General features: G+C 39.8%; 3 protein-coding genes across 3 annotated transcripts; all 3 read left to right on the top strand.

The window, feature by feature from the left end:
- Positions 1–6250: 6250 nt before the first annotated feature.
- On the top strand, positions 6251–8786 carry LOC141550051 (uncharacterized). The gene is made up of 2 exons (XM_074280255.1): positions 6251–7547; positions 7702–8786. The coding sequence occupies exons 1-2, from the start codon at positions 6251–6253 to the stop codon at positions 7782–7784; spliced, it is 1380 nt and encodes a 459-aa protein (XP_074136356.1). The 3' UTR covers positions 7785–8786.
- A 25301-nt stretch (positions 8787–34087) lies between these two features.
- Positions 34088–36623, top strand: LOC141550042 (uncharacterized). The gene is made up of 2 exons (XM_074280243.1): positions 34088–35384; positions 35539–36623. Exons 1-2 carry the CDS (start codon positions 34088–34090, stop codon positions 35619–35621), a joined length of 1380 nt encoding a protein of 459 aa, XP_074136344.1. The 3' UTR covers positions 35622–36623.
- A 25315-nt stretch (positions 36624–61938) lies between these two features.
- LOC141550037 (uncharacterized) lies at positions 61939–64474 on the top strand. The gene is made up of 2 exons (XM_074280230.1): positions 61939–63235; positions 63390–64474. Exons 1-2 carry the CDS (start codon positions 61939–61941, stop codon positions 63470–63472), a joined length of 1380 nt encoding a protein of 459 aa, XP_074136331.1. The 3' UTR covers positions 63473–64474.
- The last annotated feature ends 7615 nt before the right edge of the window (positions 64475–72089 follow it).

Raw genomic sequence — 72089 nt, 5'->3', positions numbered from 1 at the left:
ATTTGATTTCTTTATCCACTCTGTCTTTAAATGCTTGGGATGACTTCCCCAGGCTCTCTTGCCAAGCTTCCCTTTCCTTTTCCCATTTCTCTTCTAGCTCTCTTGTGAGAGCCTTTGTGATTTCCTCTATGAGGTTCTTTTGTATTGAGGAGCAGCTCATATCCCTCTTAGGGGATTCTTCTGGGGACAGTCTGTTTTTAGTCTCCTCAGTGTTTGAAGTCTGCTCTCTCCATATACAGCAGCTGTCAATGGTTGGAGTCCTTTTGAATTTTTTGTTCATTTTGTCAGAGTAGGAATTGAAGAAAACAAATTGACAAGAGAAACAATTGGTCCGTTTTGGGGGGGATGGGGCTGGATGGTATTAATGGGCTTCCTCTACAGACTGGGGGGGAGGGCAGCAGAGAGCCACTAACAGAACAGCAATGACTGTACTGAGTCTGGGCTCTGAGGCTCTGAGAATGCGCTGAGTCAGTCCAGGTAGGGGTTGGGGGTGGCCGGGTTCTGAGAGATGCTGGCTTTACGGGGTTTTAATCTTTACCTCTGGTGTTTACACCCTCTCTGCTGCTCCTGGCTTGCTGCCAAGATGGAGTATCCACAGTGGGGAAAAAGTCTTTTTGCAGAAACGGCAGAGATTGTACCCCTCCCCCTCTGGTCTGAGCTGTGTGAGCTGCCTGTCTTGCTCTGGCTTGCCCGCCCTCAGTCTGCACCCAGTCTGATTGACCCTCTCCCAAGCAAACACAGACCTTTTCTGGCGAATTTCAAGGATATCTTCTCTTGGTGATTATTTGTGGATTTCTTTCTGGGTCAAGCATTAAGTCTGAGGCTTGTCATGAAGTAAGTTCTGAGAGAAAACAAGGAGCTCAAGCAGCTGTCTGCCTCCATGCCGCCATCTTGGCCGGAAGTCCTCAAGACAAGAATTTTAAATGTTTAGTGTTCAGAAATATTTTTAATCTTTGGTAAAGATACACTCTAGGGCAGGGGTCCTCAAAGTACGGCCCACTGGCCAGATGCAGCGGGCTGAGGACCTTTATGCATCCCTCTGGGTTTTGGCAAATGGGCTGAGAGGCTGAAACAGAGTGTGAGGCTTGGTTTTTACTACAGTCCGGCCCTCCAACAGTCTGAGGGTCAGTGAACTGGACCCCTATTTAAAAAGTTTGAGGACCACTGCTCTAGGTGGAAGATGACAAATTGATTTAATGAGAATCTGTGGGAAACCCAATTCAGGCAAAGTGGCTTTGGTTGAGTAAACAACATAACCAAGCATCCTGTGGGCACGGGTAACAAACGTAACCAAGCATCCTGTGGGTAATGGATAGAACAGAAAAAATGGTTCCATTTGAGGTCATCACTACCTCACAATCTATGACTGGGATAAAAGGCATGGAGTCTCAGCAACCGTGCTCTGTGCGGGAGAGACAGTGAGAGAGAAAGAGCGAGCGAGAGTGAGAGCGAGAGCAAGAGCGAGAGAGCGCCAGAGCCAGAGACAGGGAGAGAAAGCGATAGAGGTGGGAGGAGAGGAGAGGAGAGGAGAGGAGTGTAGAGGAGAGCAGAGGAGAGTAGAGGAAAGGAGAGGAGAGGAGAGGAGAGGAGAGGAGAGGAGAGGAGAGGAGAGGAGAGGAGAGCAGAGCAGAGCAGGCAGAGCAGAGCAGAGCAGAGGAGAGGAGAGGAGAGGAGAGGAGAGGAGAGGAGAGGAGAGGAGAGGGGAGAGGAGGGGGGGGAGGGGAGGGGAGGGGAGGGAAGGGGAGGGATAGGGTGGGGGGAGGATTGGAGAATTTGAGGGGAGGGGATTTTAAGAGAGGATTAAAGAGGGAGGGGGGAAGGGAGAGGGGTAGTAGATATAAAGATATAGAGATAGAGAAGTTATATAAAGAACATAGAGAAGATAGAGATAGCTATAGAAAGTTAGAGATAGATATAGAGAAGATAGAGATAGATACATAGAAGATAGAGATTGCTATAGAAAGTTAGAGATAGATATAGAGAAGATAGATATAGAGATAGATACATAGAAGATAGAGATAGCTATAGAAAGTTAGAGATAGATATAGAGAAGATAGATATAGATATAGGGAAAAGATAGTGATAGCTATAGAAAATATAGTGATAGAGAATTTTTTTTTACTTTTTTTTTCTTTTAGTGATAGAGAATTTAGAGAGAGATAGTGATAGTGATAGTGATAGATAGTGATAGTGATAGTGATAGATAGTGATAGTGATAGATAGTGATAGTGATAGATAGTGATAGTGATAGTGATAGTGATAGATAGTGATAGTGATAGTGATAGTGATAGTGATAGTAATAGTGATAGATAGTGCTAGTGATAGACAGTGATAGTGATAGATAGTGATAGTGATAGTGATAGTGATAGTGATAGTGATAGAGATAGAGAAGATAGAGATAGATATAGAGAAGATAGAAATAGATCTATAGAGAGAAGATAGAGTTAGAGAAAAAAGATTGAGATAGTAAGGGAGGGAGTGAGTGTGAGGCGGAGACAGAGACAGAGATTTAGAGAGGGGCAAGGTAGGAGTGTGTGTGTGTTCCTGTTTGTGTTTGCTGTTTTGTGTTTGTTTGTGTTTGTGTTTTGTGTGTGTTCGTGTTTGTGTTTTGTGTGTGTTCGTTGCCCAACCTGATATTTTACCAGCTAAGGGGGCTGTCTTGTTTTTCTTATCTCCGAGGAGCTCTTACAGGTAAGAGGCTCTATGATGCAGACTATTCTGGGGATGGGGAAAGCTGAATATGTGTAGGAAGAGGAATGAGGAAGTTTGTATTTTGGGGGGAGGTGTGTAATTTTGTGGGAAGATACTGTTCTAGAGATCAGTGTGAGAGACCTTCCTTGTGTCAGCAATAGGAAATGGACAAGAAGCTTGTTCCTCTGTCCTCAAGGTCCTCAACACAAGGGAGATCTGTAGCCTCCTAGGAGATAACTCAAATTATCTGAGACTCACCTACAAAGGAAATGGCATTTTGTTGTTGTCCTGAAGAGGCTCCTCTGTTCTTGAGTACAAGAAAGACATGGACCTAGGAGTCAGGTTGACTTGAGTTTCAAATTCAGTCTCAGACAGGGTTGAGAGTCCCTGAGGCAAACCGTTTGCCCTTTTGGCCTCCATTTCCTCACAGGGTTGATCTAAGGATCAAATGAGATGGTAAACTGGCAAAGGCTGTCCAGTAAAAAAGACAGAAGAGGTATTTCCTCTCTCACTCTGCTCCTGATGTGACCCCGAGACTGCCTCCAGGTCCTCTTTCCATCCTTTGGGGGATCAAGCTTAAGCCTGAAACACTGGGGGATTCCCTTAGCCAGAGAGGAGGTGGGACAGAGCAGTATCAAAGTTCTTCAACTTTTTCTGACAAGCTACTGGAGCCTCCTCCATCTTTCTCCAAAGCATATTTTAAAGTCACAAAACAAATTCTTTGGAATCTCAAAATGTATATCTATCCCATTTTTTTTTTTTTTTTTAATTGGAGAGGGTGGACCCGGTTGTTCATTGTACTGTAGGTATCCAATGTAAGTATGGAAAATCCCTTTCTCCCTGTACTCGGGTAGACAATCTTTCATTACTTCTTAGAGACCTGCAGTGCTTCAAGGCACTGAAAGTGTTAAGAAAGGTGGAAGCAGGGTACAAGTGTAGTTTAGGACTTTCCAGCCTCTATTTCTGCCCTGTCTGATCCACATTGTGGCCCTTAGGGCTTGTGGATTTGAGAACGGAAATAGGAGAGAACTCTTCTGGGCAAGAACAAACAGGGATAAGAGCCAGTGGACTGTAAGCCTGACAGGCACATGGGATGATGTGAAATCACAAAATATTGTAATTATTCTCAGAAATTGTGTGCTTTGAGCACCTGATAGAAGGTACCCACCCACCACAGCAAACAGATGAACTTGATAGATTCTTCTTTATACTGACAGACACTCTGCCTACAAGGTTTCAACTTTTATTTGTATTGTGATACAATGGAGTTTCTCACTTGCTGCCTTTGGATTTCTTTTAATGAGGAGGAGACCCAAAAGAAGGGATGGAGAAAGGAAGAAACAAGGAGGGGACCGTAGGAATGGATCCTTTTTATCAATTGTGTTGAGTCTGGCTCTGCAGTTAAAACCTAAGAAGACAATGAAAGGCAACAGCGGGGCTGTGCCCAATGAGCTGTTAGAACCTTCTTGGACGGCTTGCTGCTCCTTTAGCTGGGAAGATGGGGTAGTTATTGGAAGCAAAGCTGAGTATTTATTGATTGACAATTTTTTTTCCCCTCAGGAAATCTTTTCCCTTCAAGATGGTGAAAAAAAAGGGAGCACTTCCCCATGGTGAGAATCAATTAACAAACATATAGTAATACTTCTTCTTCTATCAGTCACTGTATTAAATGAGGAAGATACTCCAAACATTAATTGAAAGAGGGAGGATCAAAAGTACATCAACTAGAATATGCCTGATAGAGAGTATAGAAAAAGAACGTCCGAAGGCATATCCGGAAGGGAACAATGAGGCTATCAGAAGAGCTTAGGAGACAGGTGGACAGGATGACCAGCTTGTTGGCTATGGGAGTGAAGAAAAGAAAACATCTGCGGGAAAATGTTGTTGAGTAAGGAATGAAAAGATGCCTCAGTCAATAGATGCTATGTGGGCTAAGCAAAGGGAAGAGTGGTGGATGACACCTGGGTGACAGAAAAGGCAATTTCAGAAGAGGGCAGAGGGTGTGGGACAAAGAACAGATCCTGTTTTGGACACGTTGAGGTTCTGGTGCAATTGGGCATGCGGGTCAAAATGTCCAACAGATAGTACATGTGAGTTGGAGAAGAAAGTTCAAGATAGAGACTGCAGCAGGATCAGCATACTTGGTAGTGTTTTCAGCTTTACCTGTTTCCATTGCTTCAGAGGAGGATGATATTTGTAACTCGTTAGGACTTTGCCAGGATTCTGGCAATTAGAAGGAGTAAATATCGCCAGAGAATAAGAGGTGGGAAGTGAAGAGGAAAGGATAATACCTTTTCTTTAAAAAGGAGTGAGATGGGAACTACTAGGAAAAGGGAAAGGAAGAGGGCGAATAGGGCAAATTAACTTCCATATGAAAAAGAGTCAAGTAAAAGCTTTTCCAGTGGAGGGGAAGAGGGGGATAAGAGGTTGGTTGAGTGAACCTATTCTCACCAGTATTGCTCCAAATAGGAAACACCATACATACTGAATAAGGATATGCAACTCTTATCTTAGCCTGCAGGAAAATAGGAGGTTAATACAAAATGGGAAGTGAGGGGTGATAAAAGAACAGGCCATTTGGGAGGAGTCAGTGATCAGTAGCAAAACACTTTTGAGGAGAGACAGAGTGAAAGAGAATAAATGGGAGGGGGAATACAATTAGCCATAGTCAATGTAAAAACAATTTTTAAAACAAGTTTCTGATGGAATATCATTGTTCACTGGAAAATGATGAGCAGAATGTTCATAGGGGGAAAATACCCTGCAAAGTCCTCCATGAACACAGTGAAACATGCCATATATGAAATGATCGCAACATTTTGCAGTGATCAGTATAAAATGATTTTGTTATTCTCAGTAACACAATCATACATAACTACTCTGAAGGAGTTATAGTAAAAAAGAAAAATCTTAACCATTCACAGAAAAGGAATGATTATATCTGAATACAGATTGAAGCATTCTTTATTTACCTGCTATCTCTCTATTTTTCACTTCATTTTCCTTAAGGCTTTTTATTTTTTTTCACTAAGATGGGAGATCTATGTTTTTTTCTCAAATTTTATGGAAATCTTTTACAAAATTTTAAATGTACTTTGTTAATTGTGGGTGAGAATCAAGGAAAGAACCTGGACAGCAAACATTTTTAAAAACAAATAAGAATATTTTGAATGGAAATTGGGCAAAATATTAAATAAATTTAATAAAAAGAAAAAAATGCATTCACTTTTGAACTTTGGGACTTACAAGAGTAATTAATTTTACACTTCAATTAGTAAAACTAGACTGAATGGGAATGTGAGAAACAGTGCAGAGAATTTAAAAGCCAAGAGGGAAGAATAAGTAGAGGCCACAGTCAATAAACATTCCTTATCTACTGTGCACTAAGCTCCATAGTAAGCACTGGGTATATATAAAGAAAGGCTCAAAGTGGGTCCTGGCCTGGAGGAACTTCCAGTCTAAGGAGGTGACTCCACACAAACAACTCTGTTCAAATAATGGGGTTGCCACAAAAATTGGAAGTAAGGAAATTGTCTCTTGGGCTTCCTCCAAGTATGCCATGAAGAAGAGCATGTTGCTAAGGGTCCAGTTGCCCTCCAAAGACCAGGAATCACCCTTGGGAGATCATAATCCCTGTGCTGCTGCAATCTTTCCCACTCACAATCTCTTTCCTGATTCCTTCCCCTTTGCTCATATGGTCCCTCCTTCATTCACAGACTTGAGCCAGGACGAGAAAAAGAGCATACTCAAGAGGGCAAAATCGCTGTTATTCCGAGGTCCCCCTCACCGCCGTGCACCCTCATCCAAAAAAAATGGGCAAGAGCCGGACCTAGAGGGCCAGGACGACAGTATTCCTGCCACATCAAAAATGGAGGGAAAGGACATTGTGGCCACAACCTCGTTTAGTTCGAGGTTCACCTTTCCTCCTATACCCACCCCTCCTGGTTCTCCCAAGAGGCTTCCAAAAGCCACCCGGGCCTGTCCTGGACAAGCAGCAGGTGCAATTCCAAAGAGGAAATCCAAAGTGTATTCGATGCTGGCTACAGAATGTGAGAACACATCTTCTGAAACTGAGCCCGAACTCTCCTCAGAAGATGATGCTCCACAGCAAGAAGAGAACTCAGTGTGGGCCACCAAAGTCCTCGGTGCTCCTTGGAATAGAATAGGCAAAGAATGCCCGGAGCTTCCCACTGAATCCAAGAACTCTCCTGGAGCTCTCTCCCAATCTTCCTTCCAGTGGGCACAGGGAGATGGGCCTCTTCCCCAAGAAGACAGCACGGCCTGTCTCATCCAAGGGGTGAGTGTACTTCTTTGGAAGAGGACCAATAAAGTAGGCCTGGCTCCTCCCACTGAGTCTGAGACAACCCCCAGAGATCTCTGCAAACTGTCCTTCAGTTGCGGGCAGGGAAAAAGCCCTCCACCTCGACAAGTCAGCCCAGCCGGTACTTTGAAAGAAGTTAGAGCTCCTCGGAGGGGGGACAACAAAATAAGCCCAGCACGTCCTAAGGACCCCATGGTATCCTCCAGCGTTCTCTTGGAACCCTCCTTCAACTGGGCGCAGGGAGAAGGTCACTCATCTCAGGAAACCAGCCCAGTCTGGGGCATCCAAGGAGTTAGTGTTCTTAAGAAGTGCAAGATAGGACCTCTTTCGCTTGCCACGGAGTCAAAGACAGCCCCCAGAGCTCCCTCGGAAGCCTCCTGCAGTTGGGCCCAAGGACAATGTCAGCCACCCCAAGAAGCTGGCCCAGCATTTATTTCCAGACCCTGTCGTCTATGGAGAAAGATGAGTAAAGCATCCTCGGCTCTGCCAACTGACTCAAAGACAGCCCCCAGACTTCCCCCGGAACCCTCCTGCAGTTGGGGCCAAGGACAATGTCAGCCACCCCAAGAAGCTGGCCCGGCATTTATTTCCAGACCCTGTCGTCTATGGAGAAAGATGAGTAAAGCAACCTCGGCTCTGCCCACTGAGCCAAAGACAGCCCCCAGACTTCCCCCGGAACCCTCCTGCAGTTGGGCCCAAGGACAATGTCAGCCACCCCAAGAAGCTGGCCCAGCATTTATTTCCAGACCCTGTCGTCTATGGAGAAAGATGAGTAAAGCATCCTCGGCTCTGCCAACTGACTCAAAGACAGCCCCCAGACTTCCCTTGGAAGCCTCCTGCAGTTGGGCCCAGGGACAATGTCATCCAGCACCCCAAGAACCCTGCCCAGCATCCACTTCCAAAGCCCAAAGTCTTTGCAAAAAGGCTGGCAAATTAACCTTGACCTCCCAAGCAAACCCTTCTCCAACTACAGAGCCCAAGCATTCTAGGGAGCACAAAAGTCAATTTTGGTCCTTTTTAAAATATTTCCGCCCTGCCAGAAACTAGGAAGGTCTTCTGAGCTCTCCCGATTTCCCGCCACAAATGGAACAAATTCGTAACTTAGGGACATTAAAATCAAAGACAGCATCACAGGGAGTCCTTCATACACAACTCAAAGGACTGTGAACAAAATCATCAGGCTACGGATGAAGCTCTCTAATGTGGCAACACTTCAGACAAAATCCACAGAAATAACAAATGGGACTCCCTGCCAAGCTCCAGCCTCAACAGGAACCACAGACATTTTCATCTCCTAGACTCTCTTTTCAACTTGGGTCTGAGTCCTGGAGGCCTAAGTGAAGCTGGGCTACCTAAGATGGCAGCCAGGTCCAGCTGTGCCACTGAGAACCTGAGAAGGTGGCCCTGGTGAGGATCCAGCTCCTGGCGGGTGCGGAGACAATGGATCTGGGATGCTGCTGGTAGTTGCAGGCGAGGGGAGCTCTTGCTTTGGGGCTGCTGGTCAGAATCTCGGGAGTTCCTGGGCACAGGGCAACACTGAAGGGAAGCTTTAGGAACATTCTCACCACACATCAATTAAAGGAGCTTAGAGCTCATTCCTCCTTTTAAAACGCGCACCTGCAAAGAACCATCCCACCACTGAAATATATGATGGGAAAGGGGAAGACAAGGCATCATCTTCAGAAGAGGACATTTAAGGAAAAGAAAAGCTTTTACCCCAAAGACTAATGTGCAATTCCTGCACAACCAAAGAAAATATGTACAACTCAAAAAAGGACTTAAAAATCAAATGAAATGGAGAACAATGTAACCTAAAAAATTCCTTCCAAGAAAAACTAAAAGCATATAGAAAAAAAAAAAAAGGAAACCAACCTGCAAAGGAGGAAAGGAATCTCAAGATGGAAATAAATCTTTGAAAAATAAAGATTAGCAAACCATAGAAGGGAAGAATAACCAAGACATTTCAGTAGAGATTGTAAATATTGAAAACAAATTGAACAATGTGAAATATAACTTAAAAGACAGATCTGGAGGATAGATTAGCAACAGAAAATTGATAAAAATGGACTACCTGAACATTTTGACCAAAAAGAGAACCTTAACACAGTAATGAAAGAGATAATTTGGCAATATTGTCCTGGAATGATAGGGCATGAGGAGAAAATGTCCAAATAGGTAAAAAAATCCTCCAATACCATCTCATGAAATCCATTGTGGAAAACACTCAGAATATTAATGCTAAATTTAGAAACCCATAACACAAAGGGAAAATTTTTGAAGAAACAAAAAAAAATTCATATAAGTGGGAACCACAGTTGGAATTGAACAAGACACATCAGCAGTTCCAGTAAAAGACTGAAAAGGTATCTCCTGAGTTCTGATTCTGAGAGGAGAGGGTGGAGAGAGGGCCAGTAGAAAGGAGAAAAAGGGACAGCATGGAGCATGGAGCAAGACCAACTTAGGGAAGGAAGGAAGACCAAAAGAGGGAAAAAAATTGAGATAGAAGGGGAGGAGGCAAAGGAGAGAAAGAAGAGGGAAGAAGAGAGAGTTTACTTTGGAAAAATTTCATATAGTATATTTAAAAATTATTTTTAATCTTGAAATGAGTATTTTTCCAAATGTAGAGAATTCAACATTCCATTTTGTCAATATGTGTGATCCCAGTGTTTCTCCTTCCCTCCTTTAACCCCATTCTTCCCAAGACAGCAAGCAATCTAAGTGAAATAATTACAACTCTTATGTACTAAACCACATTTCTCAGATTGTGGAAGACAAAAATCTAATTCTGGGGCAAAAAACCAGAACAAAGGAAAAAAAATAGGAATCTGTGGGACCCCCTGACTCAGATGGGCTACTCTGAAGGCATCTCCAGATGCAAACAAAGCATGGATTCTATGCAAGGAGACGTCCCAGCACATAAAGGGAACAGCCCGGCATGGCATGAGGCCCCAGGCCAGAAAGAGGAGTCGGATTAAACAGGAAAAGATTTGGGTTCAGTGAATGGATAGAACCACTGACCAATGACCAGTAATGTCTCTTTCCTAGAACTCATGGGACTTCCTGAAACTTAGGCCTAAGGTCTGACCTTTTCTGCCCTATAATCCTCTGAGAATAAGAGTCATGTGATGTCCTGAAACTTGGGCCTAAAGTCCTAGAGCCTCTGAGAAACCTTCCCCTGATCCCATTCAGTCTCTTTATTTCCTTCCTGCCTTTGAGGATCTTATATTTTATTGGGAGATTTGCAATATGTACATAGATAAGTGAATACAATCATTGATGGAAAGAGAATCTCTAAAAAGGGCAAGGGGAAGAGGAGAGAGAAATATCTATATCATGAAAATTGCATTTCTCTGGGATTAACAGTTCAAACCCCAGGTCAACCATCCTGGGTTATTGAAGATAGCTGGGGGACTTCCGGCCAAGATGGCGGCGTGGAGGCAGACAGCTGCTTGAGCTCTGCGTTTTCTCTCAGAACTTACTTCATGACAAGCCTCGGAGTTAATGCTTGACCGAGAAAGAAACCCACAAATAATCACCAACAGAAGACATCCTTGAAATTCGCCAGAGAAGATCTGTGTTTGCTCCGGGGAGGGTCAAACAGACTGGGCACAGACTGAGGGCAGGCAAGCCAGAGAGGCACAGGCAGCTCACACAACCCCAGGGTGGATACTCTTATCTTGGCAGCAAGCCAGGAGAGTGGAGAGGGTGTAAACACCAGAGGTGAAGATTAAAACCCTGTAAAGCCAGCATCTCTCAGAACCCGGCCACCCCCAACCCCCACCTGGACTGACTCAGCGCATTCTCAGAGCCTCAGAGCCCAGACTCAGCACAGCCATGGATGTTCTGTTAGTGGCTCTCTGCTGCCCTCCATCCCCAGTCTGTAGACGAAGCCCATTAATACCATCCAGCCCCATCCCCAACCAATTGTTGGGGACCAATTGTTTCTCTTGTCAATTTGTTTTCTTCGATTCCCGCTCTGACAAAATGAACAAAAAATTCAAAAGGGCTCCAACCATTGACAGCTGCTGTATATGGAGAGAGCAGACTTCAAACACTGAGGAGACTAAAAGCAGATTGTCCCCAGAGGAATCCCCTAAGGGGGATATGAGCTGCTTCTCAATACAAAAGAATCTCATAGAGGAAATCCAAAAGGCTCTCACAAGAGAGAAGAGAAATGGGAAGCTTGGCAAGAGAGCCTGGAGAAGTCATCCCAAGCATTTAAAGACAGAGTGGATAAAGAAATCAAATCATGGAGAAACAAAATTAGTGAATTGGAAAAGGTAAACAACTCCAAGGAAAACAGGATTAGTGAGCTGGAAAAGGTAAACAACTCCAAGGAAAACAGGACTAGTGAGCTACAAAAAGAAAACAGCTCTCTAAAAAATAAAATGGATAAAATGGAAAAAAAATTCCATAGAAGAAAAAAACTCAATTGGACAATTACAAAAAGATATAAAAAAGTGAGTGAAGAAAATACATCATTGAAAATTAGACTCGAACAAGTAGAAATGAATGACTCAAGGAGAAACCAGGAGGTAGTCAAGCAAACCCAGAGAAATGAAACAATTGAAAAGAATGTCAAGTACCTTATTAGAAGAAAACAGACCTGGAAAACAGATCCAGGAGAGACAATTTGAGAATAATCGGACTCCCTGAAAAATATGAGGAAAAAAAGAGCTTGGACACTATTTTCGAGGAAATTATTAAAGAGAACTGCCCAGATGTTTTGGAAACAGAGGGTAAAATAGACATTGAAAAAATTCATCGATCACCTACTGAAAGGGACCCTAAAATCAAAACGCCAAGAAATATAGTGGCCAAGTTCAAGGACCATCAGACAAAGGATAAAATACTGGAAGCTGCTAGAAAAAAGCAATTCAGATATGGAGGAGCCACAATAAGGATAACCCAGGATCTAGCAGCGTCCACATTAAAAGAACGATGGGCCTTGAACATGATATTCCAAAAGGCTAAGGAACTTGGTATGCAGCCAAGAATAACTTACCCAGCAAGAATGAGCATCGTTTTCCAGGGAAGAAGATGGACATTTAACAAAATAAATGAATTCCATCTATTCTTGATGAAAAAAACCAGACCTCCATAAAAGGTTTGATCTTCAAATACAGAACTCAAGAGATTTCTAAAAGGGTAAAAAGAAATCTTGAGAACTATACTTCTGCCAAAAAAATTATGTAGAGCACATATGTGCAATTTGTCCTAGAAACTAGAGGTGGAAAGGAAATTATATCATAAAAAAGTGTAAAGTGATGGTACTACATACATCTCATGAAGAGGCAAAGGTAACCTATTATATGTGAGAGAAAGAAAGGAGGGAGATGAGCTAGTGTGTATCAATAGACATATTCGATTTATGGTGAAACTTCTTCCACATCATTGAAAAGTGAGAGGGAAGGAGTAAGCTAAGGGGAAGGGAATGCAGAAACTGTGAGGAAAAAGGGTAAAATAAGGGAAGTAACTTTAAGGTAGGGAAGAGATACTAAAAAGGGAGGGCGGTGAAAAGCAAGTGGTGTTCACAAGTTTAATACTGGGTAGAGGGGTAAGAGGGAAGGAAAGGAGAAAAGCATAAGCAGGGCTTAACAGGATGGCAAGCAAGATAGAATTAGTCATTCTAACCATAAATGTGAATGGGGTAAACTCCCTCATAAAGAGGTAGCAGTTAGCAGATTGGATCAAAAGTCAGAATCCTACTATATGTTGTTTACAGGAAACACACCTGAAACAAAGTGATACATTCAAACTAAAAGTAAAAGGGTGGAGCAGAATCTATTATGCTTCAGGCAAAGCCAAAAAAGCAGGGGTACCATCCTCATCTCAGATCAAGCAAAAAAAAAAAAAAAATGATCTAATTAAAAGAGATAAGGAAGGGCATTATATCCTACTAAAGGGTAGCATCAATAATGAAGCAGTATCAATATTAAACATATACCCACCAAGTGGTGCAGCATCTACATTCTTAAAAGAGAAATTAAGAGAGCTGCAAGAAGAAATAGACAGCAAAACTATAATAGTGGGAGATCTCAACCTTGCACTCTCAGAATTAGATAAAACAAACCACAAAATAAATAAGAAGTCAAACAGGTAAATAGAATACTAGAAAAGTTTGATATGATAGATCTTTGGCAAAAGCTAAATGGAGACAGAAAGGAGTATACTTTCTTCTCAGCAGTTCGTGAAACCTATACAAAAATTGACCATATACTAGGACATAAAAACCTCAAAATCAAATGCAGTAAGGCAGAAATAGTAAATGCATTCTTTTCAGACCACAATGCAATTAAAATTATATTTAATAAAAAGCCAGGGGAAAATAGACCAAAAAATAATTGGAAACTAAATAATCTTATACTAAAGAATGATTGGGTAAAACACCAAATCATAGACATAATAACTTCACCCAAGAAAATGACAATAATGAGACATCATACCAAAATGTGTGGGATACCGCCAAAGCGGTAATAAGGAGAAGCTTTATATCTCTACAAGCCTACTTGCATAAAAAAGAGAAAGAGAGGGCCAACGAATTGGGCTTACAACTAAAATTGCTAGAAAAGGAACAAATTAAAAACCCCCAGACAAACACAAAACTTGAAATTCTAAAATTAAAAGGTGAGATTAATAATATTGAAAGTAAAAAAACAAAAAAACAAAAAAATTATTGAATTAATTAATAAAACTAAGAGTTGGTTCTATGAAAAACCAGCAAAATAGACAAACCCTTAGTAAACCTGATTAAAAAAAAGGAAAGATAAAAAGCAAATTGTTAGTCTTGAAAATGAAAAGAGAGAACTCACCACTAAAGAGGAGGAAATTAGAACAATAGGAGCTACTTTACTCAACTGTATGCCAATAAATTCAATAACTTAAATGAAATGGAAGAATACCTTCAAAAAAGATAGCTTGCCCAGATTAACAGAGGAAGGAGTAAGTAGTCAAAATAGTCCCATCTCAGAAAAAGAAATAGAACAAGCTGTTAACCAACTCCCTAGGAAAAAATCCCCAGGACCAGATGGATTTACATGTGAATTCTACCAAACATTTAAAGAATAACTAACTCCAATGCTATATAAACTATTTGAAAAGATAGGGATTGAAGGAGTCCTACTAAATTCCTTTTATCACACAGACTGATACCTAAACCAGGTCGATCAAAAACTGAGAAAGAAAACTCTAGACGACTCTCCTTAATGCATATTGATGTTAAAATCTTAAATAAGACATTAGCAAAAAGACTTCAGAAAATTATCCCCAGGATAATACACTATGATCAAGTAGGATTTATACCAGGAATGCAGGGCTGGTTTAATATTAGGAAAACTATTAGTATAATTGACCATATTAATAATCAAATTAATAAAAACCATATGATCATCTCAATAGGTGCAGAAAAAGCATTTGACAAAATCCAACATCCATTCCTACTAAAAACTCTTGAGAGTAGGAAGAAATGGACTATTCCTTAGAATAATCAGGAGCATATATTTACGACCGTCAGTCAGCATAATATGCAATAGAAATAAACTGCAACCTTTCCCAGTAAGATCAGGAGTGAAACAAGGTTGCCCACTATCAACATTACTATTCAATATAGTACTAGAAAGTCTAGCCTTGGCAATAAGAGCTGAGAAAGAGATTCAAGGAATTAGAGTAGGAAATGAGGAAATCAAACTATCACTCTTTGCAGATGACATGATGGTATACTTAGAGAACCCCAAAGACTCTGCTAAAAAGCTATTAAAAATAATTCAGAATTTTAGCAAAGTGGCAGGATACAAAATAAATCCACATAAATCCTCAGCATTTTTATATGTCACCAACAAAATGCAACAGCAAGAGATACAAAGAGAAATTCCATTCCAAACAAAGGTTGAGAGTATAAAGTATTTGGGAATCCATCTACCAAAGAATAGTCAGGAATTATATTAGCAAAATTACAAAACACTTGCCACAAAAATAAAGTCAGATTTAAATCATTGGAAAGACATTCAGTGCTCTTGGATAGGCCGAGCGAATATAATAAAGATGACAATACTCCCCAAACTAATCTATTTAGTGCTATACCAATCAGACTCCCAAGAAACTATTTTAATGACCTAGAAAAAATAACAAAATTCATATGGAAGAATAAAAGGTCAAGAATTGCATGGGGATTAATGAAAAAAAAGTCAGAGGAAGGTGGTCTAAGTGTACCTGATCTAAAGCTATATTATATAGCAGCAGTCACCAAAACCATTTGGTATTGGCTAAGAAATAGACCGGTAGATCCGTGGAACAGATTAGATACAAAGGACAAAAAAGGGTACATCTATAGCAATCTAGTCTTTGACAAACCCAAAGATACCAACATTAGGGATAAAAATTCATTATTTGGGAAAAACTGTTGGGAAAACTGGAAATTAGTATGGCAGAAATTAGATATGGATCCACACTTAACACCATATACCAAGATAAGATCAAAATGGGTCCATGATTTAGGCATAAAGAATGAGATCATAAATAGATTAGAGAAACAGAAAATAGTCTACCTCTCAGACCTGTGGAGGAGGAAGGAATTTATGACCAGAGGAGAACTAGAGATCATTATTGATCACAAAATAGATTTTGATTACATCAAACTAAAATGTTTCTGTACAAACAATACTAATGCAAACAAGATCAGAAGGGAAGTAACAAATTGGGAAAATATTTTTAAAGGTAAAGGTTTTGACAAAGGTCTCATTTCCAAAATAGAGAACTGACCCTAATTCATAAGAAAACAAACCATTCTCCAATTGATAAATGGTCAAAGGATATGAACAGACAATTCTCAGATGATAAAATTGAAACTATATCCACTCATATGAAAGTGTTCCAAATCACTACTGATCAGAGAAATGCAAATTAAGACAACTCTGAGATACCACTACACACCTGTCAGATTGGCTAAGATGACAGGAACAAACTATGATGAATGTTGGAGGGGATGTGGGAAAACTGGGACACTGATGCATTGTTGGTGGAGTTGTGAAAGAATCCAGCCATTCTGGAGAGCAATTTGGAACTAGGCCCAAAAAGTTATCAAACTGTTCATACCTTTTGACCCAGCATTGCTGTTATTGGGCTTGCTTATATCCCAAAGAAATACTAAAGAGCGGAAAGGGACCTGTATGTGCCAAAATGTTTGTGGCAGCTCTTTTTGTTGTAGCTAGAAACTGGAAGATGAATGGATATCCATCGATTGGAGAATGGTTGGGTAAATTATGGTATATGAAAGCTATGGAATATTATTGCTCTGTAAGAAATGACCAGCAGGAGGAATACAGAGAGGCTTGGAGAGACTTACATCAACTGATGCTGAGTGAAATGAATAGAAGATCACTGCACACTTCAATGCTGTATGAAGATGTATTCTGATGGAAGTGGATATCTTCAACATAAAGAAGATCCAACTCACTTCCAGTTGATCAATGATGGACAGAAATAACTACATCCAGACAAGGAACACTGGGAAGTGAATGTAAATTGTTAGCACTACTGTCTATCTACCCAAGTTACTTATACCTTTGGAATGTAATACTTAATGTGCAACAAGAAAATGGTATTTACACACATATATTGTATCTAGGTTATATTGTAACACATGTAAAATGTATGGGATTGCCTGTCATCGAGGGGAGGGAATGGAGGGACGGGGGGGATAATTTGGAAAAAATGAATACAAGGGATAATGTTATAAAAAAAATTGCTCATGCATCTATACTGTGGAAAAAAAATCTAAATAAAAAAAGTGATCTTCAGTAGGTGAAAGAAGCCATCTTTTTCTCAATTTTTACCTAATCCTAATGACACACTTTTTTCCAAGTCAAGAGGCAAAAAGCTCTATTATGTTGCCAAAAGGTGGGCAAAGTTAGAGCAAAACTCAAGCTCAATTCCTAATGAATCAGCTGGGGGATTTGCATTCTGGTTAAAAACTGTCTGTGGGGTCACAATAGCTCTAACAATGTAAGGAACTCAACAAGAGACCATTGCAACAAAGGCCCACTGAAAGAGAAAACAATCCCGTCAATGCCCCACTCCAGGTCAAACTGCCTCAGGAAAACAAAGCTTTCCTCCAAGGCCATCTCCAATCCTCTTGATCTACATTTGGGCAATGGACCCAGAAGGATCCAGAGGAAATAGTGAGGCTGGTGACCTTGGATGGCTCTCCCTTACTTAAATGCAATTCACTTGCTTGTCAAGGTCATAGGCAAGTTATTCAAGTGCAATGGAGATGCTTCTCAAAAGGTGAGAGCACTGGCCTACATGGGCCAATGTAATGAAGTCCCTTCCTGTAGCGAGCTATTGTCTCTAGAAGCTGCCGGATCACTCTCTGGGAAGAGATCTGCTGTGTCTTCTACTCAAATCTCTCAGACAGATTCTTCTTCCTGTAACGAACCGTTGTCTCCAGGCAGTTGCTGTTAACTCTTGTCCAAAGAAGTGACTTCCCTTCCTGCAGAGAGCCCCGTCAGGCCTGATGTAATGCAGAGAGTCTTCTTCTTTCTCTGAGAGTCCTCTCTTTTATTCTCCCAGAGAATGGGCGTGGGATAATGCAAGGGCTTCTGGGAAGAACCACCCCAGCCAATGAGCTTGCCCCCTCTATCAAGTCAACCTGAGTTCTCACCTTGTAATTGTCCAGAAAACCTGAATTCTTACCTTGTCACCATCCAGACAACCTCAGTTCTCACCTAGTAATCCCAACATCTCCCCCTTTCTTTTGATTTAGAACATAGGACAGTCATGACCTTGAAACATAAATCCATCAATATGGGAAGTATTGCAGATAATTACATAAATTACATAAGCACATAGTAACATAGTAACATAACACATGCTAGAAGTATATAACATAATCAAATAATCATAAATTGAAAATTTATAAATGTCCATAAGTCCATTATTCTCATCTTGTGTGAGGAAGTCCAATGATTCCTGCTGGTTTTTAAAGTTCTTTAACAGTCTTCTTATTATCCATGATCTTTCAGTGTCAGATGTTTCTTAGATCTTCTCCTTTATTTTGAGGCCTTTCTCTTTTTCTGTCTCTCTCTGATGGACAAGGCGAATATGACTCGTTGGCACCCATCTGATTCCTTCTCCTGCTGAAGAAATACAAGCAAACCCTCTTCTCCCAGGCAGTTAACCTATCTAATTTCCTTCTATTTACCACTTTCTAAATCTCTTCTCATCATCTGACAATTACATTGGAGTTGTTTGCACTGGACACAGCCCTGTTGGTTTAAAAGGCCTGTATTCTCCCCAAGTGTAATCCATTTTTGCAATCTGATTGCCTTTTGGCTCACTTATTAGGTAATCCCTTTCTGCCATGTGATTGCTTTTCTGCTGGTTGATCAAATCAGAGTCCTGACCTTCTAAAGGCTCTTTGGGTGTAACATCAGCTGCCATCATGCCCCAAGTCTTTTTTGCCTGGGGCCCTGGACCTGGGCCCCTCATCCTATTTCCCTGAATTATTCTACACTCTGATGCCCAATGGAGTCCTCTGTTGCATTTTGGACATGGGGTTTTAGGTCTTCTTTCACCCTGTCTTCTCACTATATCTCCATGCCTACATTGAGCTCTTAGATGTCCAATTTTTCCACATTGAAAACATCGCCGAGTTTCTCTAGAAGGCCCTTGCCAGGAGGGACCCTGTCTTTCCACGTTCATCATAGTCTGGGTGTAAAAAGCATTTGTTCCCACTGTAGCACAGCGTCTTATGATCTCCTCTAAAGGAGCATCTTTGTCTAATCCCCATATAATTCTTTTGCAAATCTCATTGGCATTTTCCTTAGCCAGATGTTTGGTCATTATTTCTGTAGCTGCATTTTCTCCAATAGTTCTTTTGACAGCAGTTTGCAAACGTCCCACAAAATCTGCAAAAGGTTCATTGGGACCTTGCTGTATTTTAGTGAAAGCCTCTCCACGATCTTTCTGTCCAGGAAGGACACCCCAAGCTTTTATTGCAGCCTTAGCAATTTGTTCATATATTGTCATGGTATAATTAATCTGTTCCGAATTCTCTCCATATTGACCTTCACCAGCTAAGTGCTCAAAAGTGAATTGTGTGTTAACTCCTATTTCCAAATTGCATCTGACTTGAATTTTACATAATTCATGAAATTCCGCAAGCCATAATAAATTTTCTCCAGGCTCCAGACATGTCCTTGCTATGGATTTCCAATCATTCGGGGTTAGGACTTCATAAGACAAACCATCTAGTAACATTTTGACATAAGCTGATGTAGTCCCATAAAGGGTACAACCTTTTTTCAAATCCTTAATTTTATTCAAATCTAAAGGTGCATATCTTCTCATTTTATGACCTACAGAATCAATATTTTCAATCACAGGATATGCATGTATAAAATCACTTATATCCTGTCCTTCTTTCTTAGCTTTAACCAATGCTTTTTCTAATCTTGTCATAGGCTTAGACTGCTTCACAGACAATTCTGTTTGTGTTTCTGCCTCTTCCTCTCCTCCTTCTTGCTCCACCCCTGAAGGGTTAATTGAGGGAGGAGATGGGAGGTGCTCCTGTTGCTGTTGCTCAGAATTGTACTTAACTTCATTGTTATCTGATTCATCCTTTTCACCTAGTTTAGTTGACACTTCCCCATTTTGCTCCTTCATCTCTTCCTTTAGAATAACATTGTTTAAAGCCAATTGGATTACATTGTATATATGAATTGTATCTTTGGAAATTGAGTTTGGCCTGGAATTGTAGTGTTCACCTAATTGCTTTCCTACTAATTCCCATTCATCTGGATCCAATTTTTCTTCCAGAGAAAAAGAAGGACATATAACCTTCACAGTTCTTAAAAGTTCACTAATCTCCTCTAAAATTATAATCAATCCTTGGCTTTTCATAACCTTGATGATGCTCTCTAAACATTTTCCTTGAACAGAAGGTGTTTGCCCCATTTCACTATAAGAGATTCCTGGTTTAGCCCTTAACAAGTTAAGTTCCTTATTTATCTATTAGCACGCTCACTTAATCTTTAACAAAGTTTCCTCGTTACTCACGGTTCTGGGTTAGAGAGACTGAGATCTGGATGGGAGGCTTTTCCACTGGAATCAGGACCGTGTCTGTCCCTGTTCGGGCACCAAATTGCGAAGGTCTGGTCTAGCTCCTCTTGTCAGGATAAGCAAAAGTCCTTGCCCCACGTTGGGCGCCAATTTGTAGCGAGCTATTGTCTCTAGAAGCTGCCGGATCACTCTCTGGGAAGAGATCTGCTGTGTCTTCTACTCAAATCTCTCAGACAGATTCTTCTTCCTGTAACGAACCGTTGTCTCCAGGCAGTTGCTGTTAACTCTTGTCCAAAGAAGTGACTTCCCTTCCTGCAGAGAGCCCCGTCAGGCCTGATGTAATGCAGAGAGTCTTCTTCTTTCTCTGAGAGTCCTCTCTTTTATTCTCCCAGAGAATGGGTGTGGGATAATGCAAGGGCTTCTGGGAAGAACCACCCCAGCCAATGAGCTTGCCCCCTCTATCAAGTCAACCTGAGTTCTCACCTTGTAATTGTCCAGAAAACCTGAATTCTCACCTTGTCACCATCCAGACAACCTCAGTTCTCACCTAGTAATCCCAACACCTTCCCATTCACTCTAAGTTTCCAAGATTTTATAGAGTAGCAAGGATGCTTTGCATATGTTTAAGATACTTGATGGATTGTATTTGTTTTTGAAACCCTGGTGAGAATCTCTACCTTGAAATGAAGATCCTAGACACACCTCACTTTTGATTTCAAAGGATTTATACATCTACCCTCTGATTATCTCTTCCCACCAGTCTTGCATAGGATCCTCTTTATTATCCACAGTTTATAGCTGAGCAGACGATGTTGTAGAAATTGTGTTGCTTTTTGGATCTTTCCTCAGGCTTTCATAGTTAGAATCAGAACTAAGATCTCAAGTCAGGTCTTCTGATTCTTAGACATCAACCTGAATAACTCTAATGATGTGCTTTAAATAAGCATATTAACAACTAGCATTTACATTTTCATAAAACTTTAAAGTTTACAGAATGCTTTTCTCAGAATGCTTCATAAATGCAAGTGTTGTTATCCATTCCCATCCCATAGGTGAAGAAACTTAGGTTCACAAGGAACATGGCATATTAATGGAACACCAGGACATTTTTATTATCAAACATCAAGGGTAGCAAGGGAAGACTTATAACAAGACACTATATGCTTCAGTGTCAAATGAATATATAGAGGGTACAGGGATTTTGGGTATTGGGAGAGAAAATTGCCCACTTAATCAAGCCCTTTTCCATCTTATTTTCAAGCTGATTTGCAGCACTGCTAGGGGAATGATAGAGGCTGAAAGGAACCCTTTCACAACAAATCTACAAGTGCCTTGACAAACTGACTGAGTTGGATTCACAGGATGATTTCGAAAGAGACAGACTAGACTTTCTACCTAGGGTGTAAGAGTTGAATGGAAGTTTGAGAGTCAGCAGGGTGATGTCAGAGAGGCCAGGAGAGACTTACATGAACTGGTGCTAAGTGAAATGAGCAGAACCAGAAGATGATTGGACACAGCAGCAACAAGATTGTACGATGATCAATTCTGATGGACATGGGTGGCTTTTTTCAACAATGAGGTGATTCAGGCCTGAGCCAATGATCTGTGATGATGAGAGTCACCTGCACGCAGAGAGAGGACTGTGGGAACTAAGTGTGGACCACAACATAGCATTTTAACACTTTTGGTTATGATTTGCTTGTATTTTATTTTCTATCCCATTTAAATTTTTTTTTATTTCATTTGTCTTTTGCATTAAGATCATTGTATAAATGTGAATGCCTATATTGGAATGAACATGTGTTTAACCATGTTTAGCATATATTGGATTGCACACCATGCAGGTAAGGGAGTGGGGAGGAGTTGGGAATAATTGAACATGTTTTTTCAAGGGTCCATGTTGAAAAATTTTCCTTGCATATGTTTTAAAAATAAAAAATAAAAATTCAATAAAAAATAAATAGGGGTTTGCCCAAAAGATGTGAATGGAGGTCAAGAGTCTTAGGGAAGATAGAGATGAGAAAAAGGAGGAAGATGTCAAGTTTGCTAACTTATCAGTAATGAGAGACAAATTATCTATCCTGGACTTGAACCAGAAAAAGACATGAAAGCTTTTTTTTTTTTTAATTTACAAAAAGGTTTACAAAGAAGCATATCCAATTCCCTTTACCCATGAATGACAGATGCAAATACATTTTTTTCTTTATTAATGGACAGTCAGATAAAGACAAGAAATTTTTTTTCTTTTTTTTGTTTATTTAATTTTTATTTTATTTTATAATTATAACTTTTTTTTGACAGTACATATGCATGGGTAATTTTTTACAACATTATCCCTTGCACTTACTTCTGTTCAGATTTTTTCCCTTCCTCCCCCATCCCCCTGCCCCAGATGGCAGGCAGTCTTATACATGTTAAATATATTACAATATATTCTAGATTCAATATATGAGTGTAGAACCGAATTTCTTGTTGCACAGGAAGAATTGGATTCAGAAGGTAAAAATAACAGTTTACACTCATTTCCAGTGTTCCTTTCCTGATGTAGCTGATTCTGTCCATCATTAATCAATTGGAATTGGATTAGTTCTTTTCTATGTTGAAGATATCCACTTCCATCAGAATACATCCTCATACAGTATCATTGTTGAAGTGTATAATGATCTTCTGGTTCTGCTCGTTTCACTTAGCATCAGTTGATGTAAATCTCTCCAAGCCTCTCTGTATTTCTCCTGTTGGTCATTTCTTACAGAACAATAATATTCCATAACATTCATATACCATAATTTATCCAACCATTCTCCAATTGATGGACATCCATTCATTTTCCAGTTTCTGGCCACTATGAAAAGGGCTGCCACAAACATTTTGGCGCATACAGGTCCCTTTCCTTTCTTTAGTATTTCCTTGGGATATAAGCCCAGGAGTAGCACTGCAGGGTCAAAGGGTATGCACATTTTGATAACTTTTTGGGCATAATTCCAGATTGCTCTCCAGAATGGTTGGATTCTTTCACAACTCCACCAACAATGCATCAGTGTCCCAGTTTTCCCACAGCCCCTCCAACATTCATCGTTATTTGTTCCTGTCCTTTTAGCCAATCTGACAGGTGTGTAATGATATCTCAGAGTTGTCTTAATTTGCATTTCTCTGATCAATACCGATTTGGAACACTCTTTCATATGAGTGGAAATAGTTTTAATTTCATCATCTGAGAATTGTCTGTTCATATCCTTTGACCATTTATCAATTGGAGAATGGCTTGATTTCTTATAAATTAAAGTCAATTCTCTGTATATTTTGGAGATGAGGCCTTTATCAGAACCTTTAACTGTAAAAATGTTTTCCCAATTTGTTACTTCCCTTCTAATCTTGTTTGCATTAGTTTTGTTTGAGCAGAAACTTTTTAATTTGGTGTAATCAAAATTTTCTATTTTGTGATCAATAATAATCTCTAGTTCTCCCTTGGACACAAACTCCTTCCTCCTCCACAAGTTTGAGAGGTAAACCATCCCATGTTCCTCCAATTTATTTATGATTTCGTTCTTTATGCCTAAATCTTGGACCCATTTTGATCTTATCTTAGTATGTGGTGTTAAATGTGGGTCCATGCCTAGTTTCCGCCATACTAATTTCCATTTTTCCCAGCAGTTTTTGTCAAATAATGAATTCTTATCCCAAAAGTTGGGATCTTTGGGTTTGTCAAACACTAGATTGCTATTTTTATTCACTATCTTGCCCTGTGAACCTAACCTATGCCACCGATCAACTAGTCTATTTCTTAGCCAATACCAAATGGTTTTGGTGACTGTTGCTTTATAATACAGTTCTAGGTCAGGTACAGCTAGACCACCTTCACTTAATTTTTTTTTTCATTACTTCCCTTGAAATTCTCAACCTTTAGTTGTTCCATATGAATTCTGTTGTTATTTTTTCTAGGTTATTAAAATAGTTTCTTGGAAGTCTGATTGGTATAGCACTAAATAAATAGATTAGTTTAGGGAGTATTGTCATCTTAATTATATTCGCTCGGCCTATCCAAGAGCACTGAATGTCTTTCCAATTATTTAAATCTGACTTTATTTTTGTGGCAAGTGTTTTGTAATTTTGCTCATATAATTCCTGACTCTCCTTTGGTAGATATATTCCCAAATATTTTATACTATCGACTGTTATTTTGAATGGAATTTCTCTTTGTATCTCTTGCTGTTGGATTGTGTTGGTAATGTATAAAAATGCCGAGGATTTATGTGGATTTATTTTGTATCCTGCCACTTTGCTAAAATTCTGAATTATTTTTAATAGCTTTTTAGCAGAGTCTTTGGGGTTCTCTAAGTAGACCATCATGTCATCTGCGAAAAGTGATAATTTGATTTCCTCATTTCCTACTCTAATTCCTTGAATCTCTTTCTGGGCTCTTATTGCTGAGGCTAGAGTTTCTAGTACTATATTGAATAGTAATGGTGATAGTGGGCAACCTTGTTTCACTCCTGATCTTATAGGGAAAGGTTCTAGTTTATGGCCATTACATATGATGTTTACTGAAGGTTTTAAATATATGCTCCTTATTATTTTAAGGAATAGTCCATTTATTCCTATACTCTCAAGCGTTTTTAGTAGGAATGGATGTTGGATTTTATCAAATGCTTTTTCTGCATCTATTGAGATGATCATATGGTTTTTATTAATTTGATTATTAATATGGTCAATTATACTAATAGTTTTCCTAATATTAAACCAGCGCTGCATTCCTGGTTTAAATCCTACTTGATCATAGTGTATTATCCTAGGGATAATTTTCTGAAGTCTTTTTGCTAATGTCTTATTTAAGATTTTAACATCAATATTCATTAAGGAGAGTCGTCTAGAGTTTTCTTTCTCAGTTTTCGATCGACCTGGTTTAGGTATCAGTCTGTGTGATAAAAGGAATTTAGTAGGACTCCTTCAATCCCTATCTTTTCAAATAGTTTACATAGCATTGGAGTTACTTGTTCTTTAAATGTTTGGTAGAATTCACATGTAAATCCATCTGGTCCTGGGGACTTTTTCTTAGGAAGTTGGTTAATAGCTTGGTCTGTGTCTTATTCTGAGATGGGACTATTTAGACTACTTACTTCTTCCTCTGTTAATCTGGGCAAGCAATATTTTTGAAGGTATTCTTCCATTTCATTTAAGTTATTGAATTTATTGGCATGAAGTTGAGCAAAGTAGCTCCTAACTATTGTTCTAATTTCCTCTTCATTAGTGGTGAGTCCTCTCTTTTCATTTTCAAGACTAACAATTTGCTTTTTCTCTTTCCTTTTTTTAATCAGATTTACTAAGGGTTTGTCTATTTTGTTGGTTTTTCATAGAACCAACTCTTAGTTTTATTAATTAATTCAATAGTTTTTTTACTTTCAATTTTATTAATCTCACCTTTTATTTTTTGAATTTCAAGTTTTGTGTTTGTCTGGGGGTTTTTAATTTGTTCCTTTTCTAGCAATTTTAGTTGTAAGCCCAATTCGTTGGCCCTCTCTTTCTCTATTTTATGCAAGTAGGCCTGTAGAGATATATAAAACTTCCCCTTATTACTGCTTTGGCTGTATCCCACACATTTTGGTATGATGTCTCATTATTGTCATTTTCTTGGGTGAAGTTATTAATTATGTCTATGATTTGGTGTTTTACCCAATCATTCTTTAGTATAAGATTATTTAGTTTCCAATTATTTTTTGGTCTATTTTCCCCTGGCTTTTTATTAAATGTAATTTTGATTGCATTATGGTCTGAAAAGGATGCATTTACTATTTCTGCCTTACTGCATTTGATTTTGAGGTTTTTATGCCCTAGTATATGATCAATTTTTTGTATAGGTTTCATGAACTGCTGAGAAGAAAGTATACTCCTTTCTGTCTCCATTTATCTTTCGCCAAAGATCTATCATATCAAACTTTTCTAGTATTCTATTTACCTCTTTGACTTCTTTCTTATTTATTTTGTGGTTTGATTTATCTAATTCTGAGAGTGCAAGGATGAGATCTCCCACTATTATAGTTTTGCTGTCTATTTCTTCTTGCAGCTCTCAATTTCTCTTTCAGGAATTTAGATGCTGCACCACTTGGTGCATATATGTTTAATGTTGATACTGCTTCATTATTGATGCTGCCCTTTAGCAGGATATAATGCCCTTCCTTATCTCTTTTAATTAGATCAATTTTTGTTTTTGCTTGATCTGAGATGAGGATGGCTACTCCTGCTTTTTTGGTTTTGCCTGAAGCATAATAGATTCTGCTCCACCCTTTTACTTTTAGTTTGAATGTCTCACCCTGTTTTAGGTGTGTTTCCTGTAAACAACAGATAGTAGGATTCTGACTTTTAATCCAGTCTGCTAACTGCTTCCTCTTTATGAGGCAGTTTGCCCCATTCACATTTATGGTTAGAAGGACTAATTCTATATTGCTTGCCATCCTATTAACCCCTGCTTATGCTTTTCTCCTTTCTTTCCCTCTTACCCCCCTACCCAGTATTAAACTTGTGAACACCACTTGCTTTTCACAGCCCTCCCTTTTTAGGATCACTCCCCTACCTTAAAGTTCCTCCCCTTATTTTACCCCTTTTCCTCGAAATTTCTGAATTCCCTTCCCCTTAGCTTACTCCTTCCTTCTTCCTTTTCAATGAAGTGGAAGAAGTTTCACCATAAATTGAATATGTCTATTGATACACACTATGTTCATCTCCCTCCTTTCTTTCTCTCAGATATAATAGGTTACCTTTGCCTCTTCATGAGATGTAGTACCACCACTTTACACTTTTTTGTGATATAATTTCCTTTCCACCTCTAGTTTCTACGACAAATTGTACATATGTTCTCTACATAATTTTATTGGCAGAAGTATAGATCTCAAGATTTCTTTTTACCTTTTTAGAAATCTCTTGAGTTCTGTATTTGAAGATCAAACCTTTTATGGAGGTCTGGTTTTTTCATCAAGAATAGATGGAATTCATTTATTTTGTTAAATGTCCATCTTCTTCCCTGGAAAACGATGCTCATTCTTGCTGGGTAAGTTATTCTTGGCTGCATACCAAGTTCCTTAGCCTTTTGGAATATCATGTTCCAGGCCCTTCATTCTTTTAATGTGGACGCTGCTAGATCCTGGGTTATCCTTATGGTGGATCCTCCATATCTGAATTGCTTTTTTCTAGCAGCTTCCAATATCTTTTCCTTTGTCTGATGGTTCTTGAACTTGGCCACTATATTTCTTGGCGTTTTTGATTTTAGGGTCCCTTTCAGTAGGTGATCGATGAATTTTTTTCAATGTCTATTTTACCCTCTGTTTCCAGAACGTCTGGGCAGTTCTCTCTGATAATTTCCTCGAAAATGGTGTCCAAGCTCTTTTTTTCCTCACATTTTTCAGGGAGTCCGATTATTCTCAAATTGTCTCTCCTGGATCTGTTTTTCCAGGTCTGTTGTCTTTCTAATAAGGTACTTGACATTCTTTTCAATTGTTTTCATTTCTCTGGTTTTTGCTTGACTACCTCCTTGTTTTCTCCTTGAGTCATTCATTTCTACTTGTTTCGAGTCTAATTTTCAATGATGTATTTTTCTTCACTCACTTTTTTATATCTTTTTTTAATTGTCCAATTGAGTTTTTTTCTTCTATGGAATTTTTTTCCATTTTATCCATTTTATTTTTTAGAGAGCTGTTTTCTTTTTGTAGCTCACTAGTCCTGTTTTCCTTGGAGTTGTTTACCTTTTCCAGCTCACTAATCCTGTTTTCCTTGGAGTTGTTTACCTTTTCCAATTCACTAATTTTGTTTCTCCATGATTTGATTTCTTTATCCACTCTGTCTTTAAATGCTTGGGATGACTTCCCCAGGCTCTCTTGCCAAGCTTCCCTTTCCTTTTCCCATTTCTCTTCTAGCTCTCTTGTGAGAGCCTTTGTGATTTCCTCTATGAGGTTCTTTTTGTATTGAGGAGCAGCTCATATCCCTCTTAGGGGATTCTTCTGGGGACAGTCTGTTTTTAGTCTCCTCAGTGTTTGAAGTCTGCTCTCTCCATATACAGCAGCTGTCAATGGTTGGAGCCCTTTTGAATTTTTTGTTCATTTTGTCAGAGCGGGAATCGAAGAAAACAAATTGACAAGAGAAACAATTGGTCCCCAACAATTGGTTGGGGATGGGGCTGGATGGTATTAATGGGCTTCCTCTACAGACTGGGGGGGAGGGCAGCAGAGAGCCACTAACAGAACAGCAATGACTGTACTGAGTCTGGGCTCTGAGGCTCTGAGAATGTGCTGAGTCAGTCCAGGTAGGGGTTGGGGGTGGCCGGGTTCTGAGAGATGCTGGCTTTACGGGGTTTTTAATCTTTACCTCTGGTGTTTACACCCTCTCTGCTGCTCCTGGCTTGCTGCCAAGATGGAGTATCCACAGTGGGGAAAAAGTCTTTTTGCAGAAACGGCAGAGATTGTACCCCTCCCCCTCTGGTCTGAGCTGTGTGAGCTGCCTGTCTTGCTCTGGCTTGCCCGCCCTCAGTCTGCACCCAGTCTGATTGACCCTCTCCCAAGCAAACACAGACCTTTTCTGGCGAATTTCAAGGATATCTTCTCTTGGTGATTATTTGTGGATTTTCTTTCTGGGTCAAGCATTAAGTCTGAGGCTTGTCATGAAGTAAGTTCTGAGAGAAAACAAGGAGCTCAAGCAGCTGTCTGCCTCCATGCCGCCATCTTGGCCGGAAGTCCTCAAGACAAGAATTTTTAAATGTTTTAGTGTTCAGAAATATTTTTTAATCTTTTGGTAAAGATACACTCTAGGGCAGGGGTCCTCAAAGTACGGCCCACTGGCCAGATGCAGCGGGCTGAGGACCTTTATGCATCCCTCTGGGTTTTGGCAAATGGGCTGAGAGGCTGAAACAGAGTGTGAGGCTTGGTTTTTTACTACAGTCCGGCCCTCCAACAGTCTGAGGGTCAGTGAACTGGCCCCCTATTTAAAAAGTTTGAGGACCACTGCTCTAGGTGGAAGATGACAAAATGATTTAATGAGAATCTGTGGGAAACCCAATTCAGGCAAAGTGGCTTTGGTTGAGTAAACAACATAACCAAGCATCCTGTGGGGCACGGGTAAACAACGTAAACCAAGCATCCTGTGGGTAATGGATAGAACAGAAAAAATGGTTCCATTTGATGTCATCACTACCTCACAATCTATGACTGGGATAAAAAGGCCAGGAGTCTCAGCAACCGTGCTCTGTGCGGGAGAGACAGTGAGAGAGAAAGAGCGAGCGAGAGTGAGAGCGAGAGCAAGAGCGAGAGAGCGCCAGAGCCAGAGACAGGGAGAGAAAGCGATAGAGGTGGGAGGAGAGGAGAGGAGAGGAGAGGAGTGTAGAGGAGAGCAGAGGAGAGTAGAGGAAAGGAGAGGAGAGGAGAGGAGAGGAGAGGAGAGGAGAGGAGAGGAGAGGAGAGGAGAGGAGAGGAGAGCAGAGCAGAGCAGAGCAGAGCAGAGGAGAGGAGAGGAGAGGAGAGGAGAGGAGAGGAGAGGGGAGAGGAGGGGAGGGGAGGGGAGGGGAGGGATAGGGTGGGGGGAGGATTGGAGAATTTGAGGGGAGGGGATTTTAAGAGAGGATTAAAGAGGGAGGGGGGAAGGGAGAGGGGTAGTAGATATAAAGATATAGAGATAGAGAAGTTATATAAAGAACATAGAGAAGATAGAGATAGCTATAGAAAGTTAGAGATAGATATAGAGAAGATAGAGATAGATACATAGAAGATAGAGATTGCTATAGAAAGTTAGAGATAGATATAGAGAAGATAGATATAGAGATAGATACATAGAAGATAGAGATAGCTATAGAAAGTTAGAGATAGATATAGAGAAGATAGATATAGATATAGGGAAAAGATAGTGATAGCTATAGAAAATATAGTGATAGAGAATTTTTTTTTACTTTTTTTTTCTTTTAGTGATAGAGAATTTAGAGAGAGATAGTGATAGTGATAGTGATAGATAGTGATAGTGATAGTGATAGATAGTGATAGTGATAGATAGTGATAGTGATAGACAGTGATAGTGATAGATAGTGATAGTGATAGTGATAGTGATAGTGATAGTAATAGTGATAGATAGTGCTAGTGATAGACAGTGATAGTGATAGATAGTGATAGTGATAGTGATAGTGATAGAGATAGAGAAGATAGAGATAGATATAGAGAAGATAGAAATAGATCTATAGAGAGAAGATAGAGTTAGAGAAAAAAGATTGAGATAGTAAGGGAGGGAGTGAGTGTGAGGCGGAGACAGAGACAGAGATTTAGAGAGGGCAAGGTAGGAGTGTGTGTGTGTTCCTGTTTGTGTTTGTGTTTTGTGTTTGTTTGTGTTTGTGTTTTGTGTGTGTTCGTGTTTGTGTTTTGTGTGTGTTCGTTGCCCAACCTGATATTTTACCAGCTAAGGGGGCTGTCTTGTTTTTCTTATCTCCGAGGAGCTCTTACAGGTAAGAGGCTCTATGATGCAGACTATTCTGGGGATGGGGAAAGCCGAATATGTGTAGGAAGAGGAATGAGGAAGTTTGTATTTTGGGGGGAGGTGTGTAATTTTGTGGGAAGATACTGTTCTAGAGATCAGTGTGAGAGACCTTCCTTGTGTCAGCAATAGGAAATGGACAAGAAGCTTGTTCCTCTGTCCTCAAGGTCCTCAACACAAGGGAGATCTGTAGCCTCCTAGGAGATAACTCAAATTATCTGAGACTCACCTACAAAGGAAATGGCATTTTGTTGTTGTCCTGAAGAGGCTCCTCTGTTCTTGAGTACAAGAAAGACATGGACCTAGGAGTCAGGTTGACTTGAGTTTCAAATTCAGTCTCAGACAGGGTTGAGAGTCCCTGAGGCAAACCGTTTGCCCTTTTGGCCTCCATTTCCTCACAGGGTTGATCTAAGGATCAAATGAGATGGTAAACTGGCAAAGGCTGTCCAGTAAAAAAGACAGAAGAGGTATTTCCTCTCTCACTCTGCCCCTGATGTGACCCCGAGACTGCCTCCAGGTCCTCTTTCCATCCTTTGGGGGATCAAGCTTAAGCCTGAAACACTGGGGGATTCCCTTAGCCAGAGAGGAGGTGGGACAGAGCAGTATCAAAGTTCTTCAACTTTTTCTGACAAGCTACTGGAGCCTCCTCCATCTTTCTCCAAAGCATATTTTAAAGTCACAAAACAAATTCTTTGGAATCTCAAAATGTATATCTATCCCATTTTTTTTTTTTTTTAATTGGAGAGGGTGGACCCGGTTGTTCATTGTACTGTAGGTATCCAATGTAAGTATGGAAAATCCCTTTCTCCCTGTACTCGGGTAGACAATCTTTCATTACTTCTTAGAGACCTGCAGTGCTTCAAGGCACTGAAAGTGTTAAGAAAGGTGGAAGCAGGGTACAAGTGTAGTTTAGGACTTTCCAGCCTCTATTTCTGCCCTGTCTGATCCACATTGTGGCCCTTAGGGCTTGTGGATTTGAGAACGGAAATAGGAGAGAACTCTTCTGGGCAAGAACAAACAGGGATAAGAGCCAGTGGACTGTAAGCCTGACAGGCACATGGGATGATGTGAAATCACAAAATATTGTAATTATTCTCAGAAATTGTGTGCTTTGAGCATCTGATAGAAGGTACCCACCCACCACAGCAAACAGATGAACTTGATAGATTCTTCTTTATACTGACAGACACTCTGCCTACAAGGTTTCAACTTTTATTTGTATTGTGATACAATGGAGTTTCTCACTTGCTGCCTTTGGATTTCTTTTAATGAGGAGGAGACCCAAAAGAAGGGATGGAGAAAGGAAGAAACAAGGAGGGGACCGTAGGAATGGATCCTTTTTATCAATTGTGTTGAGTCTGGCTCTGCAGTTAAAACCTAAGAAGACAATGAAAGGCAACAGCGGGGCTGTGCCCAATGAGCTGTTAGAACCTTCTTGGACGGCTTGCTGCTCCTTTAGCTGGGAAGATGGGGTAGTTATTGGAAGCAAAGCTGAGTATTTATTGATTGACAATTTTTTTTCCCCTCAGGAAATCTTTTCCCTTCAAGATGGTGAAAAAAAAGGGAGCACTTCCCCATGGTGAGAATCAATTAACAAACATATAGTAATACTTCTTCTTCTATCAGTCACTGTATTAAATGAGGAAGATACTCCAAACATTAATTGAAAGAGGGAGGATCAAAAGTACATCAACTAGAATATGCCTGATAGAGAGTATAGAAAAAGAACGTCCGAAGGCATATCCGGAAGGGAACAATGAGGCTATCAGAAGAGCTTAGGAGACAGGTGGACAGGATGACCAGCTTGTTGGCTATGGGAGTGAAGAAAAGAAAACATCTGTGGGAAAATGTTGTTGAGTAAGGAATGAAAAGATGCCTCAGTCAATAGATGCTATGTGGGCTAAGCAAAGGGAAGAGTGGTGGATGACACCTGGGTGACAGAAAAGGCAATTTCAGAAGAGGGCAGAGGGTGTGGGACAAAGAACAGATCCTGTTTTGGACACGTTGAGGTTCTGGTGCAATTGGGCATGCGGGTCAAAATGTCCAACAGATAGTACATGTGAGTTGGAGAAGAAAGTTCAAGATAGAGACTGCAGCAGGATCAGCATACTTGGTAGTGTTTTCAGCTTTACCTGTTTCCATTGCTTCAGAGGAGGATGATATTTGTAACTCGTTAGGACTTTGCCAGGATTCTGGCAATTAGAAGGAGTAAATATCGCCAGAGAATAAGAGGTGGGAAGTGAAGAGGAAAGGATAATACCTTTTCTTTAAAAAGGAGTGAGATGGGAACTACTAGGAAAAGGGAAAGGAAGAGGGCGAATAGGGCAAATTAACTTCCATATGAAAAAGAGTCAAGTAAAAGCTTTTCCAGTGGAGGGGAAGAGGGGGATAAGAGGTTGGTTGAGTGAACCTATTCTCACCAGTATTGCTCCAAATAGGAAACACCATACATACTGAATAAGGATATGCAACTCTTATCTTAGCCTGCAGGAAAATAGGAGGTTAATACAAAATGGGAAGTGAGGGGTGATAAAAGAACAGGCCATTTGGGAGGAGTCAGTGATCAGTAGCAAAACACTTTTGAGGAGAGACAGAGTGAAAGAGAATAAATGGGAGGGGGAATACAATTAGCCATAGTCAATGTAAAAACAATTTTTAAAACAAGTTTCTGATGGAATATCATTGTTCACTGGAAAATGATGAGCAGAATGTTCATAGGGGGAAAATACCCTGCAAAGTCCTCCATGAACACAGTGAAACATGCCATATATAAAATGATCGCAACATTTTGCAGTGATCAGTATAAAATGATTTTGTTATTCTCAGTAACACAATCATACATAACTACTCTGAAGGAGTTATAGTAAAAAAGAAAAATCTTAACCATTCACAGAAAAGGAATGATTATATCTGAATACAGATTGAAGCATTCTTTATTTACCTGTTATCTCTCTATTTTTCACTTCATTTTCCTTAAGGCTTTTTATTTTTTTTCACTAAGATGGGAGATCTATGTTTTTTTCTCAAATTTTATGGAAATCTTTTACAAAATTTTAAATGTAATTTGTTAATTGTGGGTGAGAATCAAGGAAAGAACCTGGACAGCAAACATTTTTAAAAACAAATAAGAATATTTTGAATGGAAATTGGGCAAAATATTAAATAAATTTAATAAAAAGAAAAAAATGCATTCACTTTTGAACTTTGGGACTTACAAGAGTAATTAATTTTACACTTCAATTAGTAAAACTAGACTGAATGGGAATGTGAGAAACAGTGCAGAGAATTTAAAAGCCAAGAGGGAAGAATAAGTAGAGGCCACAGTCAATAAACATTCCTTATCTACTGTGCACTAAGCTCCATAGTAAGCACTGGGTATATATAAAGAAAGGCTCAAAGTGGGTCCTGGCCTGGAGGAACTTCCAGTCTAAGGAGGTGACTCCACACAAACAACTCTGTTCAAATAATGGGGTTGCCACAAAAATTGGAAGTAAGGAAATTGTCTCTTGGGCTTCCTCCAAGTATGCCATGAAGAAGAGCATGTTGCTAAGGGTCCAGTTGCCCTCCAAAGACCAGGAATCACCCTTGGGAGATCATAATCCCTGTGCTGCTGCAATCTTTCCCACTCACAATCTCTTTCCTGATTCCTTCCCCTTTGCTCATATGGTCCCTCCTTCATTCACAGACTTGAGCCAGGACGAGAAAAAGAGCATACTCAAGAGGGCAAAATCGCTGTTATTCCGAGGTCCCCCTCACCGCCGTGCACCCTCATCCAAAAAAAATGGGCAAGAGCCGGACCTAGAGGGCCAGGACGACAGTATTCCTGCCACATCAAAAATGGAGGGAAAGGACATTGTGGCCACAACCTCGTTTAGTTCGAGGTTCACCTTTCCTCCTATACCCACCCCTCCTGGTTCTCCCAAGAGGCTTCCAAAAGCCACCCGGGCCTGTCCTGGACAAGCAGCAGGTGCAATTCCAAAGAGGAAATCCAAAGTGTATTCGATGCTGGCTACAGAATGTGAGAACACATCTTCTGAAACTGAGCCCGAACTCTCCTCAGAAGATGATGCTCCACAGCAAGAAGAGAACTCAGTGTGGGCCACCAAAGTCCTCGGTGCTCCTTGGAATAGAATAGGCAAAGAATGCCCGGAGCTTCCCACTGAATCCAAGAACTCTCCTGGAGCTCTCTCCCAATCTTCCTTCCAGTGGGCACAGGGAGATGGGCCTCTTCCCCAAGAAGACAGCACGGCCTGTCTCATCCAAGGGGTGAGTGTACTTCTTTGGAAGAGGACCAATAAAGTAGGCCTGGCTCCTCCCACTGAGTCTGAGACAACCCCCAGAGATCTCTGCAAACTGTCCTTCAGTTGCGGGCAGGGAAAAAGCCCTCCACCTCGACAAGTCAGCCCAGCCGGTACTTTGAAAGAAGTTAGAGCTCCTCGGAGGGGGGACAACAAAATAAGCCCGGCACGTCCTAAGGACCCCATGGTATCCTCCAGCGTTCTCTTGGAACCCTCCTTCAACTGGGCGCAGGGAGAAGGTCACTCATCTCAGGAAACCAGCCCAGTCTGGGGCATCCAAGGAGTTAGTGTTCTTAAGAAGTGCAAGATAGGACCTCTTTCGCTTGCCACGGAGTCAAAGACAGCCCCCAGAGCTCCCTCGGAAGCCTCCTGCAGTTGGGCCCAAGGACAATGTCAGCCACCCCAAGAAGCTGGCCCAGCATTTATTTCCAGACCCTGTCGTCTATGGAGAAAGATGAGTAAAGCATCCTCGGCTCTGCCAACTGACTCAAAGACAGCCCCCAGACTTCCCCCGGAACCCTCCTGCAGTTGGGCCCAAGGACAATGTCAGCCACCCCAAGAAGCTGGCCCGGCATTTATTTCCAGACCCTGTCGTCTATGGAGAAAGATGAGTAAAGCATCCTCGGCTCTGCCAACTGACTCAAAGACAGCCCCCAGACTTCCCCCGGAACCCTCCTGCAGTTGGGCCCAAGGACAATGTCAGCCACCCCAAGAAGCTGGCCCAGCATTTATTTCCAGACCCTGTCGTCTATGGAGAAAGATGAGTAAAGCATCCTCGGCTCTGCCAACTGACTCAAAGACAGCCCCCAGACTTCCCTTGGAAGCCTCCTGCAGTTGGGCCCAGGGACAATGTCATCCAGCACCCCAAGAACCCTGCCCAGCATCCACTTCCAAAGCCCAAAGTCTTTGCAAAAAGGCTGGCAAATTAACCTTGACCTCCCAAGCAAACCCTTCTCCAACTACAGAGCCCAAGCATTCTAGGGAGCACAAAAGTCAATTTTGGTCCTTTTTAAAATATTTCCGCCCTGCCAGAAACTAGGAAGGTCTTCTGAGCTCTCCCGATTTCCCGCCACAAATGGAACAAATTCGTAACTTAGGGACATTAAAATCAAAGACAGCATCACAGGGAGTCCTTCATACACAACTCAAAGGACTGTGAACAAAATCATCAGGCTACGGATGAAGCTCTCTAATGTGGCAACACTTCAGACAAAATCCACAGAAATAACAAATGGGACTCCCTGCCAAGCTCCAGCCTCAACAGGAACCACAGACATTTTCATCTCCTAGACTCTCTTTTCAACTTGGGTCTGAGTCCTGGAGGCCTAAGTGAAGCTGGGCTACCTAAGATGGCAGCCAGGTCCAGCTGTGCCACTGAGAACCTGAGAAGGTGGCCCTGGTGAGGATCCAGCTCCTGGCGGGTGCGGAGACAATGGATCTGGGATGCTGCTGGTAGTTGCAGGCGAGGGGAGCTCTTGCTTTGGGGCTGCTGGTCAGAATCTCGGGAGTTCCTGGGCACAGGGCAACACTGAAGGGAAGCTTTAGGAACATTCTCACCACACATCAATTAAAGGAGCTTAGAGCTCATTCCTCCTTTTAAAACGCGCACCTGCAAAGAACCATCCCACCACTGAAATATATGATGGGAAAGGGGAAGACAAGGCATCATCTTCAGAAGAGGACATTTAAGGAAAAGAAAAGCTTTTACCCCAAAGACTAATGTGCAATTCCTGCACAACCAAAGAAAATATGTACAACTCAAAAAAGGACTTAAAAATCAAATGAAATGGAGAACAATGTAACCTAAAAAATTCCTTCCAAGAAAAACTAAAAGCATATAGAAAAAAAAAAAAAAAAAAAAAAAAAAAAAAGGAAACCAACTTGCAAAGGAGGAAAGGAATCTCAAGATGGAAATAAATCTTTGAAAAATAAAGATTAGCAAACCATAGAAGGGAAGAATAACCAAGACATTTCAGTAGAGATTGTAAATATTGAAAACAAATTGAACAATGTGAAATATAACTTAAAAGATAGATCTGGAGGATAGATTAGCAACAGAAAATTGATAAAAATGGACTACCTGAACATTTTGACCAAAAAGAGAACCTTAACACAGTAATGAAAGAGATAATTTGGCAATATTGTCCTGGAATGATAGGGCATGAGGAGAAAATGTCCAAATAGGTAAAAAAATCCTCCAATACCATCTCATGAAATCCATTGTGGAAAACACTCAGAATATCAATGCTAAATTTAGAAACCCATAACACAAAGGGAAAATTTTTGAAGAAACAAAAAAAAAATTCATATAAGTGGGAACCACAGTTGGAATTGAACAAGACACATCAGCAGTTCCAGTAAAAGACTGAAAAGGTATCTCCTGAGTTCTGATTCTGAGAGGAGAGGGTGGAGAGAGGGCCAGTAGAAAGGAGAAAAAGGGACAGCATGGAGCATGGAGCAAGACCAACTTAGGGAAGGAAGGAAGACAAAAAGAGGGAAAAAATTGAGATAGAAGGGGAGGAGGCAAAGGAGAGAAAGAAGAGGGAAGAAGAGAGAGTTTACTTTGGAAAAATTTCATATAGTATATTTAAAAATTATTTTTAATCTTGAAATGAGTATTTTTCCAAATGTAGAGAATTCAACATTCCATTTTGTCAATATGTGTGATCCCAGTGTTTCTCCTTCCCTCCTTTAACCCCATTCTTCCCAAGACAGCAAGCAATCTAAGTGAAATAATTACAACTCTTATGTACTAAACCACATTTCTCAGATTGTGGAAGACAAAAATCTAATTCTGGGGCAAAAAACCAGAACAAAGGAAAAAAATTAGGAATCTGTGTGACCCCCTGACTCAGATGGGCTACTCTGAAGGCATCTCCAGATGCAAACAAAGCATGGATTCTATGCAAGGAGACGTCCCAGCACATAAAGGGAACAGCCCGGCATGGCATGAGGCCCCAGGCCAGAAAGAGGAGTCGGATTAAACAGGAAAAGATTTGGGTTCAGTGAATGGATAGAACCACTGACCAATGACCAGTAATGTCTCTTTCCTAGAACTCATGGGACTTCCTGAAACTTAGGCCTAAGGTCTGACCTTTTCTGCCCTATAATCCTCTGAGAATAAGAGTCATGTGATGTCCTGAAACTTGGGCCTAAAGTCCTAGAGCCTCTGAGAAACCTTCCCCTGATCCCATTCAGTCTCTTTATTTCCTTCCTGCCTTTGAGGATCTTATATTTTATTGGGAGATTTGCAATATGTACATAGATAAGTGAATACAATCATTGATGGAAAGAGAATCTCTAAAAAGGGCAAGGGGAAGAGGAGAGAGAAATATCTATATCATGAAAATTGCATTTCTCTGGGATTAACAGTTCAAACCCCAGGTCAACCATCCTGGGTTATTGAAGATAGCTGGGGGACTTCCGGCCAAGATGGCGGCGTGGAGGCAGACAGCTGCTTGAGCTCTGCGTTTTCTCTCAGAACTTACTTCATGACAAGCCTCGGAGTTAATGCTTGACCGAGAAAGAAACCCACAAATAATCACCAACAGAAGACATCCTTGAAATTCGCCAGAGAAGATCTGTGTTTGCTCCGGGGAGGGTCAAACAGACTGGGCACAGACTGAGGGCAGGCAAGCCAGAGAGGCACAGGCAGCTCACACAACCCCAGGGTGGATACTCTTATCTTGGCAGCAAGCCAGGAGAGTGGAGAGGGTGTAAACACCAGAGGTGAAGATTAAAACCCTGTAAAGCCAGCATCTCTCAGAACCCGGCCACCCCCAACCCCCACCTGGACTGACTCAGCGCATTCTCAGAGCCTCAGAGCCCAGACTCAGCACAGCCATGGATGTTCTGTTAGTGGCTCTCTGCTGCCCTCCATCCCCAGTCTGTAGACGAAGCCCATTAATACCATCCAGCCCCATCCCCAACCAATTGTTGGGGACCAATTGTTTCTCTTGTCAATTTGTTTTCTTCGATTCCCGCTCTGACAAAATGAACAAAAAATTCAAAAGGGCTCCAACCATTGACAGCTGCTGTATATGGAGAGAGCAGACTTCAAACACTGAGGAGACTAAAAGCAGATTGTCCCCAGAGGAATCCCCTAAGGGGGATATGAGCTGCTTCTCAATACAAAAGAATCTCATAGAGGAAATCCAAAAGGCTCTCACAAGAGAGAAGAGAAATGGGAAGCTTGGCAAGAGAGCCTGGAGAAGTCATCCCAAGCATTTAAAGACAGAGTGGATAAAGAAATCAAATCATGGAGAAACAAAATTAGTGAATTGGAAAAGGTAAACAACTCCAAGGAAAACAGGATTAGTGAGCTGGAAAAGGTAAACAACTCCAAGGAAAACAGGACTAGTGAGCTACAAAAAGAAAACAGCTCTCTAAAAAATAAAATGGATAAAATGGAAAAAAAATTCCATAGAAGAAAAAAACTCAATTGGACAATTACAAAAAGATATAAAAAAGTGAGTGAAGAAAATACATCATTGAAAATTAGACTCGAACAAGTAGAAATGAATGACTCAAGGAGAAACCAGGAGGTAGTCAAGCAAACCCAGAGAAATGAAACAATTGAAAAGAATGTCAAGTACCTTATTAGAAGAAAACAGACCTGGAAAACAGATCCAGGAGAGACAATTTGAGAATAATCGGACTCCCTGAAAAATATGAGGAAAAAAAGAGCTTGGACACTATTTTCGAGGAAATTATTAAAGAGAACTGCCCAGATGTTTTGGAAACAGAGGGTAAAATAGACATTGAAAAAATTCATCGATCACCTACTGAAAGGGACCCTAAAATCAAAACGCCAAGAAATATAGTGGCCAAGTTCAAGGACCATCAGACAAAGGATAAAATACTGGAAGCTGCTAGAAAAAAGCAATTCAGATATGGAGGAGCCACAATAAGGATAACCCAGGATCTAGCAGCGTCCACATTAAAAGAACGATGGGCCTTGAACATGATATTCCAAAAGGCTAAGGAACTTGGTATGCAGCCAAGAATAACTTACCCAGCAAGAATGAGCATCGTTTTCCAGGGAAGAAGATGGACATTTAACAAAATAAATGAATTCCATCTATTCTTGATGAAAAAAACCAGACCTCCATAAAAGGTTTGATCTTCAAATACAGAACTCAAGAGATTTCTAAAAGGGTAAAAAGAAATCTTGAGAACTATACTTCTGCCAAAAAAATTATGTAGAGCACATATGTGCAATTTGTCCTAGAAACTAGAGGTGGAAAGGAAATTATATCATAAAAAAGTGTAAAGTGATGGTACTACATACATCTCATGAAGAGGCAAAGGTAACCTATTATATGTGAGAGAAAGAAAGGAGGGAGATGAGCTAGTGTGTATCAATAGACATATTCGATTTATGGTGAAACTTCTTCCACATCATTGAAAAGTGAGAGGGAAGGAGTAAGCTAAGGGGAAGGGAATGCAGAAACTGTGAGGAAAAAGGGTAAAATAAGGGAAGTAACTTTAAGGTAGGGAAGAGATACTAAAAAGGGAGGGCGGTGAAAAGCAAGTGGTGTTCACAAGTTTAATACTGGGTAGAGGGGTAAGAGGGAAGGAAAGGAGAAAAGCATAAGCAGGGCTTAACAGGATGGCAAGCAAGATAGAATTAGTCATTCTAACCATAAATGTGAATGGGGTAAACTCCCTCATAAAGAGGTAGCAGTTAGCAGACTGGATTAAAAGTCAGAATCCTACTATATGTTGTTTACAGGAAACACACCTGAAACAAAGTGATACATTCAAACTAAAAGTAAAAGGGTGGAGCAGAATCTATTATGCTTCAGGCAAAGCCAAAAAAGCAGGGGTACCATCCTCATCTCAGATCAAGCAAAAAAAAAAAAAAATGATCTAATTAAAAGAGATAAGGAAGGGCATTATATCCTACTAAAGGGTAGCATCAATAATGAAGCAGTATCAATATTAAACATATACCCACCAAGTGGTGCAGCATCTACATTCTTAAAAGAGAAATTAAGAGAGCTGCAAGAAGAAATAGACAGCAAAACTATAATAGTGGGAGATCTCAACCTTGCACTCTCAGAATTAGATAAAACAAACCACAAAATAAATAAGAAGTCAAACAGGTAAATAGAATACTAGAAAAGTTTGATATGATAGATCTTTGGCAAAAGCTAAATGGAGACAGAAAGGAGTATACTTTCTTCTCAGCAGTTCATGAAACCTATACAAAAATTGACCATATACTAGGACATAAAAACCTCAAAATCAAATGCAGTAAGGCAGAAATAGTAAATGCATTCTTTTCAGACCACAATGCAATTAAAATTATATTTAATAAAAAGCCAGGGGAAAATAGACCAAAAAATAATTGGAAACTAAATAATCTTATACTAAAGAATGATTGGGTAAAACACCAAATCATAGACATAATTAATAACTTCACCCAAGAAAATGACAATAATGAGACATCATACCAAAATGTGTGGGATACCGCCAAAGCGGTAATAAGGAGAAGCTTTATATCTCTACAAGCCTACTTGCATAAAAAAGAGAAAGAGAGGGCCAACGAATTGGGCTTACAACTAAAATTGCTAGAAAAGGAACAAATTAAAAACCCCCAGACAAACACAAAACTTGAAATTCTAAAATTAAAAGGTGAGATTAATAATATTGAAAGTAAAAAAACAAAAAAACAAAAAAATTATTGAATTAATTAATAAAACTAAGAGTTGGTTCTATGAAAAACCAACAAAATAGACAAACCCTTAGTAAACCTGATTAAAAAAAAGGAAAGATAAAAAGCAAATTGTTAGTCTTGAAAATGAAAAGAGAGAACTCACCACTAAAGAGGAGGAAATTAGAACAATAGTTAGGAGCTACTTTACTCAACTGTATGCCAATAAATTCAATAACTTAAATGAAATGGAAGAATACCTTCAAAAAAGATAGCTTGCCCAGATTAACAGAGGAAGGAGTAAGTAGTCAAAATAGTCCCATCTCAGAAAAAGAAATAGAACAAGCTGTTAACCAACTCCCTAGGAAAAAATCCCCAGGACCAGATGGATTTACATGTGAATTCTACCAAACATTTAAAGAATAACTAACTCCAATGCTATATAAACTATTTGAAAAGATAGGGATTGAAGGAGTCCTACTAAATTCCTTTTATCACACAGACTGATACCTAAACCAGGTCGATCAAAAACTGAGAAAGAAAACTCTAGACGACTCTCCTTAATGCATATTGATGTTAAAATCTTAAATAAGACATTAGCAAAAAGACTTCAGAAAATTATCCCCAGGATAATACACTATGATCAAGTAGGATTTATACCAGGAATGCAGGGCTGGTTTAATATTAGGAAAACTATTAGTATAATTGACCATATTAATAATCAAATTAATAAAAACCATATGATCATCTCAATAGGTGCAGAAAAAGCATTTGACAAAATCCAACATCCATTCCTACTAAAAACTCTTGAGAGTAGGAAGAAATGGACTATTCCTTAGAATAATCAGGAGCATATATTTACGACCGTCAGTCAGCATAATATGCAATAGAAATAAACTGCAACCTTTCCCAGTAAGATCAGGAGTGAAACAAGGTTGCCCACTATCAACATTACTATTCAATATAGTACTAGAAAGTCTAGCCTTGGCAATAAGAGCTGAGAAAGAGATTCAAGGAATTAGAGTAGGAAATGAGGAAATCAAACTATCACTCTTTGCAGATGACATGATGGTATACTTAGAGAACCCCAAAGACTCTGCTAAAAAGCTATTAAAAATAATTCAGAATTTTAGCAAAGTGGCAGGATACAAAATAAATCCACATAAATCCTCAGCATTTTTATATATCACCAACAAAATGCAACAGCAAGAGATACAAAGAGAAATTCCATTCCAAACAAAGGTTGAGAGTATAAAGTATTTGGGAATCCATCTACCAAAGAATAGTCAGGAATTATATTAGCAAAATTACAAAACACTTGCCACAAAAATAAAGTCAGATTTAAATCATTGGAAAGACATTCAGTGCTCTTGGATAGGCCGAGCGAATATAATAAAGATGACAATACTCCCCAAACTAATCTATTTAGTGCTATACCAATCAGACTCCCAAGAAACTATTTTAATGACCTAGAAAAAATAACAAAATTCATATGGAAGAATAAAAGGTCAAGAATTGCATGGGGATTAATGAAAATAAGTCAGAGGAAGGTGGTCTAAGTGTACCTGATCTAAAGCTATATTATATAGCAGCAGTCACCAAAACCATTTGGTATTGGCTAAGAAATAGACCGGTAGATCCGTGGAACAGATTAGATACAAAGGACAAAAAAGGGTACATCTATAGCAATCTAGTCTTTGACAAACCCAAAGATACCAACATTAGGGATAAAAATTCATTATTTGGGAAAAACTGTTGGGAAAACTGGAAATTAGTATGGCAGAAATTAGATATGGATCCACACTTAACACCATATACCAAGATAAGATCAAAATGGGTCCATGATTTAGGCATAAAGAATGAGATCATAAATAGATTAGAGAAACAGAAAATAGTCTACCTCTCAGACCTGTGGAGGAGGAAGGAATTTATGACCAGAGGAGAACTAGAGATCATTATTGATCACAAAATAGATTTTGATTACATCAAACTAAAATGTTTCTGTACAAACAATACTAATGCAAACAAGATCAGAAGGGAAGTAACAAATTGGGAAAATATTTTTAAAGGTAAAGGTTTTGACAAAGGTCTCATTTCCAAAATAGAGAACTGACCCTAATTCATAAGAAAACAAACCATTCTCCAATTGATAAATGGTCAAAGGATATGAACAGACAATTCTCAGATGATAAAATTGAAACTATATCCACTCATATGAAAGTGTTCCAAATCACTACTGATCAGAGAAATGCAAATTAAGACAACTCTGAGATACCACTACACACCTGTCAGATTGGCTAAGATGACAGGAACAAACTATGATGAATGTTGGAGGGGATGTGGGAAAACTGGGACACTGATGCATTGTTGGTGGAGTTGTGAAAGAATCCAGCCATTCTGGAGAGCAATTTGGAACTAGGCCCAAAAAGTTATCAAACTGTTCATACCTTTTGACCCAGCATTGCTGTTATTGGGCTTGCTTATATCCCAAAGAAATACTAAAGAGCGGAAAGGGACCTGTATGTGCCAAAATGTTTGTGGCAGCTCTTTTTGTTGTAGCTAGAAACTGGAAGATGAATGGATATCCATCGATTGGAGAATGGTTGGGTAAATTATGGTATATGAAAGCTATGGAATATTATTGCTCTGTAAGAAATGACCAGCAGGAGGAATACAGAGAGGCTTGGAGAGACTTACATCAACTGATGCTGAGTGAAATGAATAGAAGATCACTGCACACTTCAATGCTGTATGAAGATGTATTCTGATGGAAGTGGATATCTTCAACATAAAGAAGATCCAACTCACTTCCAGTTGATCAATGATGGACAGAAATAACTACATCCAGACAAGGAACACTGGGAAGTGAATGTAAATTGTTAGCACTACTGTCTATCTACCCAAGTTACTTATACCTTTGGAATGTAATACTTAATGTGCAACAAGAAAATGGTATTTACACACATATATTGTATCTAGGTTATATTGTAACACATGTAAAATGTATGGGATTGCCTGTCATCGAGGGGAGGGAATGGAGGGACGGGGGGGATAATTTGGAAAAAATGAATACAAGGGATAATGTTATAAAAAAAATTGCTCATGCATCTATACTGTGGAAAAAAAATCTAAATAAAAAAAGTGATCTTCAGTAGGTGAAAGAAGCCATCTTTTTCTCAATTTTTACCTAATCCTAATGACACACTTTTTTCCAAGTCAAGAGGCAAAAAGCTCTATTATGTTGCCAAAAGGTGGGCAAAGTTAGAGCAAAACTCAAGCTCAATTCCTAATGAATCAGCTGGGGGATTTGCATTCTGGTTAAAAACTGTCTGTGGGGTCACAATAGCTCTAACAATGTAAGGAACTCAACAAGAGACCATTGCAACAAAGGCCCACTGAAAGAGAAAACAATCCCGTCAATGCCCCACTCCAGGTCAAACTGCCTCAGGAAAACAAAGCTTTCCTCCAAGGCCATCTCCAATCCTCTTGATCTACATTTGGGCAATGGACCCAGAAGGATCCAGAGGAAATAGTGAGGCTGGTGACCTTGGATGGCTCTCCCTTACTTAAATGCAATTCACTTGCTTGTCAAGGTCATAGGCAAGTTATTCAAGTGCAATGGAGATGCTTCTCAAAAGGTGAGAGCACTGGCCTACATGGGCCAATGTAATGAAGTCCCTTCCTGTAGCGAGCTATTGTCTCTAGAAGCTGCCGGATCACTCTCTGGGAAGAGATCTGCTGTGTCTTCTACTCAAATCTCTCAGACAGATTCTTCTTCCTGTAACGAACCGTTGTCTCCAGGCAGTTGCTGTTAACTCTTGTCCAAAGAAGTGACTTCCCTTCCTGCAGAGAGCCCCGTCAGGCCTGATGTAATGCAGAGAGTCTTCTTCTTTCTCTGAGAGTCCTCTCTTTTATTCTCCCAGAGAATGGGCGTGGGATAATGCAAGGGCTTCTGGGAAGAACCACCCCAGCCAATGAGCTTGCCCCCTCTATCAAGTCAACCTGAGTTCTCACCTTGTAATTGTCCAGAAAACCTGAATTCTCACCTTGTCACCATCCAGACAACCTCAGTTCTCACCTAGTAATCCCAACATCTCCCCCTTTCTTTTGATTTAGAACATAGGACAGTCATGACCTTGAAACATAAATCCATCAATATGGGAAGTATTGCAGATAATTACATAAATTACATAAGCACATAGTAACATAGTAACATAACACATGCTAGAAGTATATAACATAATCAAATAATCATAAATTGAAAATTTATAAATGTCCATAAGTCCATTATTCTCATCTTGTGTGAGGAAGTCCAATGATTCCTGCTGGTTTTTAAAGTTCTTTAACAGTCTTCTTATTATCCATGATCTTTCAGTGTCAGATGTTTCTTAGATCTTCTCCTTTATTTTGAGGCCTTTCTCTTTTTCTGTCTCTCTCTGATGGACAAGGCGAATATGACTCGTTGGCACCCATCTGATTCCTTCTCCTGCTGAAGAAATACAAGCAAACCCTCTTCTCCCAGGCAGTTAACCTATCTAATTTCCTTCTATTTACCACTTTCTAAATCTCTTCTCATCATCTGACAATTACATTGGAGTTGTTTGCACTGGACACAGCCCTGTTGGTTTAAAAGGCCTGTATTCTCCCCAAGTGTAATCCATTTTTGCAATCTGATTGCCTTTTGGCTCACTTATTAGGTAATCCCTTTCTGCCATGTGATTGCTTTTCTGCTGGTTGATCAAATCAGAGTCCTGACCTTCTAAAGGCTCTTTGGGTGTAACATCAGCTGCCATCATGCCCCAAGTCTTTTTTGCCTGGGGCCCTGGACCTGGGCCCCTCATCCCATTTCCCTGAATTATTCTACACTCTGATGCCCAATGGAGTCCTCTGTTGCATTTTGGACATGGGGTTTTAGGTCTTCTTTCACCCTGTCTTCTCACTATATCTCCATGCCTACATTGAGCTCTTAGATGTCCAATTTTTCCACATTGAAAACATCGCCGAGTTTCTCTAGAAGGCCCTTGCCAGGAGGGACCCTGTCTTTCCACGTTCATCATAGTCTGGGTGTAAAAAGCATTTGTTCCCACTGTAGCACAGCGTCTTATGATCTCCTCTAAAGGAGCATCTTTGTCTAATCCCCATATAATTCTTTTGCAAATCTCATTGGCATTTTCCTTAGCCAGATGTCTGGTCATTATTTCTGTAGCTGCATTTTCTCCAATAGTTCTTTTGACAGCAGTTTGCAAACGTCCCACAAAATCTGCAAAAGGTTCATTGGGACCTTGCTGTATTTTAGTGAAAGCCTCTCCACGATCTTTCTGTCCAGGAAGGACACCCCAAGCTTTTATTGCAGCCTTAGCAATTTGTTCATATATTGTCATGGTATAATTAATCTGTTCCGAATTCTCTCCATATTGACCTTCACCAGCTAAGTGCTCAAAAGTGAATTGTGTGTTAACTCCTATTTCCAAATTGCATCTGACTTGAATTTTACATAATTCATGAAATTCCGCAAGCCATAATAAATTTTCTCCAGGCTCCAGACATGTCCTTGCTATGGATTTCCAATCATTCGGGGTTAGGACTTCATAAGACAAACCATCTAGTAACATTTTGACATAAGCTGATGTAGTCCCATAAAGGGTACAACCTTTTTTCAAATCCTTAATTTTATTCAAATCTAAAGGTGCATATCTTCTCATTTTATGACCTACAGAATCAATATTTTCAATCACAGGATATGCATGTATAAAATCACTTATATCCTGTCCTTCTTTCTTAGCTTTAACCAATGCTTTTTCTAATCTTGTCATAGGCTTAGACTGCTTCACAGACAATTCTGTTTGTGTTTCTGCCTCTTCCTCTCCTCCTTCTTGCTCCACCCCTGAAGGGTTAATTGAGGGAGGAGATGGGAGGTGCTCCTGTTGCTGTTGCTCAGAATTGTACTTAACTTCATTGTTATCTGATTCATCCTTTTCACCTAGTTTAGTTGACACTTCCCCATTTTGCTCCTTCATCTCTTCCTTTAGAATAACATTGTTTAAAGCCAATTGGATTACATTGTATATATGAATTGTATCTTTGGAAATTGAGTTTGGCCTGGAATTGTAGTGTTCACCTAATTGCTTTCCTACTAATTCCCATTCATCTGGATCCAATTTTTCTTCCAGAGAAAAAGAAGGACATATAACCTTCACAGTTCTTAAAAGTTCACTAATCTCCTCTAAAATTATAATCAATCCTTGGCTTTTCATAACCTTGATGATGCTCTCTAAACATTTTCCTTGAACAGAAGGTGTTTGCCCCATTTCACTATAAGAGATTCCTGGTTTAGCCCTTAACAAGTTAAGTTCCTTATTTATCTATTAGCACGCTCACTTAATCTTTAACAAAGTTTCCTCGTTACTCACGGTTCTGGGTTAGAGAGACTGAGATCTGGATGGGAGGCTTTTCCACTGGAATCAGGACCGTGTCTGTCCCTGTTCGGGCACCAAATTGCGAAGGTCTGGTCTAGCTCCTCTTGTCAGGATAAGCAAAAGTCCTTGCCCCACGTTGGGCGCCAATTTGTAGCGAGCTATTGTCTCTAGAAGCTGCCGGATCACTCTCTGGGAAGAGATCTGCTGTGTCTTCTACTCAAATCTCTCAGACAGATTCTTCTTCCTGTAACGAACCGTTGTCTCCAGGCAGTTGCTGTTAACTCTTGTCCAAAGAAGTGACTTCCCTTCCTGCAGAGAGCCCCGTCAGGCCTGATGTAATGCAGAGAGTCTTCTTCTTTCTCTGAGAGTCCTCTCTTTTATTCTCCCAGAGAATGGGCGTGGGATAATGCAAGGGCTTCTGGGAAGAACCACCCCAGCCAATGAGCTTGCCCCCTCTATCAAGTCAACCTGAGTTCTCACCTTGTAATTGTCCAGAAAACCTGAATTCTCACCTTGTCAACATCCAGACAACCTCAGTTCTCACCTAGTAATCCCAACACCTTCCCATTCACTCTAAGTTTCCAAGATTTTATAGAGTAGCAAGGATGCTTTGCATATGTTTAAGATACTTGATGGATTGTATTTGTTTTTGAAACCCTGGTGAGAATCTCTACCTTGAAATGAAGATCCTAGACACACCTCACTTTTGATTTCAAAGGATTTATACATCTACCCTCTGATTATCTCTTCCCACCAGTCTTGCATAGGATCCTCTTTATTATCCACAGTTTATAGCTGAGCAGACGATGTTGTAGAAATTGTGTTGCTTTTTGGATCTTTCCTCAGGCTTTCATAGTTAGAATCAGAACTAAGATCTCAAGTCAGGTCTTCTGATTCTTAGACATCAACCTGAATAACTCTAATGATGTGCTTTAAATAAGCATATTAATAACTAGCATTTACATTTTCATAAAACTTTAAAGTTTACAGAATGCTTTTCTCAGAATGCTTCATAAATGCAAGTGTTGTTATCCATTCCCATCCCATAGGTGAAGAAACTTAGGTTCACAAGGAACATGGCATATTAATGGAACACCAGGACATTTTTATTATCAAACATCAAGGGTAGCAAGGGAAGACTTATAACAAGACACTATATGCTTCAGTGTCAAATGAATATATAGAGGGTACAGGGATTTTGGGTATTGGGAGAGAAAATTGCCCACTTAATCAAGCCCTTTTCCATCTTATTTTCAAGCTGATTTGCAGCACTGCTAGGGGAATGATAGAGGCTGAAAGGAACCCTTTCACAACAAATCTACAAGTGCCTTGACAAACTGACTGAGTTGGATTCACAGGATGATTTCGAAAGAGACAGACTAGACTTTCTACCTAGGGTGTAAGAGTTGAATGGAAGTTTGAGAGTCAACAGGGTGATGTCAGAGAGGCCAGGAGAGACTTACATGAACTGGTGCTAAGTGAAATGAGCAGAACCAGAAGATGATTGGACACAGCAGCAACAAGATTGTACGATGATCAATTCTGATGGACATGGGTGGCTTTTTTCAACAATGAGGTGATTCAGGCCTGAGCCAATGATCTGTGATGATGAGAGTCACCTGCACGCAGAGAGAGGACTGTGGGAACTAAGTGTGGACCACAACATAGCATTTTAACACTTTTGGTTATGATTTGCTTGTATTTTATTTTCTATCCCATTTAAATTTTTTTTTATTTCATTTGTCTTTTGCATTAAGATCATTGTATAAATGTGAATGCCTATATTGGAATGAACATGTGTTTAACCATGTTTAGCATATATTGGATTGCACACCATGCAGGTAAGGGAGTGGGGAGGAGTTGGGAATAATTGAACATGTTTTTTCAAGGGTCCATGTTGAAAAATTTTCCTTGCATATGTTTTAAAAATAAAAAATAAAAATTCAATAAAAAATAAATAGGGGTTTGCCCAAAAGATGTGAATGGAGGTCAAGAGTCTTAGGGAAGATAGAGATGAGAAAAAGGAGGAAGATGTCAAGTTTGCTAACTTATCAGTAATGAGAGACAAATTATCTATCCTGGACTTGAACCAGAAAAAGACATGAAAGCTTTTTTTTTTTTTAATTTACAAAAAGGTTTACAAAGAAGCATATCCAATTCCCTTTACCCATGAATGACAGATGCAAATACATTTTTTTCTTTATTAATGGACAGTCAGATAAAGACAAGAAATTTTTTTTCTTTTTTTTGTTTATTTAATTTTTATTTTATTTTATAATTATAACTTTTTTTTGACAGTACATATGCATGGGTAATTTTTTACAACATTATCCCTTGCACTTACTTCTGTTCAGATTTTTTCCCTTCCTCCCCCATCCCCCTGCCCCAGATGGCAGGCAGTCTTATACATGTTAAATATATTACAATATATTCTAGATTCAATATATGAGTGTAGAACCGAATTTCTTGTTGCACAGGAAGAATTGGATTCAGAAGGTAAAAATAACAGTTTACACTCATTTCCAGTGTTCCTTTCCTGATGTAGCTGATTCTGTCCATCATTAATCAATTGGAATTGGATTAGTTCTTTTCTATGTTGAAGATATCCACTTCCATCAGAATACATCCTCATACAGTATCATTGTTGAAGTGTATAATGATCTTCTGGTTCTGCTCGTTTCACTTAGCATCAGTTGATGTAAATCTCTCCAAGCCTCTCTGTATTTCTCCTGTTGGTCATTTCTTACAGAACAATAATATTCCATAACATTCATATACCATAATTTATCCAACCATTCTCCAATTGATGGACATCCATTCATTTTCCAGTTTCTGGCCACTATGAAAAGGGCTGCCACAAACATTTTGGCGCATACAGGTCCCTTTCCTTTCTTTAGTATTTCCTTGGGATATAAGCCCAGGAGTAGCACTGCAGGGTCAAAGGGTATGCACATTTTGATAACTTTTTGGGCATAATTCCAGATTGCTCTCCAGAATGGTTGGATTCTTTCACAACTCCACCAACAATGCATCAGTGTCCCAGTTTTCCCACAGCCCCTCCAACATTCATCGTTATTTGTTCCTGTCCTTTTAGCCAATCTGACAGGTGTGTAATGATATCTCAGAGTTGTCTTAATTTGCATTTCTCTGATCAATACCGATTTGGAACACTCTTTCATATGAGTGGAAATAGTTTTAATTTCATCATCTGAGAATTGTCTGTTCATATCCTTTGACCATTTATCAATTGGAGAATGGCTTGATTTCTTATAAATTAAAGTCAATTCTCTGTATATTTTGGAGATGAGGCCTTTATCAGAACCTTTAACTGTAAAAATGTTTTCCCAATTTGTTACTTCCCTTCTAATCTTGTTTGCATTAGTTTTGTTTGAGCAGAAACTTTTTAATTTGGTGTAATCAAAATTTTCTATTTTGTGATCAATAATAATCTCTAGTTCTCCCTTGGACACAAACTCCTTCCTCCTCCACAAGTTTGAGAGGTAAACCATCCCATGTTCCTCCAATTTATTTATGATTTCGTTCTTTATGCCTAAATCTTGGACCCATTTTGATCTTATCTTAGTATGTGGTGTTAAATGTGGGTCCATGCCTAGTTTCCGCCATACTAATTTCCATTTTTCCCAGCAGTTTTTGTCAAATAATGAATTCTTATCCCAAAAGTTGGGATCTTTGGGTTTGTCAAACACTAGATTGCTATTTTTATTCACTATCTTGCCCTGTGAACCTAACCTATGCCACCGATCAACTAGTCTATTTCTTAGCCAATACCAAATGGTTTTGGTGACTGTTGCTTTATAATACAGTTCTAGGTCAGGTACAGCTAGACCACCTTCACTTAATTTTTTTTTTCATTACTTCCCTTGAAATTCTCAACCTTTAGTTGTTCCATATGAATTCTGTTGTTATTTTTTCTAGGTTATTAAAATAGTTTCTTGGAAGTCTGATTGGTATAGCACTAAATAAATAGATTAGTTTAGGGAGTATTGTCATCTTAATTATATTCGCTCGGCCTATCCAAGAGCACTGAATGTCTTTCCAATTATTTAAATCTGACTTTATTTTTGTGGCAAGTGTTTTGTAATTTTGCTCATATAATTCCTGACTCTCCTTTGGTAGATATATTCCCAAATATTTTATACTATCGACTGTTATTTTGAATGGAATTTCTCTTTGTATCTCTTGCTGTTGGATTGTGTTGGTAATGTATAAAAATGCCGAGGATTTATGTGGATTTATTTTGTATCCTGCCACTTTGCTAAAATTCTGAATTATTTTTAATAGCTTTTTAGCAGAGTCTTTGGGGTTCTCTAAGTAGACCATCATGTCATCTGCGAAAAGTGATAATTTGATTTCCTCATTTCCTACTCTAATTCCTTGAATCTCTTTCTGGGCTCTTATTGCTGAGGCTAGAGTTTCTAGTACTATATTGAATAGTAATGGTGATAGTGGGCAACCTTGTTTCACTCCTGATCTTATAGGGAAAGGTTCTAGTTTATGGCCATTACATATGATGTTTACTGAAGGTTTTAAATATATGCTCCTTATTATTTTAAGGAATAGTCCATTTATTCCTATACTCTCAAGCGTTTTTAGTAGGAATGGATGTTGGATTTTATCAAATGCTTTTTCTGCATCTATTGAGATGATCATATGGTTTTTATTAATTTGATTATTAATATGGTCAATTATACTAATAGTTTTCCTAATATTAAACCAGCGCTGCATTCCTGGTTTAAATCCTACTTGATCATAGTGTATTATCCTAGGGATAATTTTCTGAAGTCTTTTTGCTAATGTCTTATTTAAGATTTTAACATCAATATTCATTAAGGAGAGTCGTCTAGAGTTTTCTTTCTCAGTTTTCGATCGACCTGGTTTAGGTATCAGTCTGTGTGATAAAAGGAATTTAGTAGGACTCCTTCAATCCCTATCTTTTCAAATAGTTTACATAGCATTGGAGTTACTTGTTCTTTAAATGTTTGGTAGAATTCACATGTAAATCCATCTGGTCCTGGGGACTTTTTCTTAGGAAGTTGGTTAATAGCTTGGTCTGTGTCTTATTCTGAGATGGGACTATTTAGACTACTTACTTCTTCCTCTGTTAATCTGGGCAAGCAATATTTTTGAAGGTATTCTTCCATTTCATTTAAGTTATTGAATTTATTGGCATGAAGTTGAGCAAAGTAGCTCCTAACTATTGTTCTAATTTCCTCTTCATTAGTGGTGAGTCCTCTCTTTTCATTTTCAAGACTAACAATTTGCTTTTTCTCTTTCCTTTTTTTAATCAGATTTACTAAGGGTTTGTCTATTTTGTTGGTTTTTCATAGAACCAACTCTTAGTTTTATTAATTAATTCAATAGTTTTTTTACTTTCAATTTTATTAATCTCACCTTTTATTTTTTGAATTTCAAGTTTTGTGTTTGTCTGGGGGTTTTTAATTTGTTCCTTTTCTAGCAATTTTAGTTGTAAGCCCAATTCGTTGGCCCTCTCTTTCTCTATTTTATGCAAGTAGGCCTGTAGAGATATATAAAACTTCCCCTTATTACTGCTTTGGCTGTATCCCACACATTTTGGTATGATGTCTCATTATTGTCATTTTCTTGGGTGAAGTTATTAATTATGTCTATGATTTGGTGTTTTACCCAATCATTCTTTAGTATAAGATTATTTAGTTTCCAATTATTTTTTGGTCTATTTTCCCCTGGCTTTTTATTAAATGTAATTTTGATTGCATTATGGTCTGAAAAGGATGCATTTACTATTTCTGCCTTACTGCATTTGATTTTGAGGTTTTTATGCCCTAGTATATGATCAATTTTTTGTATAGGTTTCATGAACTGCTGAGAAGAAAGTATACTCCTTTCTGTCTCCATTTATCTTTCGCCAAAGATCTATCATATCAAACTTTTCTAGTATTCTATTTACCTCTTTGACTTCTTTCTTATTTATTTTGTGGTTTGATTTATCTAATTCTGAGAGTGCAAGGATGAGATCTCCCACTATTATAGTTTTGCTGTCTATTTCTTCTTGCAGCTCTCAATTTCTCTTTCAGGAATTTAGATGCTGCACCACTTGGTGCATATATGTTTAATGTTGATACTGCTTCATTATTGATGCTGCCCTTTAGCAGGATATAATGCCCTTCCTTATCTCTTTTAATTAGATCAATTTTTGTTTTTGCTTGATCTGAGATGAGGATGGCTACTCCTGCTTTTTTGGTTTTGCCTGAAGCATAATAGATTCTGCTCCACCCTTTTACTTTTAGTTTGAATGTCTCACCCTGTTTTAGGTGTGTTTCCTGTAAACAACAGATAGTAGGATTCTGACTTTTAATCCAGTCTGCTAACTGCTTCCTCTTTATGAGGCAGTTTGCCCCATTCACATTTATGGTTAGAAGGACTAATTCTATATTGCTTGCCATCCTATTAACCCCTGCTTATGCTTTTCTCCTTTCTTTCCCTCTTACCCCCCTACCCAGTATTAAACTTGTGAACACCACTTGCTTTTCACAGCCCTCCCTTTTTAGGATCACTCCCCTACCTTAAAGTTCCTCCCCTTATTTTACCCCTTTTCCTCGAAATTTCTGAATTCCCTTCCCCTTAGCTTACTCCTTCCTTCTTCCTTTTCAATGAAGTGGAAGAAGTTTCACCATAAATTGAATATGTCTATTGATACACACTATGTTCATCTCCCTCCTTTCTTTCTCTCAGATATAATAGGTTACCTTTGCCTCTTCATGAGATGTAGTACCACCACTTTACACTTTTTTGTGATATAATTTCCTTTCCACCTCTAGTTTCTACGACAAATTGTACATATGTTCTCTACATAATTTTATTGGCAGAAGTATAGATCTCAAGATTTCTTTTTACCTTTTTAGAAATCTCTTGAGTTCTGTATTTGAAGATCAAACCTTTTATGGAGGTCTGGTTTTTTCATCAAGAATAGATGGAATTCATTTATTTTGTTAAATGTCCATCTTCTTCCCTGGAAAACGATGCTCATTCTTGCTGGGTAAGTTATTCTTGGCTGCATACCAAGTTCCTTAGCCTTTTGGAATATCATGTTCCAGGCCCTTCATTCTTTTAATGTGGACGCTGCTAGATCCTGGGTTATCCTTATGGTGGATCCTCCATATCTGAATTGCTTTTTTCTAGCAGCTTCCAATATCTTTTCCTTTGTCTGATGGTTCTTGAACTTGGCCACTATATTTCTTGGCGTTTTGATTTTAGGGTCCCTTTCAGTAGGTGATCGATGAATTTTTTTCAATGTCTATTTTACCCTCTGTTTCCAGAACGTCTGGGCAGTTCTCTCTGATAATTTCCTCGAAAATGGTGTCCAAGCTCTTTTTTTCCTCACATTTTTCAGGGAGTCCGATTATTCTCAAATTGTCTCTCCTGGATCTGTTTTTCCAGGTCTGTTGTCTTTCTAATAAGGTACTTGACATTCTTTTCAATTGTTTTCATTTCTCTGGTTTTGCTTGACTACCTCCTTGTTTCTCCTTGAGTCATTCATTTCTACTTGTTCGAGTCTAATTTTCAATGATGTATTTTCTTCACTCACTTTTTTATATCTTTTTTTAATTGTCCAATTGAGTTTTTTTCTTCTATGGAATTTTTTTCCATTTTATCCATTTTATTTTTTAGAGAGCTGTTTTCTTTTTGTAGCTCACTAGTCCTGTTTTCCTTGGAGTTGTTTACCTTTTCCAGCTCACTAATCCTGTTTTTCCTTGGAGTTGTTTACCTTTTCCAATTCACTAATTTTGTTTCTCCATGATTTGATTTCTTTATCCACTCTGTCTTTAAATGCTTGGGATGACTTCCCCCAGGCTCTCTTGCCAAGCTTCCCTTTCCTTTTCCCATTTCTCTTCTAGCTCTCTTGTGAGAGCCTTTGTGATTTCCTCTATGAGGTTCTTTTGTATTGAGGAGCAGCTCATATCCCTCTTAGGGGATTCTTCTGGGGACAGTCTGTTTTTAGTCTCCTCAGTGTTTGAAGTCTGCTCTCTCCATATACAGCAGCTGTCAATGGTTGGAGCCCTTTTGAATTTTTTGTTCATTTTGTCAGAGCGGGAATCGAAGAAAACAAATTGACAAGAGAAACAATTGGTCCCCCAACAATTGGTTGGGGATGGGGCTGGATGGTATTAATGGGCTTCCTCTACAGACTGGGGGGGAGGGCAGCAGAGAGCCACTAACAGAACAGCAATGACTGTACTGAGTCTGGGCTCTGAGGCTCTGAGAATGTGCTGAGTCCGTCCAGGTAGGGGTTGGGGGTGGCCGGGTTCTGAGAGATGCTGGCTTTACGGGGTTTTAATCTTTACCTCTGGTGTTTACACCCTCTCTGCTGCTCCTGGCTTGCTGCCAAGATGGAGTATCCACAGTGGGGAAAAAGTCTTTTTGCAGAAACGGCAGAGATTGTACCCCTCCCCCTCTGGTCTGAGCTGTGTGAGCTGCCTGTCTTGCTCTGGCTTGCCCGCCCTCAGTCTGCACCCAGTCTGATTGACCCTCTCCCAAGCAAACACAGACCTTTTCTGGCGAATTTCAAGGATATCTTCTCTTGGTGATTATTTGTGGATTTCTTTCTGGGTCAAGCATTAAGTCTGAGGCTTGTCATGAAGTAAGTTCTGAGAGAAAACAAGGAGCTCAAGCAGCTGTCTGCCTCCATGCCGCCATCTTGGCCGGAAGTCCTCAAGACAAGAATTTTAAATGTTTAGTGTTCAGAAATATTTTTAATCTTTGGTAAAGATACACTCTAGGGCAGGGGTCCTCAAAGTACGGCCCACTGGCCAGATGCAGCGGGCTGAGGACCTTTATGCATCCCTCTGGGTTTTGGCAAATGGGCTGAGAGGCTGAAACAGAGTGTGAGGCTTGGTTTTTACTACAGTCCGGCCCTCCAACAGTCTGAGGGTCAGTGAACTGGCCCCCTATTTAAAAAGTTTGAGGACCACTGCTCTAGGTGGAAGATGACAAAATGATTTAATGAGAATCTGTGGGAAACCCAATTCAGGCAAAGTGGCTTTGGTTGAGTAAACAACATAACCAAGCATCCTGTGGGCACGGGTAAACAACGTAACCAAGCATCCTGTGGGTAATGGATAGAACAGAAAAAAATGGTTCCATTTGATGTCATCACTACCTCACAATCTATGACTGGGATAAAAGGCCAGGAGTCTCAGCAACCGTGCTCTGTGCGGGAGAGACAGTGAGAGAGAAAGAGGCGAGCGAGAGTGAGAGCGAGAGCAAGAGCGAGAGAGCGCCAGAGCCAGAGACAGGGAGAGAAAGCGATAGAGGTGGGAGGAGAGGAGAGGAGAGGAGAGGAGTGTAGAGGAGAGCAGAGGAGAGTAGAGGAAAGGAGAGGAGAGGAGAGGAGAGGAGAGGAGAGGAGAGGAGAGGAGAGGAGAGGAGAGGAGAGGAGAGCAGAGCAGAGCAGAGCAGAGCAGAGGAGAGGAGAGGAGAGGAGAGGAGAGGAGAGGAGAGGGGAGAGGAGGGGAGGGGAGGGGAGGGGAGGGATAGGGTGGGGGGGGAGGATTGGAGAATTTGAGGGGAGGGGATTTTAAGAGAGGATTAAAGAGGGAGGGGGGAAGGGAGAGGGGTAGTAGATATAAAGATATAGAGATAGAGAAGTTATATAAAGAACATAGAGAAGATAGAGATAGCTATAGAAAGTTAGAGATAGATATAGAGAAGATAGAGATAGATACATAGAAGATAGAGATTGCTATAGAAAGTTAGAGATAGATATAGAGAAGATAGATATAGAGATAGATACATAGAAGATAGAGATAGCTATAGAAAGTTAGAGATAGATATAGAGAAGATAGATATAGATATAGGGAAAAGATAGTGATAGCTATAGAAAATATAGTGATAGAGAATTTTTTTTTACTTTTTTTTTCTTTTAGTGATAGAGAATTTAGAGAGAGATAGTGATAGTGATAGTGATAGATAGTGATAGTGATAGTGATAGATAGTGATAGTGATAGATAGTGATAGTGATAGACAGTGATAGTGATAGATAGTGATAGTGATAGTGATAGTGATAGTGATAGTAATAGTGATAGATAGTGCTAGTGATAGACAGTGATAGTGATAGATAGTGATAGTGATAGTGATAGTGATAGAGATAGAGAAGATAGAGATAGATATAGAGAAGATAGAAATAGATCTATAGAGAGAAGATAGAGTTAGAGAAAAAAGATTGAGATAGTAAGGGAGGGAGTGAGTGTGAGGCGGAGACAGAGACAGAGATTTAGAGAGGGCAAGGTAGGAGTGTGTGTGTGTTCCTGTTTGTGTTTGTGTTTTGTGTTTGTTTGTGTTTGTGTTTTGTGTGTGTTCGTGTTTGTGTTTTGTGTGTGTTCGTTGCCCAACCTGATATTTTACCAGCTAAGGGGGCTGTCTTGTTTTTCTTATCTCCGAGGAGCTCTTACAGGTAAGAGGCTCTATGATGCAGACTATTCTGGGGATGGGGAAAGCCGAATATGTGTAGGAAGAGGAATGAGGAAGTTTGTATTTTGGGGGGAGGTGTGTAATTTTGTGGGAAGATACTGTTCTAGAGATCAGTGTGAGAGACCTTCCTTGTGTCAGCAATAGGAAATGGACAAGAAGCTTGTTCCTCTGTCCTCAAGGTCCTCAACACAAGGGAGATCTGTAGCCTCCTAGGAGATAACTCAAATTATCTGAGACTCACCTACAAAGGAAATGGCATTTTGTTGTTGTCCTGAAGAGGCTCCTCTGTTCTTGAGTACAAGAAAGACATGGACCTAGGAGTCAGGTTGACTTGAGTTTCAAATTCAGTCTCAGACAGGGTTGAGAGTCCCTGAGGCAAACCGTTTGCCCTTTTGGCCTCCATTTCCTCACAGGGTTGATCTAAGGATCAAATGAGATGGTAAACTGGCAAAGGCTGTCCAGTAAAAAAGACAGAAGAGGTATTTCCTCTCTCACTCTGCCCCTGATGTGACCCCGAGACTGCCTCCAGGTCCTCTTTCCATCCTTTGGGGGATCAAGCTTAAGCCTGAAACACTGGGGGATTCCCTTAGCCAGAGAGGAGGTGGGACAGAGCAGTATCAAAGTTCTTCAACTTTTTCTGACAAGCTACTGGAGCCTCCTCCATCTTTCTCCAAAGCATATTTTAAAGTCACAAAACAAATTCTTTGGAATCTCAAAATGTATATCTATCCCATTTTTTTTTTTTTTTAATTGGAGAGGGTGGACCCGGTTGTTCATTGTACTGTAGGTATCCAATGTAAGTATGGAAAATCCCTTTCTCCCTGTACTCGGGTAGACAATCTTTCATTACTTCTTAGAGACCTGCAGTGCTTCAAGGCACTGAAAGTGTTAAGAAAGGTGGAAGCAGGGTACAAGTGTAGTTTAGGACTTTCCAGCCTCTATTTCTGCCCTGTCTGATCCACATTGTGGCCCTTAGGGCTTGTGGATTTGAGAACGGAAATAGGAGAGAACTCTTCTGGGCAAGAACAAACAGGGATAAGAGCCAGTGGACTGTAAGCCTGACAGGCACATGGGATGATGTGAAATCACAAAATATTGTAATTATTCTCAGAAATTGTGTGCTTTGAGCATCTGATAGAAGGTACCCACCCACCACAGCAAACAGATGAACTTGATAGATTCTTCTTTATACTGACAGACACTCTGCCTACAAGGTTTCAACTTTTATTTGTATTGTGATACAATGGAGTTTCTCACTTGCTGCCTTTGGATTTCTTTTAATGAGGAGGAGACCCAAAAGAAGGGATGGAGAAAGGAAGAAACAAGGAGGGGACCGTAGGAATGGATCCTTTTTATCAATTGTGTTGAGTCTGGCTCTGCAGTTAAAACCTAAGAAGACAATGAAAGGCAACAGCGGGGCTGTGCCCAATGAGCTGTTAGAACCTTCTTGGACGGCTTGCTGCTCCTTTAGCTGGGAAGATGGGGTAGTTATTGGAAGCAAAGCTGAGTATTTATTGATTGACAATTTTTTTTCCCCTCAGGAAATCTTTTCCCTTCAAGATGGTGAAAAAAAAGGGAGCACTTCCCCATGGTGAGAATCAATTAACAAACATATAGTAATACTTCTTCTTCTATCAGTCACTGTATTAAATGAGGAAGATACTCCAAACATTAATTGAAAGAGGGAGGATCAAAAGTACATCAACTAGAATATGCCTGATAGAGAGTATAGAAAAAGAACGTCCGAAGGCATATCCGGAAGGGAACAATGAGGCTATCAGAAGAGCTTAGGAGACAGGTGGACAGGATGACCAGCTTGTTGGCTATGGGAGTGAAGAAAAGAAAACATCTGCGGGAAAATGTTGTTGAGTAAGGAATGAAAAGATGCCTCAGTCAATAGATGCTATGTGGGCTAAGCAAAGGGAAGAGTGGTGGATGACACCTGGGTGACAGAAAAGGCAATTTCAGAAGAGGGCAGAGGGTGTGGGACAAAGAACAGATCCTGTTTTGGACACGTTGAGGTTCTGGTGCAATTGGGCATGCGGGTCAAAATGTCCAACAGATAGTACATGTGAGTTGGAGAAGAAAGTTCAAGATAGAGACTGCAGCAGGATCAGCATACTTGGTAGTGTTTTCAGCTTTACCTGTTTCCATTGCTTCAGAGGAGGATGATATTTGTAACTCGTTAGGACTTTGCCAGGATTCTGGCAATTAGAAGGAGTAAATATCGCCAGAGAATAAGAGGTGGGAAGTGAAGAGGAAAGGATAATACCTTTTCTTTAAAAAGGAGTGAGATGGGAACTACTAGGAAAAGGGAAAGGAAGAGGGCGAATAGGGCAAATTAACTTCCATATGAAAAAGAGTCAAGTAAAAGCTTTTCCAGTGGAGGGGAAGAGGGGGATAAGAGGTTGGTTGAGTGAACCTATTCTCACCAGTATTGCTCCAAATAGGAAACACCATACATACTGAATAAGGATATGCAACTCTTATCTTAGCCTGCAGGAAAATAGGAGGTTAATACAAAATGGGAAGTGAGGGGTGATAAAAGAACAGGCCATTTGGGAGGAGTCAGTGATCAGTAGCAAAACACTTTTGAGGAGAGACAGAGTGAAAGAGAATAAATGGGAGGGGGAATACAATTAGCCATAGTCAATGTAAAAACAATTTTTAAAACAAGTTTCTGATGGAATATCATTGTTCACTGGAAAATGATGAGCAGAATGTTCATAGGGGGAAAATACCCTGCAAAGTCCTCCATGAACACAGTGAAACATGCCATATATGAAATGATCGCAACATTTTGCAGTGATCAGTATAAAATGATTTTGTTATTCTCAGTAACACAATCATACATAACTACTCTGAAGGAGTTATAGTAAAAAAGAAAAATCTTAACCATTCACAGAAAAGGAATGATTATATCTGAATACAGATTGAAGCATTCTTTATTTACCTGTTATCTCTCTATTTTTCACTTCATTTTCCTTAAGGCTTTTTATTTTTTTTCACTAAGATGGGAGATCTATGTTTTTTTCTCAAATTTTATGGAAATCTTTTACAAAATTTTAAATGTACTTTGTTAATTGTGGGTGAGAATCAAGGAAAGAACCTGGACAGCAAACATTTTTAAAAACAAATAAGAATATTTTGAATGGAAATTGGGCAAAATATTAAATAAATTTAATAAAAAGAAAAAAATGCATTCACTTTTGAACTTTGGGACTTACAAGAGTAATTAATTTTACACTTCAATTAGTAAAACTAGACTGAATGGGAATGTGAGAAACAGTGCAGAGAATTTAAAAGCCAAGAGGGAAGAATAAGTAGAGGCCACAGTCAATAAACATTCCTTATCTACTGTGCACTAAGCTCCATAGTAAGCACTGGGTATATATAAAGAAAGGCTCAAAGTGGGTCCTGGCCTGGAGGAACTTCCAGTCTAAGGAGGTGACTCCACACAAACAACTCTGTTCAAATAATGGGGTTGCCACAAAAATTGGAAGTAAGGAAATTGTCTCTTGGGCTTCCTCCAAGTATGCCATGAAGAAGAGCATGTTGCTAAGGGTCCAGTTGCCCTCCAAAGACCAGGTATCACCCTCGGGAGATCATAATCCCTGTGCTGCTGCAATCTTTCCCACTCACAATCTCTTTCCTGATTCCTTCCCCTTTGCTCATATGGTCCCTCCTTCATTCACAGACTTGAGCCAGGACGAGAAAAAGAGCATACTCAAGAGGGCAAAATCGCTGTTATTCCGAGGTCCCCCTCACCGCCGTGCACCCTCATCCAAAAAAAATGGGCAAGAGCCGGACCTAGAGGGCCAGGACGACAGTATTCCTGCCACATCAAAAATGGAGGGAAAGGACATTGTGGCCACAACCTCGTTTAGTTCGAGGTTCACCTTTCCTCCTATACCCACCCCTCCTGGTTCTCCCAAGAGGCTTCCAAAAGCCACCCGGGCCTGTCCTGGACAAGCAGCAGGTGCAATTCCAAAGAGGAAATCCAAAGTGTATTCGATGCTGGCTACAGAATGTGAGAACACATCTTCTGAAACTGAGCCCGAACTCTCCTCAGAAGATGATGCTCCACAGCAAGAAGAGAACTCAGTGTGGGCCACCAAAGTCCTCGGTGCTCCTTGGAATAGAATAGGCAAAGAATGCCCGGAGCTTCCCACTGAATCCAAGAACTCTCCTGGAGCTCTCTCCCAATCTTCCTTCCAGTGGGCACAGGGAGATGGGCCTCTTCCCCAAGAAGACAGCACGGCCTGTCTCATCCAAGGGGTGAGTGTACTTCTTTGGAAGAGGACCAATAAAGTAGGCCTGGCTCCTCCCACTGAGTCTGAGACAACCCCCAGAGATCTCTGCAAACTGTCCTTCAGTTGCGGGCAGGGAAAAAGCCCTCCACCTCGACAAGTCAGCCCAGCCGGTACTTTGAAAGAAGTTAGAGCTCCTCGGAGGGGGGACAACAAAATAAGCCCGGCACGTCCTAAGGACCCCATGGTATCCTCCAGCGTTCTCTTGGAACCCTCCTTCAACTGGGCGCAGGGAGAAGGTCACTCATCTCAGGAAACCAGCCCAGTCTGGGGCATCCAAGGAGTTAGTGTTCTTAAGAAGTGCAAGATAGGACCTCTTTCGCTTGCCACGGAGTCAAAGACAGCCCCCAGAGCTCCCTCGGAAGCCTCCTGCAGTTGGGCCCAAGGACAATGTCAGCCACCCCAAGAAGCTGGCCCAGCATTTATTTCCAGACCCTGTCGTCTATGGAGAAAGATGAGTAAAGCATCCTCGGCTCTGCCAACTGACTCAAAGACAGCCCCCAGACTTCCCCCGGAACCCTCCTGCAGTTGGGCCCAAGGACAATGTCAGCCACCCCAAGAAGCTGGCCCGGCATTTATTTCCAGACCCTGTCGTCTATGGAGAAAGATGAGTAAAGCATCCTCGGCTCTGCCAACTGACTCAAAGACAGCCCCCAGACTTCCCCCGGAACCCTCCTGCAGTTGGGCCCAAGGACAATGTCAGCCACCCCAAGAAGCTGGCCCAGCATTTATTTCCAGACCCTGTCGTCTATGGAGAAAGATGAGTAAAGCATCCTCGGCTCTGCCAACTGACTCAAAGACAGCCCCCAGACTTCCCTTGGAAGCCTCCTGCAGTTGGGCCCAGGGACAATGTCATCCAGCACCCCAAGAACCCTGCCCAGCATCCACTTCCAAAGCCCAAAGTCTTTGCAAAAAGGCTGGCAAATTAACCTTGACCTCCCAAGCAAACCCTTCTCCAACTACAGAGCCCAAGCATTCTAGGGAGCACAAAAGTCAATTTTGGTCCTTTTTAAAATATTTCCGCCCTGCCAGAAACTAGGAAGGTCTTCTGAGCTCTCCCGATTTCCCGCCACAAATGGAACAAATTCGTAACTTAGGGACATTAAAATCAAAGACAGCATCACAGGGAGTCCTTCATACACAACTCAAAGGACTGTGAACAAAATCATCAGGCTACGGATGAAGCTCTCTAATGTGGCAACACTTCAGACAAAATCCACAGAAATAACAAATGGGACTCCCTGCCAAGCTCCAGCCTCAACAGGAACCACAGACATTTTCATCTCCTAGACTCTCTTTTCAACTTGGGTCTGAGTCCTGGAGGCCTAAGTGAAGCTGGGCTACCTAAGATGGCAGCCAGGTCCAGCTGTGCCACTGAGAACCTGAGAAGGTGGCCCTGGTGAGGATCCAGCTCCTGGCGGGTGCGGAGACAATGGATCTGGGATGCTGCTGGTAGTTGCAGGCGAGGGGAGCTCTTGCTTTGGGGCTGCTGGTCAGAATCTCGGGAGTTCCTGGGCACAGGGCAACACTGAAGGGAAGCTTTAGGAACATTCTCACCACACATCAATTAAAGGAGCTTAGAGCTCATTCCTCCTTTTAAAACGCGCACCTGCAAAGAACCATCCCACCACTGAAATATATGATGGGAAAGGGGAAGACAAGGCATCATCTTCAGAAGAGGACATTTAAGGAAAAGAAAAGCTTTTACCCCAAAGACTAATGTGCAATTCCTGCACAACCAAAGAAAATATGTACAACTCAAAAAAGGACTTAAAAATCAAATGAAATGGAGAACAATGTAACCTAAAAAATTCCTTCCAAGAAAAACTAAAAGCATATAGAAAAAAAAAAAAAAAAAAAAAAAAAAAGGAAACCAACTTGCAAAGGAGGAAAGGAATCTCAAGATGGAAATAAATCTTTGAAAAATAAAGATTAGCAAACCATAGAAGGGAAGAATAACCAAGACATTTCAGTAGAGATTGTAAATATTGAAAACAAATTGAACAATGTGAAATATAACTTAAAAGATAGATCTGGAGGATAGATTAGCAACAGAAAATTGATAAAAATGGACTACCTGAACATTTTGACCAAAAAGAGAACCTTAACACAGTAATGAAAGAGATAATTTGGCAATATTGTCCTGGAATGATAGGGCATGAGGAGAAAATGTCCAAATAGGTAAAAAAATCCTCCAATACCATCTCATGAAATCCATTGTGGAAAACACTCAGAATATCAATGCTAAATTTAGAAACCCATAACACAAAGGGAAAATTTTTGAAGAAACAAAAAAAAAATTCATATAAGTGGGAACCACAGTTGGAATTGAACAAGACACATCAGCAGTTCCAGTAAAAGACTGAAAAGGTATCTCCTGAGTTCTGATTCTGAGAGGAGAGGGTGGAGAGAGGGCCAGTAGAAAGGAGAAAAAGGGACAGCATGGAGCATGGAGCAAGACCAACTTAGGGAAGGAAGGAAGACAAAAAGAGGGAAAAAATTGAGATAGAAGGGGAGGAGGCAAAGGAGAGAAAGAAGAGGGAAGAAGAGAGAGTTTACTTTGGAAAAATTTCATATAGTATATTTAAAAATTATTTTTAATCTTGAAATGAGTATTTTTCCAAATGTAGAGAATTCAACATTCCATTTTGTCAATATGTGTGATCCCAGTGTTTCTCCTTCCCTCCTTTAACCCCATTCTTCCCAAGACAGCAAGCAATCTAAGTGAAATAATTACAACTCTTATGTACTAAACCACATTTCTCAGATTGTGGAAGACAAAAATCTAATTCTGGGGCAAAAAACCAGAACAAAGGAAAAAAATTAGGAATCTGTGTGACCCCCTGACTCAGATGGGCTACTCTGAAGGCATCTCCAGATGCAAACAAAGCATGGATTCTATGCAAGGAGACGTCCCAGCACATAAAGGGAACAGCCCGGCATGGCATGAGGCCCCAGGCCAGAAAGAGGAGTCGGATTAAACAGGAAAAGATTTGGGTTCAGTGAATGGATAGAACCACTGACCAATGACCAGTAATGTCTCTTTCCTAGAACTCATGGGACTTCCTGAAACTTAGGCCTAAGGTCTGACCTTTTCTGCCCTATAATCCTCTGAGAATAAGAGTCATGTGATGTCCTGAAACTTGGGCCTAAAGTCCTAGAGCCTCTGAGAAACCTTCCCCTGATCCCATTCAGTCTCTTTATTTCCTTCCTGCCTTTGAGGATCTTATATTTTATTGGGAGATTTGCAATATGTACATAGATAAGTGAATACAATCATTGATGGAAAGAGAATCTCTAAAAAGGGCAAGGGGAAGAGGAGAGAGAAATATCTATATCATGAAAATTGCATTTCTCTGGGATTAACAGTTCAAACCCCAGGTCAACCATCCTGGGTTATTGAAGATAGCTGGGGGACTTCCGGCCAAGATGGCGGCGTGGAGGCAGACAGCTGCTTGAGCTCTGCGTTTTCTCTCAGAACTTACTTCATGACAAGCCTCGGAGTTAATGCTTGACCGAGAAAGAAACCCACAAATAATCACCAACAGAAGACATCCTTGAAATTCGCCAGAGAAGATCTGTGTTTGCTCCGGGGAGGGTCAAACAGACTGGGCACAGACTGAGGGCAGGCAAGCCAGAGAGGCACAGGCAGCTCACACAACCCCAGGGTGGATACTCTTATCTTGGCAGCAAGCCAGGAGAGTGGAGAGGGTGTAAACACCAGAGGTGAAGATTAAAACCCTGTAAAGCCAGCATCTCTCAGAACCCGGCCACCCCCAACCCCCACCTGGACTGACTCAGCGCATTCTCAGAGCCTCAGAGCCCAGACTCAGCACAGCCATGGATGTTCTGTTAGTGGCTCTCTGCTGCCCTCCATCCCCAGTCTGTAGACGAAGCCCATTAATACCATCCAGCCCCATCCCCAACCAATTGTTGGGGACCAATTGTTTCTCTTGTCAATTTGTTTTCTTCGATTCCCGCTCTGACAAAATGAACAAAAAATTCAAAAGGGCTCCAACCATTGACAGCTGCTGTATATGGAGAGAGCAGACTTCAAACACTGAGGAGACTAAAAGCAGATTGTCCCCAGAGGAATCCCCTAAGGGGGATATGAGCTGCTTCTCAATACAAAAGAATCTCATAGAGGAAATCCAAAAGGCTCTCACAAGAGAGAAGAGAAATGGGAAGCTTGGCAAGAGAGCCTGGAGAAGTCATCCCAAGCATTTAAAGACAGAGTGGATAAAGAAATCAAATCATGGAGAAACAAAATTAGTGAATTGGAAAAGGTAAACAACTCCAAGGAAAACAGGATTAGTGAGCTGGAAAAGGTAAACAACTCCAAGGAAAACAGGACTAGTGAGCTACAAAAAGAAAACAGCTCTCTAAAAAATAAAATGGATAAAATGGAAAAAAAATTCCATAGAAGAAAAAAACTCAATTGGACAATTACAAAAAGATATAAAAAAGTGAGTGAAGAAAATACATCATTGAAAATTAGACTCGAACAAGTAGAAATGAATGACTCAAGGAGAAACCAGGAGGTAGTCAAGCAAACCCAGAGAAATGAAACAATTGAAAAGAATGTCAAGTACCTTATTAGAAGAAAACAGACCTGGAAAACAGATCCAGGAGAGACAATTTGAGAATAATCGGACTCCCTGAAAAATATGAGGAAAAAAAGAGCTTGGACACTATTTTCGAGGAAATTATTAAAGAGAACTGCCCAGATGTTTTGGAAACAGAGGGTAAAATAGACATTGAAAAAATTCATCGATCACCTACTGAAAGGGACCCTAAAATCAAAACGCCAAGAAATATAGTGGCCAAGTTCAAGGACCATCAGACAAAGGATAAAATACTGGAAGCTGCTAGAAAAAAGCAATTCAGATATGGAGGAGCCACAATAAGGATAACCCAGGATCTAGCAGCGTCCACATTAAAAGAACGATGGGCCTTGAACATGATATTCCAAAAGGCTAAGGAACTTGGTATGCAGCCAAGAATAACTTACCCAGCAAGAATGAGCATCGTTTTCCAGGGAAGAAGATGGACATTTAACAAAATAAATGAATTCCATCTATTCTTGATGAAAAAAACCAGACCTCCATAAAAGGTTTGATCTTCAAATACAGAACTCAAGAGATTTCTAAAAGGGTAAAAAGAAATCTTGAGAACTATACTTCTGCCAAAAAAATTATGTAGAGCACATATGTGCAATTTGTCCTAGAAACTAGAGGTGGAAAGGAAATTATATCATAAAAAAGTGTAAAGTGATGGTACTACATACATCTCATGAAGAGGCAAAGGTAACCTATTATATGTGAGAGAAAGAAAGGAGGGAGATGAGCTAGTGTGTATCAATAGACATATTCGATTTATGGTGAAACTTCTTCCACATCATTGAAAAGTGAGAGGGAAGGAGTAAGCTAAGGGGAAGGGAATGCAGAAACTGTGAGGAAAAAGGGTAAAATAAGGGAAGTAACTTTAAGGTAGGGAAGAGATACTAAAAAGGGAGGGCGGTGAAAAGCAAGTGGTGTTCACAAGTTTAATACTGGGTAGAGGGGTAAGAGGGAAGGAAAGGAGAAAAGCATAAGCAGGGCTTAACAGGATGGCAAGCAAGATAGAATTAGTCATTCTAACCATAAATGTGAATGGGGTAAACTCCCTCATAAAGAGGTAGCAGTTAGCAGACTGGATTAAAAGTCAGAATCCTACTATATGTTGTTTACAGGAAACACACCTGAAACAAAGTGATACATTCAAACTAAAAGTAAAAGGGTGGAGCAGAATCTATTATGCTTCAGGCAAAGCCAAAAAAGCAGGGGTACCATCCTCATCTCAGATCAAGCAAAAAAAAAAAAAAATGATCTAATTAAAAGAGATAAGGAAGGGCATTATATCCTACTAAAGGGTAGCATCAATAATGAAGCAGTATCAATATTAAACATATACCCACCAAGTGGTGCAGCATCTACATTCTTAAAAGAGAAATTAAGAGAGCTGCAAGAAGAAATAGACAGCAAAACTATAATAGTGGGAGATCTCAACCTTGCACTCTCAGAATTAGATAAAACAAACCACAAAATAAATAAGAAGTCAAACAGGTAAATAGAATACTAGAAAAGTTTGATATGATAGATCTTTGGCAAAAGCTAAATGGAGACAGAAAGGAGTATACTTTCTTCTCAGCAGTTCATGAAACCTATACAAAAATTGACCATATACTAGGACATAAAAACCTCAAAATCAAATGCAGTAAGGCAGAAATAGTAAATGCATTCTTTTCAGACCACAATGCAATTAAAATTATATTTCATAAAAAGCCAGGGGAAAATAGACCAAAAAATAATTGGAAACTAAATAATCTTATACTAAAGAATGATTGGGTAAAACACCAAATCATAGACATAATTAATAACTTCACCCAAGAAAATGACAATAATGAGACATCATACCAAAATGTGTGGGATACCGCCAAAGCGGTAATAAGGAGAAGCTTTATATCTCTACAAGCCTACTTGCATAAAAAAGAGAAAGAGAGGGCCAACGAATTGGGCTTACAACTAAAATTGCTAGAAAAGGAACAAATTAAAAACCCCCAGACAAACACAAAACTTGAAATTCTAAAATTAAAAGGTGAGATTAATAATATTGAAAGTAAAAAAACAAAAAAACAAAAAAATTATTGAATTAATTAATAAAACTAAGAGTTGGTTCTATGAAAAACCAACAAAATAGACAAACCCTTAGTAAACCTGATTAAAAAAAAGGAAAGATAAAAAGCAAATTGTTAGTCTTGAAAATGAAAAGAGAGAACTCACCACTAAAGAGGAGGAAATTAGAACAATAGTTAGGAGCTACTTTACTCAACTGTATGCCAATAAATTCAATAACTTAAATGAAATGGAAGAATACCTTCAAAAAAGATAGCTTGCCCAGATTAACAGAGGAAGGAGTAAGTAGTCAAAATAGTCCCATCTCAGAAAAAGAAATAGAACAAGCTGTTAACCAACTCCCTAGGAAAAAATCCCCAGGACCAGATGGATTTACATGTGAATTCTACCAAACATTTAAAGAATAACTAACTCCAATGCTATATAAACTATTTGAAAAGATAGGGATTGAAGGAGTCCTACTAAATTCCTTTTATCACACAGACTGATACCTAAACCAGGTCGATCAAAAACTGAGAAAGAAAACTCTAGACGACTCTCCTTAATGCATATTGATGTTAAAATCTTAAATAAGACATTAGCAAAAAGACTTCAGAAAATTATCCCCAGGATAATACACTATGATCAAGTAGGATTTATACCAGGAATGCAGGGCTGGTTTAATATTAGGAAAACTATTAGTATAATTGACCATATTAATAATCAAATTAATAAAAACCATATGATCATCTCAATAGGTGCAGAAAAAGCATTTGACAAAATCCAACATCCATTCCTACTAAAAACTCTTGAGAGTAGGAAGAAATGGACTATTCCTTAGAATAATCAGGAGCATATATTTACGACCGTCAGTCAGCATAATATGCAATAGAAATAAACTGCAACCTTTCCCAGTAAGATCAGGAGTGAAACAAGGTTGCCCACTATCAACATTACTATTCAATATAGTACTAGAAAGTCTAGCCTTGGCAATAAGAGCTGAGAAAGAGATTCAAGGAATTAGAGTAGGAAATGAGGAAATCAAACTATCACTCTTTGCAGATGACATGATGGTATACTTAGAGAACCCCAAAGACTCTGCTAAAAAGCTATTAAAAATAATTCAGAATTTTAGCAAAGTGGCAGGATACAAAATAAATCCACATAAATCCTCAGCATTTTTATATATCACCAACAAAATGCAACAGCAAGAGATACAAAGAGAAATTCCATTCCAAACAAAGGTTGAGAGTATAAAGTATTTGGGAATCCATCTACCAAAGAATAGTCAGGAATTATATTAGCAAAATTACAAAACACTTGCCACAAAAATAAAGTCAGATTTAAATCATTGGAAAGACATTCAGTGCTCTTGGATAGGCCGAGCGAATATAATAAAGATGACAATACTCCCCAAACTAATCTATTTAGTGCTATACCAATCAGACTCCCAAGAAACTATTTTAATGACCTAGAAAAAATAACAAAATTCATATGGAAGAATAAAAGGTCAAGAATTGCATGGGGATTAATGAAAATAAGTCAGAGGAAGGTGGTCTAAGTGTACCTGATCTAAAGCTATATTATATAGCAGCAGTCACCAAAACCATTTGGTATTGGCTAAGAAATAGACCGGTAGATCCGTGGAACAGATTAGATACAAAGGACAAAAAAGGGTACATCTATAGCAATCTAGTCTTTGACAAACCCAAAGATACCAACATTAGGGATAAAAATTCATTATTTGGGAAAAACTGTTGGGAAAACTGGAAATTAGTATGGCAGAAATTAGATATGGATCCACACTTAACACCATATACCAAGATAAGATCAAAATGGGTCCATGATTTAGGCATAAAGAATGAGATCATAAATAGATTAGAGAAACAGAAAATAGTCTACCTCTCAGACCTGTGGAGGAGGAAGGAATTTATGACCAGAGGAGAACTAGAGATCATTATTGATCACAAAATAGATTTTGATTACATCAAACTAAAATGTTTCTGTACAAACAATACTAATGCAAACAAGATCAGAAGGGAAGTAACAAATTGGGAAAATATTTTTAAAGGTAAAGGTTTTGACAAAGGTCTCATTTCCAAAATAGAGAACTGACCCTAATTCATAAGAAAACAAACCATTCTCCAATTGATAAATGGTCAAAGGATATGAACAGACAATTCTCAGATGATAAAATTGAAACTATATCCACTCATATGAAAGTGTTCCAAATCACTACTGATCAGAGAAATGCAAATTAAGACAACTCTGAGATACCACTACACACCTGTCAGATTGGCTAAGATGACAGGAACAAACTATGATGAATGTTGGAGGGGATGTGGGAAAACTGGGACACTGATGCATTGTTGGTGGAGTTGTGAAAGAATCCAGCCATTCTGGAGAGCAATTTGGAACTAGGCCCAAAAAGTTATCAAACTGTTCATACCTTTTGACCCAGCATTGCTGTTATTGGGCTTGCTTATATCCCAAAGAAATACTAAAGAGCGGAAAGGGACCTGTATGTGCCAAAATGTTTGTGGCAGCTCTTTTTGTTGTAGCTAGAAACTGGAAGATGAATGGATATCCATCGATTGGAGAATGGTTGGGTAAATTATGGTATATGAAAGCTATGGAATATTATTGCTCTGTAAGAAATGACCAGCAGGAGGAATACAGAGAGGCTTGGAGAGACTTACATCAACTGATGCTGAGTGAAATGAATAGA

The sequence above is a fragment of the Sminthopsis crassicaudata genome, chromosome 1 (genome assembly GCF_048593235.1).
Source record: "Sminthopsis crassicaudata isolate SCR6 chromosome 1, ASM4859323v1, whole genome shotgun sequence".
NCBI lineage: Eukaryota > Metazoa > Chordata > Mammalia > Dasyuromorphia > Dasyuridae > Sminthopsis > Sminthopsis crassicaudata.
Note: the sequence above shows the minus strand (reverse complement) of the source record. Positions and strands in the feature narration are given on the sequence as shown.

What these genes read in the sequence shown, in the direction of transcription:
- LOC141550037 (XM_074280230.1), top strand. Translation starts at nt 61,939, where the DNA reads ATGAAGAAGAGCATGTTGCTAAGGGTCCAGTTGCCCTCCAAAGACCAG. An exon ending in TCCCCCGGAACCCTCCTGCA is followed by an intron (nt 63,236 to 63,389) that starts GTTGGGCCCAAG and finishes ACCCTCCTGCAG; the next exon opens with TTGGGCCCAAGGACAATGTC.
- LOC141550042 (XM_074280243.1), top strand. Translation starts at nt 34,088, where the DNA reads ATGAAGAAGAGCATGTTGCTAAGGGTCCAGTTGCCCTCCAAAGACCAG. An exon ending in TCCCCCGGAACCCTCCTGCA is followed by an intron (nt 35,385 to 35,538) that starts GTTGGGCCCAAG and finishes ACCCTCCTGCAG; the next exon opens with TTGGGCCCAAGGACAATGTC.
- LOC141550051 (XM_074280255.1), top strand. Translation starts at nt 6,251, where the DNA reads ATGAAGAAGAGCATGTTGCTAAGGGTCCAGTTGCCCTCCAAAGACCAG. An exon ending in TCCCCCGGAACCCTCCTGCA is followed by an intron (nt 7,548 to 7,701) that starts GTTGGGGCCAAG and finishes ACCCTCCTGCAG; the next exon opens with TTGGGCCCAAGGACAATGTC.